The following is a 72089-nucleotide window of genomic DNA, read 5'->3' as shown; positions in this document are numbered from 1 at the left end:
CCTGTGGGAGTCTCACTGATTAACACTGAACCCTGTGGGAGTCTCACTGATTAACACTGAACCCTGTGAGAGTCTTACTGATTAACACTGAACCCTGTGGGAGTCTCACTGATTAACACTGAACCCTCTGGGAGTCTCACTGATTAACACTGAACCCTGTGGGATTCTCACTGCTTAACACTGAACCCTATGGGAGTCTCACTGATTAACACTGAACCCTGTGGGAGTCTCACTGATTAACACTGAACCCTGTGGGATTCTCACTGCTTAACACTGAACCCTATGGGAGTCTCACTGATTAACACTGAACCCTGTGGGAGTCTCACTGATTAACACTGAACCCTGTGGGAGTCTCACTGATTACCCCTGAACCCTATAGGAGTCTCACTGATTAACACTAAACCCTGTGGGAGTCTCAGTGATTAACACTGAACCCTATGGGAGTCTCACTGATTAACACATGAACCCTGTGGGAGTCTCATTGATTAACACTGAACCCTGTGGGAGTCTCACTGATTAACACTGAACCCTGTGGGAGTCTCACTGATTAACACTGAACCCTATGGGATTCTCACTGCTTAACAATGAACCCTATGGGAGTCTCACTGATTAACACTGAACCCTGTGGGAGTCTCACTGATTAAGACTGTACCCTATGGGAGTCTCACTGATTAACTCTGAACCCTATGGGAGTCTCACTGATTAACACTGAACTCTATGGGAGTCTCACTGATTAACACTGAACCCTGTGGGAGTCTCACTGATTAACACTGAACCCTATGGGAGTCTCACTGATTAACACTGAACCCTGTGGGATTCTCACTGCTTAACACTGAACCCTATGGGAGTCTCACTGATTAACACTGAACCCTGTGGGAGTCTCACTGATTAACACTGAACCCTGTGGGAGTCTCACTGATTACCCCTGAACCCTATAGGAGTCTCACTGATCAACACTAAACCCTGTGGGAGTCTCAGTGATTAACACTGAACCCTATGGGAGTCTCACTGATTAACACATGAACCCTGTGGGAGTCTCACTGATTAACACTGAACTCTGTGGGAGTCTCACTGATTAACACTGAACCCTGTGGGAGTCTTACTGATTAACACTGAACCCTATGGGATTCTCACTGCTTAACACTGAACCCTATGGGAGTCTCACTGATTAACACTGAACCCTGTGGGAGTCTCTCTGATTAAGACTGTACCCTATGGGAGTCTCACTGATTAACTCTGAACCCTATGGGAGTCTCACTGATTAACACTGAACTCTATGGGAGTCTCACTGATTAACACTGAACCCTGTGGGAGTCTCACTGATTAACACTGAACCCTATGGGAGTCTCACTGATTAACACTGAACCCTGTGGGAGTCTCACTGATTAACACTGAACCCTGTGGGAGTCTCACTGATTAACACTGAACCCTGTGAGAGTCTTACTGATTAACACTGAACCCTGTGGGAGTCTCACTGATTAACACTGAACCCTGTGGGAGTCTCACTGATTAACACTGAACCCTGTGGGAGTCTCACTGATTAACAATGAACCCTATGGGAGTCTCACTGATTAACACATGAACCCTGTGGGAGTCTCACTGATTAACACTGAACCCTGTGGGAGTCTCACTGATTAACACTGAACCCTGTGGTAGTCTCACTGATTAACACTGAACCCTATGGGAGTCTCACTGATTAACACTGAACCATGTGGGAGTCTCACTGATTAACAATGAACCCTGTGGGAGTCTCACTGATTAACACTGAACCCTATGGGAGTCTCACTAATTAACACTGAACCCTGTGGGAGTCTCATTGATTAACACTGAACCCTGTGGGAGTCTCACTGATTAACAATGAACCCTATGGGAGTGTCACTGATTAACACTGAACCCTGTGGGAGTCTCACTTATTAACACTGAACCCTGTGAGAGTCTTACTGATTAACACTGAACCCTGTGGTACTCTCACTGATTAACACTGAACCCTGTGGGAGTCTCAATGATTAACACTGAACCCTGTGGGATTCTCACTGCTTAACACTGAACCCTATGGGAGTCTCACTGATTAACACTGAACCCTGTGGGAGTCTCACTGATTAAGACTGTACCCTATGGGAGTCTCACTGATTAACTCTGAACCCTATGGGAGTCTCACTGATTAACACGAACCCTATCAGAGTCTCACTGATTAACACTGAACCCTATGGGAGTCTCACTGATTAACACTGAACCCTATGGGAGTCTCACTGATTAACACTGAACCCTGTGGGAGTCTCACTGATTAAAACTGAACCCTGTGGGAGTCTCACTGATTAACACTGAACCCTGTGGGATTCTCACTGCTTAACACTGAACCCTATGGGAGTCTCACTGATTAACACTGAACCCTGTGGGAGTCTGACTGATTAAGACTGTACCCTATGGGAGTTTCACTGATTAACACATTAACCCTGTGGGAGTCTCACTGATTAACACTGAACCCTGTGGGAGTCTCACTGATTAACACTGAACCCTGTGAGAGTCTTACTGATTAACACTGAACCCTGTGGGAGTCTCACTGATTAACACTGAACCCTCTGGGAGTCTCACTGATTAACACTGAACCCTGTGGGATTCTCACTGCTCAACACTGAACCCTATGGGAGTCTCACTGATTAACACTGAACCCTGTGGGAGTCTCACTGATTAACACTGAACCCTGTGGGATTCTCACTGCTTAACACTGAACCCTATGGGAGTCTCACTGATTAACACTGAACCCTGTGGGAGTCTCACTGATTAACACTGAACCCTGTGGGAGTCTCACTGATTACCCCTGAACCCTATAGGAGTCTCACTGATTAACACTAAACCCTGTGGGAGTCTCAGTGATTAACACTGAACCCTATGGGAGTCTCACTGATTAACACATGAACCCTGTGGGAGTCTCATTGATTAACACTGAACCCTGTGGGAGTCTCACTGATTAACACTGAACCCTGTGGGAGTCTCACTGATTAACACTGAACCCTATGGGATTCTCACTGCTTAACACTGAACCCTATGGGAGTCTCACTGATTAACACTGAACCCTATGGGAGTCTCACTAATTAACACTGAACCCTGTGGGAGTCTCATTGATTAACACTGAACCCTGTGGGAGTCTCACTGATTAACAATGAACCCTATGGGAGTGTCACTGATTAACACTGAACCCTGTGGGAGTCTCACTTATTAACACTGAACCCTGTGAGAGTCTTACTGATTAACACTGAACCCTGTGGTACTCTCACTGATTAACACTGAACCCTGTGGGAGTCTCACTGATTAACACTGAACCCTGTGGGATTCTCACTGCTTAACACTGAACCCTATGGGAGTCTCACTGATTAACACTGAACCCTGTGGGAGTCTCACTGATTAAGACTGTACCCTATGGGAGTCTCACTGATTAACTCTGAACCCTATGGGAGTCTCACTGATTAACACGAACCCTATCAGAGTCTCACTGATTAACACTGAACCCTATGGGAGTCTCACTGATTAACACTGAACCCTATGGGAGTCTCACTGATTAACACTGAACCCTGTGGGAGTCTCACTGATTAAAACTGAACCCTGTGGGAGTCTCACTGATTAACACTGAACCCTGTGGGATTCTCACTGCTTAACACTGAACCCTATGGGAGTCTCACTGATTAACACTGAACCCTGTGGGAGTCTGACTGATTAAGACTGTACCCTATGGGAGTTTCACTGATTAACACATTAACCCTGTGGGAGTCTCACTGATTAACACTGAACCCTGTGGGAGTCTCACTGATTAACACTGAACCCTGTGAGAGTCTTACTGATTAACACTGAACCCTGTGGGAGTCTCACTGATTAACACTGAACCCTCTGGGAGTCTCACTGATTAACACTGAACCCTGTGGGATTCTCACTGCTTAACACTGAACCCTATGGGAGTCTCACTGATTAACACTGAACCCTGTGGGAGTCTCACTGATTAACACTGAACCCTGTGGGATTCTCACTGCTTAACACTGAACCCTATGGGAGTCTCACTGATTAACACTGAACCCTGTGGGAGTCTCACTGATTAACACTGAACCCTGTGGGAGTCTCACTGATTACCCCTGAACCCTATAGGAGTCTCACTGATTAACACTAAACCCTGTGGGAGTCTCAGTGATTAACACTGAACCCTATGGGAGTCTCACTGATTAACACATGAACCCTGTGGGAGTCTCATTGATTAACACTGAACCCTGTGGGAGTCTCACTGATTAACACTGAACCCTGTGGGAGTCTCACTGATTAACACTGAACCCTATGGGATTCTCACTGCTTAACACTGAACCCTATGGGAGTCTCACTGATTAACACTGAACCCTGTGGGAGTCTCACTGATTAAGACTGTACCCTATGGGAGTCTCACTGATTAACTCTGAACCCTATGGGAGTCTCACTGATTAACACTGAACTCTATGGGAGTCTCACTGATTAACACTGAACCCTGTGGGAGTCTCACTGATTAACACTGAACCCTATGGGAGTCTCACTGATTAACACTGAACCCTGTGGGATTCTCACTGCTTAACACTGAACCCTATGGGAGTCTCACTGATTAACACTGAACCCTGTGGGAGTCTCACTGATTAACACTGAACCCTGTGGGAGTCTCACTGATTACCCCTGAACCCTATAGGAGTCTCACTGATCAACACTAAACCCTGTGGGAGTCTCAGTGATTAACACTGAACCCTATGGGAGTCTCACTGATTAACACATGAACCCTGTGGGAGTCTCACTGATTAACACTGAACTCTGTGGGAGTCTCACTGATTAACACTGAACCCTGTGGGAGTCTTACTGATTAACACTGAACCCTATGGGATTCTCACTGCTTAACACTGAACCCTATGGGAGTCTCACTGATTAACACTGAACCCTGTGGGAGTCTCTCTGATTAAGACTGTACCCTATGGGAGTCTCACTGATTAACTCTGAACCCTATGGGAGTCTCACTGATTAACACTGAACTCTATGGGAGTCTCACTGATTAACACTGAACCCTGTGGGAGTCTCACTGATTAACACTGAACCCTATGGGAGTCTCACTGATTAACACTGAACCCTGTGGGAGTCTCACTGATTAACACTGAACCCTGTGGGAGTCTCACTGATTAACACTGAACCCTGTGAGAGTCTTACTGATTAACACTGAACCCTGTGGGAGTCTCACTGATTAACACTGAACCCTGTGGGAGTCTCACTGATTAACACTGAACCCTGTGGGAGTCTCACTGATTAACAATGAACCCTATGGGAGTCTCACTGATTAACACATGAACCCTGTGGGAGTCTCACTGATTAACACTGAACCCTGTGGGAGTCTCACTGATTAACACTGAACCCTGTGGTAGTCTCACTGATTAACACTGAACCCTATGGGAGTCTCACTGATTAACACTGAACCATGTGGGAGTCTCACTGATTAACAATGAACCCTGTGGGAGTCTCACTGATTAACACTGAACCCTATGGGAGTCTCACTAATTAACACTGAACCCTGTGGGAGTCTCATTGATTAACACTGAACCCTGTGGGAGTCTCACTGATTAACAATGAACCCTATGGGAGTGTCACTGATTAACACTGAACCCTGTGGTACTCTCACTGATTAACACTGAACCCTGTGGGAGTCTCACTGATTAACACTGAACCCTGTGGGATTCTCACTGCTTAACACTGAACCCTATGGGAGTCTCACTGATTAACACTGAACCCTGTGGGAGTCTCACTGATTAAGACTGTACCCTATGGGAGTCTCACTGATTAACTCTGAACCCTATGGGAGTCTCACTGATTAACACGAACCCTATCAGAGTCTCACTGATTAACACTGAACCCTATGGGAGTCTCACTGATTAACACTGAACCCTATGGGAGTCTCACTGATTAACACTGAACCCTGTGGGAGTCTCACTGATTAAAACTGAACCCTGTGGGAGTCTCACTGATTAACACTGAACCCTGTGGGATTCTCACTGCTTAACACTGAACCCTATGGGAGTCTCACTGATTAACACTGAACCCTGTGGGAGTCTGACTGATTAAGACTGTACCCTATGGGAGTTTCACTGATTAACACATTAACCCTGTGGGAGTCTCACTGATTAACACTGAACCCTGTGGGAGTCTCACTGATTAACACTGAACCCTGTGAGAGTCTTACTGATTAACACTGAACCCTGTGGGAGTCTCACTGATTAACACTGAACCCTCTGGGAGTCTCACTGATTAACACTGAACCCTGTGGGATTCTCACTGCTTAACACTGAACCCTATGGGAGTCTCACTGATTAACACTGAACCCTGTGGGAGTCTCACTGATTAACACTGAACCCTGTGGGATTCTCACTGCTTAACACTGAACCCTATGGGAGTCTCACTGATTAACACTGAACCCTGTGGGAGTCTCACTGATTAACACTGAACCCTGTGGGAGTCTCACTGATTACCCCTGAACCCTATAGGAGTCTCACTGATTAACACTAAACCCTGTGGGAGTCTCAGTGATTAACACTGAACCCTATGGGAGTCTCACTGATTAACACATGAACCCTGTGGGAGTCTCATTGATTAACACTGAACCCTGTGGGAGTCTCACTGATTAACACTGAACCCTGTGGGAGTCTCACTGATTAACACTGAACCCTATGGGATTCTCACTGCTTAACACTGAACCCTATGGGAGTCTCACTGATTAACACTGAACCCTATGGGAGTCTCACTAATTAACACTGAACCCTGTGGGAGTCTCATTGATTAACACTGAACCCTGTGGGAGTCTCACTGATTAACAATGAACCCTATAGGAGTGTCACTGATTAACACTGAACCCTGTGGGAGTCTCACTTATTAACACTGAACCCTGTGAGAGTCTTACTGATTAACACTGAACCCTGTGGTACTCTCACTGATTAACACTGAACCCTGTGGGAGTCTCACTGATTAACACTGAACCCTGTGGGATTCTCACTGCTTAACACTGAACCCTATGGGAGTCTCACTGATTAACACTGAACCCTGTGGGAGTCTCACTGATTAAGACTGTACCCTATGGGAGTCTCACTGATTAACTCTGAACCCTATGGGAGTCTCACTGATTAACACGAACCCTATCAGAGTCTCACTGATTAACACTGAACCCTATGGGAGTCTCACTGATTAACACTGAACCCTATGGGAGTCTCACTGATTAACACTGAACCCTGTGGGAGTCTCACTGATTAAAACTGAACCCTGTGGGAGTCTCACTGATTAACACTGAACCCTGTGGGAGTCTCACTGATTAACAATGAACCCTATGGGAGTGTCACTGATTAACACTGAACCCTGTGGGAGTCTCACTTATTAACACTGAACCCTGTGAGAGTCTTACTGATTAACACTGAACCCTGTGGTACTCTCACTGATTAACACTGAACCCTGTGGGAGTCTCACTGATTAACACTGAACCCTGTGGGATTCTCACTGCTTAACACTGAACCCTATGGGAGTCTCACTGATTAACACTGAACCCTGTGGGAGTCTCACTGATTAAGACTGTACCCTATGGGAGTCTCACTGATTAACACGAACCCTATCAGAGTCTCACTGATTAACACTGAACCCTATGGGAGTCTCACTGATTAACACTGAACCCTATGGGAGTCTCACTGATTAACACTGAACCCTGTGGGAGTCTCACTGATTAAAACTGAACCCTGTGGGAGTCTCACTGATTAACACTGAACCCTGTGGGATTCTCACTGCTTAACACTGAACCCTATGGGAGTCTCACTGATTAACACTGAACCCTGTGGGAGTCTGACTGATTAAGACTGTACCCTATGGGAGTTTCACTGATTAACACATTAACCCTGTGGGAGTCTCACTGATTAACACTGAACCCTGTGGGAGTCTCACTGATTAACACTGAACCCTGTGAGAGTCTTACTGATTAACACTGAACCCTGTGGGAGTCTCACTGATTAACACTGAACCCTCTGGGAGTCTCACTGATTAACACTGAACCCTGTGGGATTCTCACTGCTTAACACTGAACCCTATGGGAGTCTCACTGATTAACACTGAACCCTGTGGGAGTCTCACTGATTAACACTGAACCCTGTGGGATTCTCACTGCTTAACACTGAACCCTATGGGAGTCTCACTGATTAACACTGAACCATGTGGGAGTCTCACTGATTAACAATGAACCCTGTGGGAGTCTCACTGATTAACACTGAACCCTATGGGAGTCTCACTAATTAACACTGAACCCTGTGGGAGTCTCATTGATTAACACTGAACCCTGTGGGAGTCTCACTGATTAACAATGAACCCTATGGGAGTGTCACTGATTAACACTGAACCCTGTGGTACTCTCACTGATTAACACTGAACCCTGTGGGAGTCTCACTGATTAACACTGAACCCTGTGGGATTCTCACTGCTTAACACTGAACCCTATGGGAGTCTCAATGATTAACACTGAACCCTGTGGGAGTCTCACTGATTAAGACTGTACCCTATGGGAGTCTCACTGATTAACTCTGAACCCTATGGGAGTCTCACTGATTAACACGAACCCTATCAGAGTCTCACTGATTAACACTGAACCCTATGGGAGTCTCACTGATTAACACTGAACCCTATGGGAGTCTCACTAATTAACACTGAACCCTGTGGGAGTCTCATTGATTAACACTGAACCCTGTGGGAGTCTCACTGATTAACAATGAACCCTATGGGAGTGTCACTGATTAACACTGAACCCTGTGGGAGTCTCACTTATTAACACTGAACCCTGTGAGAGTCTTACTGATTAACACTGAACCCTGTGGTACTCTCACTGATTAACACTGAACCCTGTGGGAGTCTCACTGATTAACACTGAACCCTGTGGGATTCTCTCTGCTTAACACTGAACCCTATGGGAGTCTCACTGATTAACACTGAACCCTGTGGGAGTCTCACTGATTAAGACTGTACCCTATGGGAGTCTCACTGATTAACTCTGAACCCTATGGGAGTCTCACTGATTAACACGAACCCTATCAGAGTCTCACTGATTAACACTGAACCCTATGGGAGTCTCACTGATTAACACTGAACCCTATGGGAGTCTCACTGATTAACACTGAACCCTGTGGGAGTCTCACTGATTAAAACTGAACCCTGTGGGAGTCTCACTGATTAACACTGAACCCTGTGGGATTCTCACTGCTTAACACTGAACCCTATGGGAGTCTCACTGATTAACACTGAACCCTGTGGGAGTCTGACTGATTAAGACTGTACGCTATGGGAGTTTCACTGATTAACACATTAACCCTGTGGGAGTCTCACTGATTAACACTGAACCCTGTGGGAGTCTCACTGATTAACACTGAACCCTGTGAGAGTCTTACTGATTAACACTGAACCCTGTGGGAGTCTCACTGATTAACACTGAACCCTCTGGGAGTCTCACTGATTAACACTGAACCCTGTGGGATTCTCACTGCTTAACACTGAACCCTATGGGAGTCTCACTGATTAACACTGAACCCTGTGGGAGTCTCACTGATTAACACTGAACCCTGTGGGATTCTCACTGCTTAACACTGAACCCTATGGGAGTCTCACTGATTAACACTGAACCCTGTGGGAGTCTCACTGATTAACACTGAACCCTGTGGGAGTCTCACTGATTACCCCTGAACCCTATAGGAGTCTCACTGATTAACACTAAACCCTGTGGGAGTCTCAGTGATTAACACTGAACCCTATGGGAGTCTCACTGATTAACACATGAACCCTGTGGGAGTCTCATTGATTAACACTGAACCCTGTGGGAGTCTCACTGATTAACACTGAACCCTGTGGGAGTCTCACTGATTAACACTGAACCCTATGGGATTCTCACTGCTTAACACTGAACCCTATGGGAGTCTCACTGATTAACACTGAACCCTATGGGAGTCTCACTAATTAACACTGAACCCTGTGGGAGTCTCATTGATTAACACTGAACCCTGTGGGAGTCTCACTGATTAACAATGAACCCTATGGGAGTGTCACTGATTAACACTGAACCCTGTGGGAGTCTCACTTATTAACACTGAACCCTGTGAGAGTCTTACTGATTAACACTGAACCCTGTGGTACTCTCACTGATTAACACTGAACCCTGTGGGAGTCTCACTGATTAACACTGAACCCTGTGGGATTCTCACTGCTTAACACTGAACCCTATGGGAGTCTCACTGATTAACACTGAACCCTGTGGGAGTCTCACTGATTAAGACTGTACCCTATGGGAGTCTCACTGATTAACTCTGAACCCTATGGGAGTCTCACTGATTAACACGAACCCTATCAGAGTCTCACTGATTAACACTGAACCCTATGGGAGTCTCACTGATTAACACTGAACCCTATGGGAGTCTCACTGATTAACACTGAACCCTGTGGGAGTCTCACTGATTAAAACTGAACCCTGTGGGAGTCTCACTGATTAACACTGAACCCTGTGGGATTCTCACTGCTTAACACTGAACCCTATGGGAGTCTCACTGATTAACACTGAACCCTGTGGGAGTCTGACTGATTAAGACTGTACCCTATGGGAGTTTCACTGATTAACACATTAACCCTGTGGGAGTCTCACTGATTAACACTGAACCCTGTGGGAGTCTCACTGATTAACACTGAACCCTGTGAGAGTCTTACTGATTAACACTGAACCCTGTGGGAGTCTCACTGATTAACACTGAACCCTCTGGGAGTCTCACTGATTAACACTGAACCCTGTGGGATTCTCACTGCTTAACACTGAACCCTATGGGAGTCTCACTGATTAACACTGAACCCTGTGGGAGTCTCACTGATTAACACTGAACCCTGTGGGATTCTCACTGCTTAACACTGAACCCTATGGGAGTCTCACTGATTAACACTGAACCCTGTGGGAGTCTCACTGATTAACACTGAACCCTGTGGGAGTCTCACTGATTACCCCTGAACCCTATAGGAGTCTCACTGATTAACACTAAACCCTGTGGGAGTCTCAGTGATTAACACTGAACCCTATGGGAGTCTCACTGATTAACACATGAACCCTGTGGGAGTCTCATTGATTAACACTGAACCCTGTGGGAGTCTCACTGATTAACACTGAACCCTGTGGGAGTCTCACTGATTAACACTGAACCCTATGGGATTCTCACTGCTTAACACTGAACCCTATGGGAGTCTCACTGATTAACACTGAACCCTGTGGGAGTCTCACTGATTAAGACTGTACCCTATGGGAGTCTCACTGATTAACTCTGAACCCTATGGGAGTCTCACTGATTAACACTGAACTCTATGGGAGTCTCACTGATTAACACTGAACCCTGTGGGAGTCTCACTGATTAACACTGAACCCTATGGGAGTCTCACTGATTAACACTGAACCCTGTGGGATTCTCACTGCTTAACACTGAACCCTATGGGAGTCTCACTGATTAACACTGAACCCTGTGGGAGTCTCACTGATTAACACTGAACCCTGTGGGAGTCTCACTGATTACTCCTGAACCCTATAGGAGTCTCACTGATCAACACTAAACCCTGTGGGAGTCTCAGTGATTAACACTGAACCCTATGGGAGTCTCACTGATTAACACATGAACCCTGTGGGAGTCTCACTGATTAACACTGAACTCTATGGGAGTCTCACTGATTAACACTGAACCCTGTGGGAGTCTCACTGATTAACACTGAACCCTATGGGAGTCTCACTGATTAACACTGAACCCTGTGGGAGTCTCAATGATTAACACTGAACCCTATGGGAGTCTCACTGATTAACACTGAACCCTGTTGGAGTCTCACTGATTAACACTGAACCCTATGGGAGTCTCACAGATTAACGCTGAACCCTATGGGAGTCTCACTGATAAACAATGAACACTATGGGAGTCTCACTGATTAACACTGAACTCGCTCACTGATTAACACTGAACCCTATGGGAGTCACACTGATTAACACTGAACCCTGTGGAAGTCTCAGTGATTAACACTGACCCCTATGGGTGGCTCACTGATTAACATTGAACACTGTGAGAGTCTCACTGATTAACTCTGAACCCTATGGGAGTCTCACTGATTAACACTGAACCCTGTGGGAGTCTCACTGATTACCCCTGAACCCTATGGGAGTCTCACTGATTAACACTGAACCCTGTGGGAGTCTCAATGATTAACAATGAACCCTATGGGAGTGTCACTGATTAACACTGAACCCTGTGGGAGTCTCACTGATTAACACTGAACCCTGTGAGGGTCTTACTGATTAACACTGAACCCTGTGGGAGTCTCACTGATTAACACTGAACCCTGTGGGAGTCTCACTGATTAACACTGAACCCTGTGGGATTCTCACTGCTTAACACTGAACCCTATGGGAGTCTCACTGATTAACACTGAACCCTGTGGGAGTCTCACTGATTAAGACTGTACCCTATGGGAGTCTCACTGATTAACTCTGAACCCTATGGGAGTCTCACTGATTAACACTGAACCCTATGGGAGTCTCACTGATTAACACTGAACCCTGTGGGAGTCTCACTGATTAACACTGAACCCTATGGGAGTCTCACTGATTAACACTGAACCCTATGGGAGTCTCACAGATTAACGCTGAACCCTATGGGAGTCTCACTGATAAACAATGAACCCTATGGGAGTCTCACTGATTAACACTGAACTCGCTCACTGATTAACACTGAACCCTATGGGAGTCTCACTGATTAACACTGAACCCTGTGGGAGTCTCAGTGATTAACACTGACCCCTATGGGTGGCTCACTGATTAACATTGAACACTGTGAGAGTCTCACTGATTAAGATTGAACACTGTGGGAGTCTCACTGATCAACACTGAACCGTGTGGGAGTCTCACTGATTAACACTGAACCCTATGGGAGTCTCACTGATTAACACTGAACCCTGTGGGAGTCTCACTGATTACCCCTGAACCTTATAGGAGTCTCACTGATTAACACTGAACCCTGTGGGAGTCTCACTGATTAACACATGAACCCTGTGGGAGTCTCACTGATTAACACTGAACCCTGTGGGAGTCTCACTGATTAACACTGAACCCTGTGGGAGTCTCACTGATTAACACTGAACCCTATGGGATTCTCACTGCTTAACACTGAACCCTATGGGAGTCTCACTGATTAACACTGAACCCTGTGGGAGTCTCACTGATTAAGACTGTACCCTATGGGAGTCTCACTGATTAACTCTGAACCCTATGGGAGTCTCACTGATTAACACTGAACCCTATGGGAGTCTCACTGATTAACACTGAACCCTGTGGGAGTCTCACTGATTAACACTGAACCCTATGGGAGTCTCACTGATTAACACTGAACCCTGTGGGAGTCTCAATGATTAACACTGAACCCTATGGGAGTCTCACTGATTAACAATGAACCCTGTTGGAGTCTCACTTATTAACACTGAACCCTATGGGAGTCTCACAGATTAACGCTGAACCCTATGGGAGTCTCACTGATAAACAATGAAACCTATGGGAGTCTCGCTGATTAACACTGAACTCGCTCACTAATTAACACTGAACCCTATGGGAGTCTCACTGATTAACACTGAACCCTGTGGAAGTCTCAGTGATTAACACTGACCCCTATGGGTGGCTCACTGATTAACATTGAACACTATGAGAGTCTCACTGATTAACTCTGAACCCTATGGGAGTGTCACTGATTAACACTGAACCCTGTGGGAGTCTCACTGATTAACACTGAACCCTGTGAGAGTCTTACTGATTAACACTGAACCCTGTGGGAGTCTCACTGATTAACACTGAACCCTGTGGGAATCTCGCTGATTAACACTGAACCCTGTGGGAATCTCACTTATTAACACTGAACGCTATGGGAGTCTCACTGATTAACACTGAACCCTATGGGAGTCTCACTGATTAACACCGAACCCTGTGGGAGCCCCACTGATTAACACTGAACCCTATGGGAGTCTCACTGATTAACACTGAACCCTATGGGAGTCTCACTGATTAACACTGAACCCTGTGGGAGTCTCACTGATTAACCCAGAACCCTGTGGGAGTCTCACTGATTAACACTGAACCCTGTGGGAGTCTCACTGATCAACACTGAACCCTATGGGTGTCTCACTGATTAACACTGAACCCTATGGGAGTCTCACTGATTAACACTGAACCCTGTGGGAGTCTCACTTATTAAAACTGAACCCTATGGGAGTCTGACTGATTAACACTGAACCCTATGGGAGTCTCACTGATGAACACCAAACCCTGTGGGAGCCCCACTGATTAACACTGAACCCTATGGGAGTCTCACTGATTAACACTGAACCCTTTGGGAGTCTCACTGATTAACACTGAACCCTGTGGGAGTCTCACTGATTAACACTGAACCCTGTGGGAGTCTCACTGATTAACACTGAACCCTGTTGGGGTCTCACTGATTAACACTGAACCCTATGGGAGTCTCACCAATTAACACTGAACCCTGTGGGAGTCTCACTGATTAACACTGAACCCTATGGGAATCTCGCTGATTAACACTGAACCCTGTGGGAATCTCACTTATTAACAATGAACGCTATGGGAGTCTCACTGATTAACACTGAACCCTATGGGAGTCTCACTGATTAACACCGAACCCTGTGGGAGCCCCACTGATTAACACTGAACCCTATGGGAGTCTCACTGATTAACACTGAACCCTATGGGAGTCTCACTGATTAACACTGAGCCCTGTGGGAGTCTCACTGATTAACACTGAACCCTGTGGGAGTCTCACTGATTAACACTGAACCCTTTGGGAGTCTCACTGATTAACACTGAACCCTATGGGAGTCTCACTGATTAACACTGAACCCTGTGGGAGTCTCACTGATTAACACTGAACCCTATGGGAGTCTTACTGATTAACACTGAACCCTATGGGAGTCTCACTGATTAACAATGAGCCTTGTGGGAGTCTCACTGATTAACACTGAACCCTATGGGAGTCTCACTGATTAACACTGAACCATGTGGGAGTCTCACTGATTAACACTGAACCCTGTGGGAGTCTCACTGATTAACACTGAACCCTATGGGAGTCTCACTGATTAACACTGAACCCTTTGGGAGTCTCACTGATTAACACTGAACCCTGTGGGAGTCTCACTGATTAACACTGAACCCTGTGGGAGTCTCACTGATTAATACTGAACCCTATGGGAGTCTCACTGATTAACACTGAACCCTGTGGGAGTCTCACCAATTAACACTGAACCCTATGGGAGTCTCACTGATTAACACTGAACCCTATGGGAGTCTCACTGATTAACACTGAACCCTGTGGGAGTTTCACTGATTAACACAGAACCCTGTGGGAGTCTCACTGATTAACACCGAACCCTATGGGAGTCTCACTGATTAACACTGAACCCTATGGAAGTCTCACTGATTAACACTGAACCCTGTGGGAGTTTCACTGATTAACACAGAACCCTGTGCGAGTCTCACTGATTAACACTGAACCCTGTGGGAGTCTCACTGATCAACACTGAACCCTATGGGTGTCTCACTGATTAACACTGAACCCTATGGGAGTCTCACTGATTAACACTGAACCCTGTGGGAGTCTCACTGATTAATACATAACCCTGTGGGAGTCTCACTGATCAACACTGAACCCTGTGGGAGTCTCAGTGATTAACACTGAACCCTGTGGGAGTCTCACTGATTAACACTGAAAACTATGGTAGTGTCACTGATTAACACTGAACCCTGTGGGAGTCTCACTGTTTAACACTGAACCCTATGGAAGTCTCACTGAATAACACTGAACCCTATGGAAGTCTCACTGAATAACGCTGAACCCTATGGGAGTGTCACTGATTAACACTGAACCGTGTGGGAGTCTCACTGATTAACACTGAACCCTATGGGTGTCTCACTGAATAACACTGAACCCTATGGAAGTCTCACTGAATAACGCTGAACCCTATGGGAGTGTCACTGATTAACACTGAACCGTGTGGGAGTCTCACTGATTAACACTGAACCCTGTGGGAGTCTCACTGATTAACACTGAGCACTGTGGGAGTCTCACTGATTAACACTGAACCATGTGGGAGTCTCACTGATTAACACTGAACCCTGTGGGAGTGTCACTGATTAACACTGAACCCTGTGGGAGTCTCACTGATTAACACTGAACCCTATGGGAGTCTTACTGATTAACACTGAACCCTATGGGAGTCTCACTGATAAACACTGAACCCTGTGGGAATCTCACTTATTAACACTGAACCCTTTGGGAGTCTCACTGATTAACATTGAACCCTATGGGAGTCTCACTGATTAACACCGAACCCTGTGGGAGCCCCAATGATTACCACTGAACCTTATGGGAGTCTCACTGATTAACACTGAACAATATGGGAGTCTCACTGATTAACAATGAGCCTTGTGGGAGTCTCACTGATTAACACTGAGCACTGTGGGAGTCTCACTGATTAACACTGAACCATGTGGGAGTCTCACTGATTAACACTGAACCCTGTGGGAGTCTCACTGATTAACACTGAACCCTGTGGGAGTCTCACTGATTAACACTGAACCCTATGGGAGTCTTACTGATTAACACTGAACCCTATGGGAGTCTCACTGATAAACACTGAACCCTGTGGGAGTCTCACTGATTAACAATGAACCCTATGGGAGTCTCACTGATTAACACTGAACCCTGTGGGAGTCTCACTGATTAACACCAAACCCTATGGGAGTCTCACTGATTAACACTGAACCCTATGGGAGTCTCACTGATTAACACTGAACCCTTTGGGAGTCTCACTGATTAACACTGAACTCTGTGGGAGCCTCACTGATTAACACTGAACCCTGTTGGAGTCTCACTGATTAACACTGAACCCTATGGGAGTCTCACCGATTAACACTGAACGCTGTGGGAGTCTCACTGATTAATACATAACCCTGTGGGAGTCTCACTGATCAACACTGAACCCTGTGGGAGTCTCACTGATTAACACTGAACCCTGTGGGAGTCTCACTGATTAACACTGAACCCTATGGGAGTCTTACTGATTAACACTGAACCCTATGGGAGTCTCACTGATAAACACTGAACCCTGTGGGAGTCTCACTGATTAATACTGAACCCTATGGGAGTCTCACTGATTAACACCGAACCCTATGGGAGTCTCACTGATCAACACTGAACCCTATGGGAGTCTCACCTGATTAACACTGAACCCTGTGGGAGTTTCACTGATTAACACAGAACCCTGTGGGAGTCTCACTGATTAACACTGAACCCTGTGGGAGTCTCACTGATCAACACTGAACCCTATGGGTGTCTCACTGATTAACACTGAACCCTATGGGAGTCTCACTGATTAACACTGAACCCTGTGGGAGTCTCACTGATTAACACTGAACCCTGTGGGAGTCTCACTGATCAACACTGAACCCTATGGGTGTCTCACTGATTAACACTGAACCCTATGGGAGTCTCACTGATTAACACTGAACCCTGTGGGAGTCTCACTGATTAACACTGAACCCTATGGGAGTCTTACTGATTAACACTGAACCCTATGGGAGTCTCACTGATAAACACTGAACCCTGTGGGAATCTCACTTATTAACACTGAACCCTTTGGGAGTCTCACTGATTAACATTGAACCCTATGGGAGTCTCACTGATTAACACCGAACCCTGTGGGAGCCCCAATGATTACCACTGAACCTTATGGGAGTCTCACTGATTAACACTGAACAATATGTGAGTCTCACTGATTAACAATGAGCCTTGTGGGAGTCTCACTGATTAACACTGAGCACTGTGGGAGTCTCACTGATTAACACTGAACCATGTGGGAGTCTCACTGATTAACACTGAACCCTGTGGGAGTCTCACTGATTAACACTGAACCCTGTGGGAGTCTCACTGATTAACACTGAACCCTATGGGAGTCTTACTGATTAACACTGAACCCTATGGGAGTCTCACTGATAAACACTGAACCCTGTGGGAGTCTCACTGATTAACAATGAACCCTATGGGAGTCTCACTGATTAACACTGAACCCTGTGGGAGTCTCACTGATTAACACCAAACCCTATGGGAGTCTCACTGATTAACACTGAACCCTATGGGAGTCTCACTGATTAACACTGAACCCTTTGGGAGTCTCACTGATTAACACTGAACCCTGTGGGAGCCTCACTGATTAACACTGAACCCTGTTGGAGTCTCACTGATTAACACTGAACCCTATGGGAGTCTCACCGATTAACACTGAACGCTGTGGGAGTCTCACTGATTAATACATAACCCTGTGGGAGTCTCACTGATCAACACTGAACCCTGTGGGAGTCTCACTGATTAACACTGAACCCTGTGGGAGTCTCACTGATTAACACTGAACCCTATGGGAGTCTTACTGATTAACACTGAACCCTATGGGAGTCTCACTGATAAACACTGAACCCTGTGGGAGTCTCACTGATTAATACTGAACCCTATGGGAGTCTCACTGATTAACACCGAACCCTATGGGAGTCTCACTGATCAACACTGAACCCTATGGGAGTCTCACTGATTAACACTGAACCCTGTGGGAGTTTCACTGATTAACACAGAACCCTGTGGGAGTCTCACTGATTAACACTGAACCCTGTGGGAGTCTCACTGATCAACACTGAACCCTATGGGTGTCTCACTGATTAACACTGAACCCTATGGGAGTCTCACTGATTAACACTGAACCCTGTGGGAGTCTCACTGATTAATACATAACCCTGTGGGAGTCTCACTTATCAACACTGAACCCTGTGGGAGTCTCAGTGATTAACACTGAACCCTGTGGGAGTCTCACTGATTAACACTGAAAACTATGGTAGTGTCACTGATTAACACTGAACCCTGTGGGAGTCTCACTGTTTAACACTGAACCCTATGGAAGTCTCACTGAATAACACTGAACCCTATGGAAGTCTCACTGAATAACGCTGAACCCTATGGGAGTGTCACTGATTAACACTGAACCGTGTGGGAGTCTCACTGATTAACACTGAACACTGTGGGAGTCTCACTGATTAACACTGAGCACTGTGGGAGTCTCACTGATTAACACTGAACCATGTGGGAGTCTCACTGATTAACACTGAACCCTGTGGGAGTGTCACTGATTAACACTGAACCCTGTGGGAGTCTCACTGATTAACACTGAACCCTATGGGAGTCTCACTGAATAACGCTGAACCCTATGGGAGTGTCACTGATTAACACTGAACCGTGTGGGAGTCTCACTGATTAACACTGAACCCTGTGGGAGTCTCACTGATTAACACTGAGCACTGTGGGAGTCTCACTGATTAACACTGAACCATGTGGGAGTCTCACTGATTAACACTGAACCCTGTGGGAGTGTCACTGATTAACACTGAACCCTGTGGGAGTCTCACTGATTAACACTGAACCCTATGGGAGTCTTACTGATTAACACTGAACCCTATGGGAGTCTCACTGATAAACACTGAACCCTGTGGGAATCTCACTTATTAACACTGAACCCTTTGGGAGTCTCACTGATTAACATTGAACCCTATGGGAGTCTCACTGATTAACACCGAACCCTGTGGGAGCCCCAATGATTACCACTGAACCTTATGGGAGTCTCACTGATTAACACTGAACAATATGGGAGTCTCACTGATTAACAATGAGCCTTGTGGGAGTCTCACTGATTAACACTGAGCACTGTGGGAGTCTCACTGATTAACACTGAACCATGTGGGAGTCTCACTGATTAACACTGAACCCTGTGGGAGTCTCACTGATTAACACTGAACCCTGTGGGAGTCTCACTGATTAACACTGAACCCTATGGGAGTCTTACTGATTAACACTGAACCCTATGGGAGTCTCACTGATAAACACTGAACCCTGTGGGAGTCTCACTGATTAACAATGAACCCTATGGGAGTCTCACTGATTAACACTGAACCCTGTGGGAGTCTCACTGATTAACACCAAACCCTATGGGAGTCTCACTGATTAACACTGAACCCTATGGGAGTCTCACTGATTAACACCAAACCCTATGGGAGTCTCACTGATTAACACTGAACCCTATGGGAGTCTCACTGATTAACACTGAACCCTTTGGGAGTCTCACTGATTAACACTGAACTCTGTGGGAGCCTCACTGATTAACACTGAACCCTGTTGGAGTCTCACTGATTAACACTGAACCCTATGGGAGTCTCACCGATTAACACTGAACGCTGTGGGAGTCTCACTGATTAATACATAACCCTGTGGGAGTCTCACTGATTAACACTGAACCCTATGGGAGTCTTACTGATTAACACTGAACCCTATGGGAGTCTCACTGATAAACACTGAACCCTGTGGGAGTCTCACTGATAAACACTGAACCCTGTGGGAGTCTCACTGATTAATACTGAACCCTATGGGAGTCTCACTGATTAACACCGAACCCTATGGGAGTCTCACTGATCAACACTGAACCCTATGGGAGTCTCACTGATTAACACTGAACCCTGTGGGAGTTTCACTGATTAACACAGAACCCTGTGGGAGTCTCACTGATTAACACTGAACCCTGTGGGAGTCTCACTGATCAACACTGAACCCTATGGGTGTCTCACTGATTAACACTGAACCCTATGGGAGTCTCACTGATTAACACTGAACCCTGTGGGAGTCTCACTGATTAACACTGAACCCTGTGGGAGTCTCACTGATCAACACTGAACCCTATGGGTGTCTCACTGATTAACACTGAACCCTATGGGAGTCTCACTGATTAACACTGAACCCTGTGGGAGTCTCACTGATTAACACTGAACCCTATGGGAGTCTTACTGATTAACACTGAACCCTATGGGAGTCTCACTGATAAACACTGAACCCTGTGGGAATCTCACTTATTAACACTGAACCCTTTGGGAGTCTCACTGATTAACATTGAACCCTATGGGAGTCTCACTGATTAACACCGAACCCTGTGGGAGCCCCAATGATTACCACTGAACCTTATGGGAGTCTCACTGATTAACACTGAACAATATGGGAGTCTCACTGATTAACAATGAGCCTTGTGGGAGTCTCACTGATTAACACTGAGCACTGTGGGAGTCTCACTGATTAACACTGAACCATGTGGGAGTCTCACTGATTAACACTGAACCCTGTGGGAGTCTCACTGATTAACACTGAACCCTGTGGGAGTCTCACTGATTAACACTGAACCCTATGGGAGTCTTACTGATTAACACTGAACCCTATGGGAGTCTCACTGATAAACACTGAACCCTGTGGGAGTCTCACTGATTAACAATGAACCCTATGGGAGTCTCACTGATTAACACTGAACCCTGTGGGAGTCTCACTGATTAACACCAAACCCTATGGGAGTCTCACTGATTAACACTGAACCCTATGGGAGTCTCACTGATTAACACTGAACCCTTTGGGAGTCTCACTGATTAACACTGAACTCTGTGGGAGCCTCACTGATTAACACTGAACTCTGTGGGAGTCTCACTGATTAACACTGAACCCTATGGGAGTCTCACCGATTAACACTGAACGCTGTGGGAGTCTCACTGATTAATACATAACCCTGTGGGAGTCTCACTGATTAATACATAACCCTGTGGGAGTCTCACTGATCAACACTGAACCCTGTGGGAGTCTCACTGATTAACACTGAACCCTATGGGAGTCTTACTGATTAACACTGAACCCTATGGGAGTCTCACTGATAAACACTGAACCCTGTGGGAGTCTCACTGATTAATACTGAACCCTATGGGAGTCTCACTGATTAACACCAAACCCTATGGGAGTCTCACTGATCAACACTGAACCCTATGGGAGTCTCACTGATCAACACTGAACCCTATGGGAGTCTCACCTGATTAACACTGAACCCTGTGGGAGTTTCACTGATTAACACAGAACCCTGTGGGAGTCTCACTGATTAACACTGAACCCTGTGGGAGTCTCACTGATCAACACTGAACCCTATGGGTGTCTCACTGATTAACACTGAACCCTATGGGAGTCTCACTGATTAACACTGAACCCTGTGGGAGTCTCACTGATTAACACTGAACCCTGTGGGAGTCTCACTGATCAACACTGAACCCTATGGGTGTCTCACTGATTAACACTGAACCCTATGGGAGTCTCACTGATTAACACTGAACCCTGTGGGAGTCTCACTGATTAACACTGAACCCTATGGGAGTCTTACTGATTAACACTGAACCCTATGGGAGTCTCACTGATAAACACTGAACCCTGTGGGAATCTCACTTATTAACACTGAACCCTTTGGGAGTCTCACTGATTAACATTGAACCCTATGAGAGTCTCACTGATTAACACCGAACCCTGTGGGAGCCCCAATGATTACCACTGAACCTTATGGGAGTCTCACTGATTAACACTGAACAATATGGGAGTCTCACTGATTAACAATGAGCCTTGTGGGAGTCTCACTGATTAACACTGAGCACTGTGGGAGTCTCACTGATTAACACTGAACCATGTGGGAGTCTCACTGATTAACACTGAACCCTGTGGGAGTCTCACTGATTAACACTGAACCCTGTGGGAGTCTCACTGATTAACACTGAACCCTATGGGAGTCTTACTGATTAACACTGAACCCTATGGGAGTCTCACTGATAAACACTGAACCCTGTGGGAGTCTCACTGATTAACAATGAACCCTATGGGAGTCTCACTGATTAACACTGAACCCTGTGGGAGTCTCACTGATTAACACCAAACCCTATGGGAGTCTCACTGATTAACACTGAACCCTATGGGAGTCTCACTGATTAACACTGAACCCTTTGGGAGTCTCACTGATTAACACTGAACCCTGTGGGAGCCTCACTGATTAACACTGAACCCTGTTGGAGTCTCACTGATTAACACTGAACCCTATGGGAGTCTCACCGATTAACACTGAACGCTGTGGGAGTCTCACTGATTAATACATAACCCTGTGGGAGTCTCACTGATCAACACTGAACCCTGTGGGAGTCTCACTGATTAACACTGAACCCTGTGGGAGTCTCACTGATTAACACTGAACCCTATGGGAGTCTTACTGATTAACACTGAACCCTATGGGAGTCTCACTGATAAACACTGAACCCTGTGGGAGTCTCACTGATTAATACTGAACCCTATGGGAGTCTCACTGATTAACACCGAACCCTATGGGAGTCTCACTGATCAACACTGAACCCTATGGGAGTCTCACTGATTAACACTGAACCCTGTGGGAGTCTCACTGATCAACACTGAACCCTATGGGTGTCTCACTGATTAACACTGAACCCTATGGGAGTCTCACTGATTAACACTGAACCCTGTGGGAGTCTCACTGATTAATACATAACCCTGTGGGAGTCTCACTTATCAACACTGAACCCTGTGGGAGTCTCAGTGATTAACACTGAACCCTGTGGGAGTCTCACTGATTAACACTGAAAACTATGGTAGTGTCACTGATTAACACTGAACCCTGTGGGAGTCTCACTGTTTAACACTGAACCCTATGGAAGTCTCACTGAATAACACTGAACCCTATGGAAGTCTCACTGAATAACGCTGAACCCTATGGGAGTGTCACTGATTAACACTGAACCGTGTGGGAGTCTCACTGATTAACACTGAACACTGTGGGAGTCTCACTGATTAACACTGAGCACTGTGGGAGTCTCACTGATTAACACTGAACCATGTGGGAGTCTCACTGATTAACACTGAACCCTGTGGGAGTGTCACTGATTAACACTGAACCCTGTGGGAGTCTCACTGATTAACACTGAACCCTATGGGAGTCTCACTGAATAACGCTGAACCCTATGGGAGTGTCACTGATTAACACTGAACCGTGTGGGAGTCTCACTGATTAACACTGAACCCTGTGGGAGTCTCACTGATTAACACTGAGCACTGTGGGAGTCTCACTGATTAACACTGAACCATGTGGGAGTCTCACTGATTAACACTGAACCCTGTGGGAGTGTCACTGATTAACACTGAACCCTGTGGGAGTCTCACTGATTAACACTGAACCCTATGGGAGTCTTACTGATTAACACTGAACCCTATGGGAGTCTCACTGATAAACACTGAACCCTGTGGGAATCTCACTTATTAACACTGAACCCTTTGGGAGTCTCACTGATTAACATTGAACCCTATGGGAGTCTCACTGATTAACACCGAACCCTGTGGGAGCCCCAATGATTACCACTGAACCTTATGGGAGTCTCACTGATTAACACTGAACAATATGGGAGTCTCACTGATTAACAATGAGCCTTGTGGGAGTCTCACTGATTAACACTGAGCACTGTGGGAGTCTCACTGATTAACACTGAACCATGTGGGAGTCTCACTGATTAACACTGAACCCTGTGGGAGTCTCACTGATTAACACTGAACCCTGTGGGAGTCTCACTGATTAACACTGAACCCTATGGGAGTCTTACTGATTAACACTGAACCCTATGGGAGTCTCACTGATAAACACTGAACCCTGTGGGAGTCTCACTGATTAACAATGAACCCTATGGGAGTCTCACTGATTAACACTGAACCCTGTGGGAGTCTCACTGATTAACACCAAACCCTATGGGAGTCTCACTGATTAACACTGAACCCTATGGGAGTCTCACTGATTAACACCAAACCCTATGGGAGTCTCACTGATTAACACTGAACCCTATGGGAGTCTCACTGATTAACACTGAACCCTTTGGGAGTCTCACTGATTAACACTGAACTCTGTGGGAGCCTCACTGATTAACACTGAACCCTGTTGGAGTCTCACTGATTAACACTGAACCCTATGGGAGTCTCACCGATTAACACTGAACGCTGTGGGAGTCTCACTGATTAATACATAACCCTGTGGGAGTCTCACTGATCAACACTGAACCCTGTGGGAGTCTCACTGATTAACACTGAACCCTGTGGGTGTCTCACTGATTAACACTGAACCCTATGGGAGTCTTACTGATTAACACTGAACCCTATGGGAGTCTCACTGATAAACACTGAACCCTGTGGGAGTCTCACTGATTAATACTGAACCCTATGGGAGTCTCACTGATTAACACCGAACCCTATGGGAGTCTCACTGATCAACACTGAACCCTATGGGAGTCTCACTGATTAACACTGAACCCTGTGGGAGTTTCACTGATTAACACAGAACCCTGTGGGAGTCTCACTGATTAACACTGAACCCTGTGGGAGTCTCACTGATCAACACTGAACCCTATGGGTGTCTCACTGATTAACACTGAACCCTATGGGAGTCTCACTGATTAACACTGAACCCTGTGGGAGTCTCACTGATTAACACTGAACCCTGTGGGAGTCTCACTGATCAACACTGAACCCTATGGGTGTCTCACTGATTAACACTGAACCCTATGGGAGTCTCACTGATTAACACTGAACCCTGTGGGAGTCTCACTGATTAACACTGAACCCTATGGGAGTCTTACTGATTAACACTGAACCCTATGGGAGTCTCACTGATAAACACTGAACCCTGTGGGAATCTCACTTATTAACACTGAACCCTTTGGGAGTCTCACTGATTAACATTGAACCCTATGGGAGTCTCACTGATTAACACCGAACCCTGTGGGAGCCCCAATGATTACCACTGAACCTTATGGGAGTCTCACTGATTAACACTGAACAATATGGGAGTCTCACTGATTAACAATGAGCCTTGTGGGAGTCTCACTGATTAACACTGAGCACTGTGGGAGTCTCACTGATTAACACTGAACCATGTGGGAGTCTCACTGATTAACACTGAACCCTGTGGGAGTCTCACTGATTAACACTGAACCCTGTGGGAGTCTCACTGATTAACACTGAACCCTATGGGAGTCTTACTGATTAACACTGAACCCTATGGGAGTCTCACTGATAAACACTGAACCCTGTGGGAGTCTCACTGATTAACAATGAACCCTATGGGAGTCTCACTGATTAACACTGAACCCTGTGGGAGTCTCACTGATTAACACCAAACCCTATGGGAGTCTCACTGATTAACACTGAACCCTATGGGAGTCTCACTGATTAACACTGAACCCTTTGGGAGTCTCACTGATTAACACTGAACCCTGTGGGAGCCTCACTGATTAACACTGAACCCTGTTGGAGTCTCACTGATTAACACTGAACCCTATGGGAGTCTCACCGATTAACACTGAACGCTGTGGGAGTCTCACTGATTAATACATAACCCTGTGGGAGTCTCACTGATCAACACTGAACCCTGTGGGAGTCTCACTGATTAACACTGAACCCTGTGGGAGTCTCACTGATTAACACTGAACCCTATGGGAGTCTTACTGATTAACACTGAACCCTATGGGAGTCTCACTGATAAACACTGAACCCTGTGGGAGTCTCACTGATTAATACTGAACCCTATGGGAGTCTCACTGATTAACACCGAACCCTATGGGAGTCTCACTGATCAACACTGAACCCTATGGGAGTCTCACTGATTAACACTGAACCCTGTGGGAGTTTCACTGATTAACACAGAACCCTGTGGGAGTCTCACTGATTAACACTGAACCCTGTGGGAGTCTCACTGATCAACACTGAACCCTATGGGTGTCTCACTGATTAACACTGAACCCTATGGGAGTCTCACTGATTAACACTGAACCCTGTGGGAGTCTCACTGATTAATACATAACCCTGTGGGAGTCTCACTTATCAACACTGAACCCTGTGGGAGTCTCAGTGATTAACACTGAACCCTGTGGGAGTCTCACTGATTAACACTGAAAACTATGGTAGTGTCACTGATTAACACTGAACCCTGTGGGAGTCTCACTGTTTAACACTGAACCCTATGGAAGTCTCACTGAATAACACTGAACCCTATGGAAGTCTCACTGAATAACGCTGAACCCTATGGGAGTGTCACTGATTAACACTGAACCGTGTGGGAGTCTCACTGATTAACACTGAACACTGTGGGAGTCTCACTGATTAACACTGAGCACTGTGGGAGTCTCACTGATTAACACTGAACCATGTGGGAGTCTCACTGATTAACACTGAACCCTGTGGGAGTGTCACTGATTAACACTGAACCCTGTGGGAGTCTCACTGATTAACACTGAACCCTATGGGAGTCTCACTGAATAACGCTGAACCCTATGGGAGTGTCACTGATTAACACTGAACCGTGTGGGAGTCTCACTGATTAACACTGAACCCTGTGGGAGTCTCACTGATTAACACTGAGCACTGTGGGAGTCTCACTGATTAACACTGAACCATGTGGGAGTCTCACTGATTAACACTGAACCCTGTGGGAGTGTCACTGATTAACACTGAACCCTGTGGGAGTCTCACTGATTAACACTGAACCCTATGGGAGTCTTACTGATTAACACTGAACCCTATGGGAGTCTCACTGATAAACACTGAACCCTGTGGGAATCTCACTTATTAACACTGAACCCTTTGGGAGTCTCACTGATTAACATTGAACCCTATGGGAGTCTCACTGATTAACACCGAACCCTGTGGGAGCCCCAATGATTACCACTGAACCTTATGGGAGTCTCACTGATTAACACTGAACAATATGGGAGTCTCACTGATTAACAATGAGCCTTGTGGGAGTCTCACTGATTAACACTGAGCACTGTGGGAGTCTCACTGATTAACACTGAACCATGTGGGAGTCTCACTGATTAACACTGAACCCTGTGGGAGTCTCACTGATTAACACTGAACCCTGTGGGAGTCTCACTGATTAACACTGAACCCTATGGGAGTCTTACTGATTAACACTGAACCCTATGGGAGTCTCACTGATAAACACTGAACCCTGTGGGAGTCTCACTGATTAACAATGAACCCTATGGGAGTCTCACTGATTAACACTGAACCCTGTGGGAGTCTCACTGATTAACACCAAACCCTATGGGAGTCTCACTGATTAACACTGAACCCTATGGGAGTCTCACTGATTAACACTGAACCCTTTGGGAGTCTCACTGATTAACACTGAACCCTGTGGGAGCCTCACTGATTAACACTGAACCCTGTTGGAGTCTCACTGATTAACACTGAACCCTATGGGAGTCTCACCGATTAACACTGAACGCTGTGGGAGTCTCACTGATTAATACATAACCCTGTGGGAGTCTCACTGATCAACACTGAACCCTGTGGGAGTCTCACTGATTAACACTGAACCCTGTGGGAGTCTCACTGATTAACACTGAACCCTATGGGAGTCTTACTGATTAACACTGAACCCTATGGGAGTCTCACTGATAAACACTGAACCCTGTGGGAGTCTCACTGATTAATACTGAACCCTATGGGAGTCTCACTGATTAACACCGAACCCTATGGGAGTCTCACTGATCAACACTGAACCCTATGGGAGTCTCACTGATTAACACTGAACCCTGTGGGAGTTTCACTGATTAACACAGAACCCTGTGGGAGTCTCACTGATTAACACTGAACCCTGTGGGAGTCTCACTGATCAACACTGAACCCTATGGGTGTCTCACTGATTAACACTGAACCCTATGGGAGTCTCACTGATTAACACTGAACCCTGTGGGAGTCTCACTGATTAATACATAACCCTGTGGGAGTCTCACTTATCAACACTGAACCCTGTGGGAGTCTCAGTGATTAACACTGAACCCTGTGGGAATCTCACTGATTAACACTGAAAACTATGGTAGTGTCACTGATTAACACTGAACCCTGTGGGAGTCTCACTGTTTAACACTGAACCCTATGGAAGTCTCACTGAATAACACTGAACCCTATGGAAGTCTCACTGAATAACGCTGAACCCTATGGGAGTGTCACTGATTAACACTGAACCGTGTGGGAGTCTCACTGATTAACACTGAACACTGTGGGAGTCTCATTGATTAACACTGAGCACTGTGGGAGTCTCACTGATTAACACTGAACCATGTGGGAGTCTCACTGATTAACACTGAACCCTGTGGGAGTGTCACTGATTAACACTGAACCCTGTGGGAGTCTCACTGATTAACACTGAACCCTATGGGAGTCTTACTGATTAACACTGAACCCTATGGGAGTCTCACTGATAAACACTGAACCCTGTGGGAATCTCACTTATTAACACTGAACCCTTTGGGAGTCTCACTGATTAACACTGAACCCTATGGGAGTCTCACTGATTAACACCGAACCCTGTGGGAGCCCCAATGATTACCACTGAACCCTATGGGAGTCTCACTGATTAACACTGAACAATATGGGAGTCTCACTGATTAACAATGAGCCTTGTGGGAGTCTCACTGATTAACACTGAGCACTGTGGGAGTCTCACTGATTAACACTGAACCATGTGGGAGTCTCACTGATTAACACTGAACCCTGTGGGAGTCTCACTGATTAACACTGAACCCTGTGGGAGTCTCACTGATTAACACTGAACCCTATGGGAGTCTTACTGATTAACACTGAACCCTATGGGAGTCTCACTGATAAACACTGAACCCTGTGGGAGTCTCACTGATTAATACTGAACCCTATGGGAGTCTCACTGATTAACACTGAACCCTGTGGGAGTCTCACTGATTAACACCGAACCCTATGGAAGTCTCACTGATTAACACTGAACCCTATGGGAGTCTCACTGATTAACACTGAACCCTGTGGGAGTTTCACTGATTAACACAGAACCCTGTGGGAGTCTCACTGATTAACACTGAACCCTGTGGGAGTCTCACTGATCAACACTGAACCCTATGGGTGTCTCACTGATTAACACTGAACCCTATGGGAGTCTCACTGATTAACACTGAACCCTGTGGGAGTCTCACTGATTAATACATAACCCTGTGGGAGTCTCACTGATCAACACTGAACCCTGTGGGAGTCTCACTGATTAACACTGAACCCTGTGGGAGTCTCACTGATTAACACTGAACCCTATGGGAGTCTTACTGATTAACCCTGAACCCTATGGGAGTCTCACTGATAAACACTGAACCCTGTGGGAGTCTCACTGATTAATACTGAACCCTATGGGAGTCTCACTGATTAACACTGAACCCTGTGGGAGTCTCACTGATTAACACCGAACCCTATGGGAGTCTCACTGATTAACACTGAACCCTATGGGAGTCTCACTGATTAACACTGAACCCTGTGGGAGTTTCACTGATTAACACAGAACCCTGTGGGAGTCTCACTGATTAACACTGAACCCTGTGGGAGTCTCACTGATCAACACTGAACCCTATGGGTGTCTCACTGATTAACACTGAACCCTATGGGAGTCTCACTGATTAACACTGAACCCTGTGGGAGTCTCACTGTTTAACACTGAACCCTATGGAAGTCTCACTGAATAACACTGAACCCTATGGAAGTCTCACTGAATAACGCTGAACCCTATGGGAGTGTCACTGATTAACACTGAACCGTGTGGGAGTCTCACTGATTAACACTGAACCCTGTGGGAGTCTCACTGGTTAACACTGAACACTGTGAGAGTCTCACTGATTAACACTGAACCCTGTGGGAGTCTCACTGATTAACACTGAACCCTATGGGAGTCTCACTGATTAACACTGAACCCTATGGGAGTCTCACTGATTAACACTGAACCCTATGGGAGTGTCACTGATTAACACTGAACCCTGTGGGAGTCTCACTGATTAACACTGATCCCTGTGGGAGTCTCACTGATTAACAATGAACCCTGTGGGAGTCTCACTGATTAACACTGAATCCTATGGGAGTCTCACTGATTAACACTGAACCCTATGGGAGTCTCACTGATTAACACCGAACCCTATGGGAGTCTCACTGATTAACACCGAACCCAATGGGAGTCTCAGTGATTTACATTGAACACTATGGGAGTCTCACTGATTAACACTGAATCCTTTGGGAGTCTCACTGATTAACACTGAACCCTGTGGGAGTCTCACTGATTAACACTGAACCCTGTGGGAGTCTCACTGAATAACACTGAACCCTGTTGGAGTCTCACTGATTAACACTGAACCCTATGGGAGTCTCACCGATTAACACTGAACGCTGTGGGAGTCTCACTGATTAACACTGAACCCTATGGGAATCTTGCTGATTAACATTGAACCCTGTGGGAATCTCAATTATTAACACTGAACCCTATGGGAGTCTCACTGATTAACACTGAACCCTATGGGAGTCTCACTGATTAACACCGAACCCTGTGGGAGCCCCACTGATTAACACTGAACCCTATGGGAGTCTCACTGATTAACACTGAACCCTATGGGAGTCTCACTGATTAACACTGAGCCCTGTGGGAGTCTCACTGATTAACACTGAGCACTGTGGGAGTCTCACTGATTAACACTGAACCATGTGGGAGTCTCACTGATTAACACTGAACCCTGTGGGAGTCTCACTGATTAACACTGAACCCTGTGGGAGTCTCACTGATTAACACTGAACCCTATGGGAGTCTTACTGATTAACACTGAACCCTATGGGAGTCTCACTGGTAAACACTGAACCCTGTGGGAGTCTCACTGATTAACACTGAACCCTATGGGAGTCTCACTGATTAACACTGAACCCTGTGGGAGTCTCACTGATTAACACCGAACCCTATGGGAGTCTCACTGATTAACACTGAACCATATGGGAGTCTCACTGATTAACACTGAACCCTGTGGGAGTCTCACTGATTAACACAGAACCCTGTGGGAGTCTCACTGATTAACACTGAACCCTGTGGGAGTCTCACTGATCAACACTGAACCCTATGGGTGTCTCACTGATTAACACTGAACCCTGTGGGAGTCTCACTGATTAACACTGAACCCTGTGGGAGTCTCACTTATTAAAACTGAACCCTATGGGAGTCTGACTGATTAACACTGAAACCTATGGGAGTCTCACTGATGAACACCGAACCCTGTGGGAGCCTCACTGATTAACACTGAACCCTATGGGAGTCTCACTGATTAACACTGAACCCTTTGGGAGTCTCACTGATTAACACTGAACCCTGTGGGAGTCTCACTGATTAACACTGAACCCTGTGGGAGTCTCACTGATTAACACTGAACCCTGTTGGAGTCTCACTGATTAACACTGAACCCTATGGGAGTCTCACCGATTAACACTGAACCCTGTGGGAGTCTCACTGATTAACACTGAACCCTATGGGAATCTCGCTGATTAACACTGAACCCTGTGGGAATCTCACTTATTAACACTGAACCCTATGGGAGTCTCACTGATTAACACTGAACCCTATGGGAGTCTCACTGATTAACACCGAACCCTGTGGGAGCCCCACTGATTAACACTGAACCCTATGGGAGTCTCACTGATTAACACTGAACCCTATGGGAGTCTCACTGATTAACACTGAGCCCTGTGAGAGTCTCACTGATTAACACTGAGCACTGTGGGAGTCTCACTGATTAACACTGAACCATGTGGGAGTCTCACTGATTAACACTGAACCCTGTGGGAGTCTCACTGATTAACACTGAACCCTGTGGGAGTCTCACTGATTAACACTGAACCCTATGGGAGTCTTACTGATTAACACTGAACCCTATGGGAGTCTCACTGATAAACACTGAACCCTGTGGGAGTCTCACTGATTAACACTGAACCCTATGGGAGTCTCACTGATTAACACTGAACCCTGTGGGAGTCTCACTGATTAACACCGAACCCTATGGGAGTCTCACTGATTAACACTGAACCCTATGGGAGTCTCACTGATTAACACTGAACCCTGTGGGAGTCTCACTGATTAACACAGAACCCTGTGGGAGTCTCACTGATTAACACTGAACCCTGTGGGAGTCTCACTGATCAACACTGAACCCTATGGGTGTCTCAGTGATTAACACTGAACCCTATGGGAGTCTCACTGATTAACACTGAACCCTGTGGGAGTCTCACTTATTAAAACTGAACCCTATGGGAGTCTGACTGATTAACACTGAACCCTATGGGAGTCTCACTGATGAACACCGAACCCTGTGGGAGCCCCACTGATTAACACTGAACCCTATGGGAGTCTCACTGATTAACACTGAACCCTATGGGAGTCTCACTGATTAACACTGAGCCCTGTGGGAGTCTCACTGATTAACACTGAGCCCTGTGGGAGTCTCACTGATTAACATTGAACCCTGTGGGAGTCTCACTGATTAACACTGAACCCTGTGGGAGTCTCACTGATTAACACTGAACCCTGTGGGAGTCTCACTGATTAACACTGAACCCAATGGGAGTCTCACTGATTAACACTGAACCCTGTGGGAGTCTCACTGATTAACACCGAACCCTATGGGAGTCTCACTGATTAACACTGAACCCTATGGGAGTCTCACTGATTAACACTGAACCCTGTGGGAGTCTCACTGATTAACACAGAACCCTGTGGGAGTCTCACTGATTAACACTGAACCCTGTGGGAGTCTTACTGATCAACAATAAACCCTATGGGTGTCTCACTGATTAACACTGAACCCTATGGGAGTCTCACTGATTAACACTGAACCCTGTGGGAGTCTCACTTATTAAAACTGAACCCTATGGGAGTCTGACTGATTAACACTGAACCCTATGGGAGTCTCACTGATGAACACCGAACCCTGTGGGAGCCCCACTGATTAACACTGAACCCTATGGGAGTCTCACTGATTAACACTGAACCCTATGGGAGTCTCACTGATTAACACTGTGCCCTGTGGGAGTCTCAGTGATTAACACTGAGCCCTGTGGGAGTCTCACTGATTAACACTGAACCCTGTGGGAGTCTCACTGATTAACACTGAACCCTGTGGGAGTCTCACTGATTAACACTGAACCCTGTGGGAGTCTCACTGATTAACACTGAACCCTATGGGAGTCTCACTGATTAACACTGAACCCTGTGGGAGTCTCACTGATTAACACTGAACCCTATGGGAGTCTCACTGATTAACACTGAACCCTATGGGAGTGTCACTGATTAACACTGAACCCTGTGGGAGTCTCACTGATTAACACTGATCCCTGTGGGAGTCTCACTGATTAACAATGAACCCTGTGGGAGTCTCACTGATTAACACTGAATCCTATGGGAGTCTCACTGATTAACACTGAACCCTATGGGAGTCTCACTGATTAACACCGAACCCTATGGGAGTCTCACTGATTAACACCGAACCCAATGGGAGTCTCAGTGATTTACATTGAACACTATGGGAGTCTCACTGATTAACACTGAATCCTTTGGGAGTCTCACTGATTAACACTGAACCCTGTGGGAGTCTCACTGATTAACACTGAACCCTGTGGGAGTCTCACTGAATAACACTGAACCCTGTTGGAGTCTCACTGATTAACACTGAACCCTATGGGAGTCTCACCGATTAACACTGAACGCTGTGGGAGTCTCACTGATTAACACTGAACCCTATGGGAATCTTGCTGATTAACATTGAACCCTGTGGGAATCTCAAATATTAACACTGAACCCTATGGGAGTCTCACTGATTAACACTGAACCCTATGGGAGTCTCACTGATTAACACCGAACCCTGTGGGAGCCCCACTGATTAACACTGAACCCTATGGGAGTCTCACTGATTAACACTGAACCCTATGGGAGTCTCACTGATTAACACTGAGCCCTGTGGGAGTCTCACTGATTAACACTGAGCACTGTGGGAGTCTCACTGATTAACACTGAACCATGTGGGAGTCTCACTGATTAACACTGAACCCTGTGGGAGTCTCACTGATTAACACTGAACCCTGTGGGAGTCTCACTGATTAACACTGAACCCTATGGGAGTCTTACTGATTAACACTGAACCCTATGGGAGTCTCACTGGTAAACACTGAACCCTGTGGGAGTCTCACTGATTAACACTGAACCCTATGGGAGTCTCACTGATTAACACTGAACCCTGTGGGAGTCTCACTGATTAACACCGAACCCTATGGGAGTCTCACTGATTAACACTGAACCATATGGGAGTCTCACTGATTAACACTGAACCCTGTGGGAGTCTCACTGATTAACACAGAACCCTGTGGGAGTCTCACTGATTAACACTGAACCCTGTGGGAGTCTCACTGATCAACACTGAACCCTATGGGTGTCTCACTGATTAACACTGAACCCTGTGGGAGTCTCACTGATTAACACTGAACCCTGTGGGAGTCTCACTTATTAAAACTGAACCCTATGGGAGTCTCACTGATTAACACTGAACCCTTTGGGAGTCTCACTGATTAACACTGAACCCTGTGGGAGTCTCACTGATTAACACTGAACCCTGTGGGAGTCTCACTGATTAACACTGAACCCTGTTGGAGTCTCACTGATTAACACTGAACCCTATGGGAGTCTCACCGATTAACACTGAACCCTGTGGGAGTCTCACTGATTAACACTGAACCCTATGGGAATCTCGCTGATTAACACTGAACCCTGTGGGAATCTCACTGATTAACACCGAACCCTATGGGAGTCTCACTGATTAACACTGAACCATATGGGAGTCTCACTGATTAACACTGAACCCTGTGGGAGTCTCACTGATTAACACAGAACCCTGTGGGAGTCTCACTGATTAACACTGAACCCTGTGGGAGTCTCACTGATCAACACTGAACCCTATGGGTGTCTCACTGATTAACACTGAACCCTGTGGGAGTCTCACTGATTAACACTGAACCCTGTGGGAGTCTCACTTATTAAAACTGAACCCTATGGGAGTCTCACTGATTAACACTGAACCCTTTGGGAGTCTCACTGATTAACACTGAACCCTGTGGGAGTCTCACTGATTAACACTGAACCCTGTGGGAGTCTCACTGATTAACACTGAACCCTGTTGGAGTCTCACTGATTAACACTGAACCCTATGGGAGTCTCACCGATTAACACTGAACCCTGTGGGAGTCTCACTGATTAACACTGAACCCTATGGGAATCTCGCTGATTAACACTGAACCCTGTGGGAATCTCACTTATTAACACTGAACCCTATGGGAGTCTCACTGATTAACACTGAACCCTATGGGAGTCTCACTGATTAACACCGAACCCTGTGGGAGCCCCACTGATTAACACTGAACCCTATGGGAGTCTCACTGATTAACACTGAACCCTATGGGAGTCTCACTGATTAACACTGAGCCCTGTGAGAGTCTCACTGATTAACACTGAGCACTGTGGGAGTCTCACTGATTAACACTGAACCATGTGGGAGTCTCACTGATTAACACTGAACCCTGTGGGAGTCTCACTGATTAACACTGAACCCTGTGGGAGTCTCACTGATTAACACTGAACCCTATGGGAGTCTTACTGATTAACACTGAACCCTATGGGAGTCTCACTGATAAACACTGAACCCTGTGGGAGTCTCACTGATTAACACTGAACCCTATGGGAGTCTCACTGATTAACACTGAACCCTGTGGGAGTCTCACTGATTAACACCGAACCCTATGGGAGTCTCACTGATTAACACTGAACCCTATGGGAGTCTCACTGATTAACACTGAACCCTGTGGGAGTCTCACTGATTAACACAGAACCCTGTGGGAGTCTCACTGATTAACACTGAACCCTGTGGGAGTCTCACTGATCAACACTGAACCCTATGGGTGTCTCAGTGATTAACACTGAACCCTATGGGAGTCTCACTGATTAACACTGAACCCTGTGGGAGTCTCACTTATTAAAACTGAACCCTATGGGAGTCTGACTGATTAACACTGAACCCTATGGGAGTCTCACTGATGAACACCGAACCCTGTGGGAGCCCCACTGATTAACACTGAACCCTATGGGAGTCTCACTGATTAACACTGAACCCTATGGGAGTCTCACTGATTAACACTGAGCCCTGTGGGAGTCTCACTGATTAACACTGAGCCCTGTGGGAGTCTCACTGATTAACATTGAACCCTGTGGGAGTCTCACTGATTAACACTGAACCCTGTGGGAGTCTCACTGATTAACACTGAACCCTGTGGGAGTCTCACTGATTAACACTGAACCCAATGGGAGTCTCACTGATTAACACTGAACCCTGTGGGAGTCTCACTGATTAACACCGAACCCTATGGGAGTCTCACTGATTAACACTGAACCCTATGGGAGTCTCACTGATTAACACTGAACCCTGTGGGAGTCTCACTGATTAACACAGAACCCTGTGGGAGTCTCACTGATTAACACTGAACCCTGTGGGAGTCTTACTGATCAACAATAAACCCTATGGGTGTCTCACTGATTAACACTGAACCCTATGGGAGTCTCACTGATTAACACTGAACCCTGTGGGAGTCTCACTTATTAAAACTGAACCCTATGGGAGTCTGACTGATTAACACTGAACCCTATGGGAGTCTCACTGATGAACACCGAACCCTGTGGGAGCCCCACTGATTAACACTGAACCCTATGGGAGTCTCACTGATTAACACTGAACCCTATGGGAGTCTCACTGATTAACACTGAGCCCTGTGGGAGTCTCAGTGATTAACACTGAGCCCTGTGGGAGTCTCACTGATTAACACTGAACCCTGTGGGAGTCTCACTGATTAACACTGAACCCTATGGGAGTCTCACTGATTAACACTGAACCCTATGGGAGTCTCACTGATTAACACTGAGCCCTGTGGGAGTCTCACTGATTAACACTGAGCACTGTGGGAGTCTCACTGATTAACACTGAACCATGTGGGAGTCTCACTGATTAACACTGAACCCTGTGGGAGTCTCACTGATTAACACTGAACCCTGTGGGAGTCTCACTGATTAACACTGAACCCTATGGGAGTCTTACTGATTAACACTGAACCCTATGGGAGTCTCACTGGTAAACACTGAACCCTGTGGGAGTCTCACTGATTAACACTGAACCCTATGGGAGTCTCACTGATTAACACTGAACCCTGTGGGAGTCTCACTGATTAACACCGAACCCTATGGGAGTCTCACTGATTAACACTGAACCATATGGGAGTCTCACTGATTAACACTGAACCCTGTGGGAGTCTCACTGTTTAACACAGAACCCTGTGGGAGTCTCACTGATTAACACTGAACCCTGTGGGAGTCTCACTGATCAACACTGAACCCTATGGGTGTCTCACTGATTAACACTGAACCCTGTGGGAGTCTCACTGATTAACACTGAACCCTGTGGGAGTCTCACTTATTAAAACTGAACCCTATGGGAGTCTCACTGATTAACACTGAACCCTTTGGGAGTCTCACTGATTAACACTGAACCCTGTGGGAGTCTCACTGATTAACACTGAACCCTGTGGGAGTCTCACTGATTAACACTGAACCCTGTTGGAGTCTCACTGATTAACACTGAACCCTATGGGAGTCTCACCGATTAACACTGAACCCTGTGGGAGTCTCACTGATTAACACTGAACCCTATGGGAATCTCGCTGATTAACACTGAACCCTGTGGGAATCTCACTGATTAACACCGAACCCTATGGGAGTCTCACTGATTAACACTGAACCATATGGGAGTCTCACTGATTAACACTGAACCCTGTGGGAGTCTCACTGATTAACACAGAACCCTGTGGGAGTCTCACTGATTAACACTGAACCCTGTGGGAGTCTCACTGATCAACACTGAACCCTATGGGTGTCTCACTGATTAACACTGAACCCTGTGGGAGTCTCACTGATTAACACTGAACCCTGTGGGAGTCTCACTTATTAAAACTGAACCCTATGGGAGTCTCACTGATTAACACTGAACCCTTTGGGAGTCTCACTGATTAACACTGAACCCTGTGGGAGTCTCACTGATTAACACTGAACCCTGTGGGAGTCTCACTGATTAACACTGAACCCTGTTGGAGTCTCACTGATTAACACTGAACCCTATGGGAGTCTCACCGATTAACACTGAACCCTGTGGGAGTCTCACTGATTAACACTGAACCCTATGGGAATCTCGCTGATTAACACTGAACCCTGTGGGAATCTCACTTATTAACACTGAACCCTATGGGAGTCTCACTGATTAACACTGAACCCTATGGGAGTCTCACTGATTAACACCGAACCCTGTGGGAGCCCCACTGATTAACACTGAACCCTATGGGAGTCTCACTGATTAACACTGAACCCTATGGGAGTCTCACTGATTAACACTGAGCCCTGTGAGAGTCTCACTGATTAACACTGAGCACTGTGGGAGTCTCACTGATTAACACTGAACCATGTGGGAGTCTCACTGATTAACACTGAACCCTGTGGGAGTCTCACTGATTAACACTGAACCCTGTGGGAGTCTCACTGATTAACACTGAACCCTATGGGAGTCTTACTGATTAACACTGAACCCTATGGGAGTCTCACTGATTAACACCGAACCCTGTGGGAGCCCCACTGATTAACACTGAACCCTATGGGAGTCTCACTGATTAACACTGAACCCTATGGGAGTCTCACTGATTAACACTGAGCCCTGTGGGAGTCTCACTGATTAACACTGAGCACTGTGGGAGTCTCACTGATTAACACTGAACCATGTGGGAGTCTCACTGATTAACACTGAACCCTGTGGGAGTCTCACTGATTAACACTGAACCCTGTGGGAGTCTCACTGATTAACACTGAACCCTATGGGAGTCTTACTGATTAACACTGAACCCTATGGGAGTCTCACTGGTAAACACTGAACCCTGTGGGAGTCTCACTGATTAACACTGAACCCTATGGGAGTCTCACTGATTAACACTGAACCCTGTGGGAGTCTCACTGATTAACACCGAACCCTATGGGAGTCTCACTGATTAACACTGAACCATATGGGAGTCTCACTGATTAACACTGAACCCTGTGGGAGTCTCACTGATTAACACAGAACCCTGTGGGAGTCTCACTGATTAACACTGAACCCTGTGGGAGTCTCACTGATCAACACTGAACCCTATGGGTGTCTCACTGATTAACACTGAACCCTGTGGGAGTCTCACTGATTAACACTGAACCCTGTGGGAGTCTCACTTATTAAAACTGAACCCTATGGGAGTCTGACTGATTAACACTGAAACCTATGGGAGTCTCACTGATGAACACCGAACCCTGTGGGAGCCTCACTGATTAACACTGAACCCTATGGGAGTCTCACTGATTAACACTGAACCCTTTGGGAGTCTCACTGATTAACACTGAACCCTGTGGGAGTCTCACTGATTAACACTGAACCCTGTGGGAGTCTCACTGATTAACACTGAACCCTGTTGGAGTCTCACTGATTAACACTGAACCCTATGGGAGTCTCACCGATTAACACTGAACCCTGTGGGAGTCTCACTGATTAACACTGAACCCTATGGGAATCTCGCTGATTAACACTGAACCCTGTGGGAATCTCACTTATTAACACTGAACCCTATGGGAGTCTCACTGATTAACACTGAACCCTATGGGAGTCTCACTGATTAACACCGAACCCTGTGGGAGCCCCACTGATTAACACTGAACCCTATGGGAGTCTCACTGATTAACACTGAACCCTATGGGAGTCTCACTGATTAACACTGAGCCCTGTGAGAGTCTCACTGATTAACACTGAGCACTGTGGGAGTCTCACTGATTAACACTGAACCATGTGGGAGTCTCACTGATTAACACTGAACCCTGTGGGAGTCTCACTGATTAACACTGAACCCTGTGGGAGTCTCACTGATTAACACTGAACCCTATGGGAGTCTTACTGATTAACACTGAACCCTATGGGAGTCTCACTGATAAACACTGAACCCTATGGGTGTCTCACTGATTAACACTGAACCCTGTGGGAGTCTCACTGATTAACACTGAACCCTGTGGGAGTCTCACTTATTAAAACTGAACCCTATGGGAGTCTCACTGATTAACACTGAACCCTATGGGAGTCTCACTGATTAACACCGAACCCTGTGGGAGCCCCACTGATTAACACTGAACCCTATGGGAGTCTCACTGATTAACACTGAACCCTATGGGAGTCTCACTGATTAACACTGAGCCCTGTGAGAGTCTCACTGATTAACACTGAGCACTGTGGGAGTCTCACTGATTAACACTGAACCATGTGGGAGTCTCACTGATTAACACTGAACCCTGTGGGAGTCTCACTGATTAACACTGAACCCTGTGGGAGTCTCACTGATTAACACTGAACCCTATGGGAGTCTTACTGATTAACACTGAACCCTATGGGAGTCTCACTGATTAACACCGAACCCTGTGGGAGCCCCACTGATTAACACTGAACCCTATGGGAGTCTCACTGATTAACACTGAACCCTATGGGAGTCTCACTGATTAACACTGAGCCCTGTGGGAGTCTCACTGATTAACACTGAGCACTGTGGGAGTCTCACTGATTAACACTGAACCATGTGGGAGTCTCACTGATTAACACTGAACCCTGTGGGAGTCTCACTGATTAACACTGAACCCTGTGGGAGTCTCACTGATTAACACTGAACCCTATGGGAGTCTTACTGATTAACACTGAACCCTATGGGAGTCTCACTGGTAAACACTGAACCCTGTGGGAGTCTCACTGATTAACACTGAACCCTATGGGAGTCTCACTGATTAACACTGAACCCTGTGGGAGTCTCACTGATTAACACCGAACCCTATGGGAGTCTCACTGATTAACACTGAACCATATGGGAGTCTCACTGATTAACACTGAACCCTGTGGGAGTCTCACTGATTAACACAGAACCCTGTGGGAGTCTCACTGATTAACACTGAACCCTGTGGGAGTCTCACTGATCAACACTGAACCCTATGGGTGTCTCACTGATTAACACTGAACCCTGTGGGAGTCTCACTGATTAACACTGAACCCTGTGGGAGTCTCACTTATTAAAACTGAACCCTATGGGAGTCTGACTGATTAACACTGAAACCTATGGGAGTCTCACTGATGAACACCGAACCCTGTGGGAGCCTCACTGATTAACACTGAACCCTATGGGAGTCTCACTGATTAACACTGAACCCTTTGGGAGTCTCACTGATTAACACTGAACCCTGTGGGAGTCTCACTGATTAACACTGAACCCTGTGGGAGTCTCACTGATTAACACTGAACCCTGTTGGAGTCTCACTGATTAACACTGAACCCTATGGGAGTCTCACCGATTAACACTGAACCCTGTGGGAGTCTCACTGATTAACACTGAACCCTATGGGAATCTCGCTGATTAACACTGAACCCTGTGGGAATCTCACTTATTAACACTGAACCCTATGGGAGTCTCACTGATTAACACTGAACCCTATGGGAGTCTCACTGATTAACACCGAACCCTGTGGGAGCCCCACTGATTAACACTGAACCCTATGGGAGTCTCACTGATTAACACTGAACCCTATGGGAGTCTCACTGATTAACACTGAGCCCTGTGAGAGTCTCACTGATTAACACTGAGCACTGTGGGAGTCTCACTGATTAACACTGAACCATGTGGGAGTCTCACTGATTAACACTGAACCCTGTGGGAGTCTCACTGATTAACACTGAACCCTGTGGGAGTCTCACTGATTAACACTGAACCCTATGGGAGTCTTACTGATTAACACTGAACCCTATGGGAGTCTCACTGATAAACACTGAACCCTGTGGGAGTCTCACTGATTAACACTGAACCCTATGGGAGTCTCACTGATTAACACTGAACCCTGTGGGAGTCTCACTGATTAACACCGAACCCTATGGGAGTCTCACTGATTAACACTGAACCCTATGGGAGTCTCACTGATTAACACTGAACCCTGTGGGAGTCTCACTGATTAACACAGAACCCTGTGGGAGTCTCACTGATTAACACTGAACCCTGTGGGAGTCTCACTGATCAACACTGAACCCTATGGGTGTCTCAGTGATTAACACTGAACCCTATGGGAGTCTCACTGATTAACACTGAACCCTGTGGGAGTCTCACTTATTAAAACTGAACCCTATGGGAGTCTGACTGATTAACACTGAACCCTATGGGAGTCTCACTGATGAACACCGAACCCTGTGGGAGCCCCACTGATTAACACTGAACCCTATGGGAGTCTCACTGATTAACACTGAACCCTATGGGAGTCTCACTGATTAACACTGAGCCCTGTGGGAGTCTCACTGATTAACACTGAGCCCTGTGGGAGTCTCACTGATTAACATTGAACCCTGTGGGAGTCTCACTGATTAACACTGAACCCTGTGGGAGTCTCACTGATTAACACTGAACCCTGTGGGAGTCTCACTGATTAACACTGAACCCAATGGGAGTCTCACTGATTAACACTGAACCCTGTGGGAGTCTCACTGATTAACACCGAACCCTATGGGAGTCTCACTGATTAACACTGAACCCTATGGGAGTCTCACTGATTAACACTGAACCCTGTGGGAGTCTCACTGATTAACACAGAACCCTGTGGGAGTCTCACTGATTAACACTGAACCCTGTGGGAGTCTTACTGATCAACAATAAACCCTATGGGTGTCTCACTGATTAACACTGAACCCTATGGGAGTCTCACTGATTAACACTGAACCCTGTGGGAGTCTCACTTATTAAAACTGAACCCTATGGGAGTCTGACTGATTAACACTGAACCCTATGGGAGTCTCACTGATGAACACCGAACCCTGTGGGAGCCCCACTGATTAACACTGAACCCTATGGGAGTCTCACTGATTAACACTGAACCCTATGGGAGTCTCACTGATTAACACTGAGCCCTGTGGGAGTCTCAGTGATTAACACTGAGCCCTGTGGGAGTCTCACTGATTAACACTGAACCCTGTGGGAGTCTCACTGATTAACACTGAACCCTGTGGGAGTCTCACTGATTAACACTGAACCCTGTGGGAGTCTCACTGATTAACACTGAACCCTATGGGAGTCTCACTGATTAACACTGAACCCTGTGGGAGTCTCACTGATTAACACCGAACCCTATGGGAGTCTCACTGATTAACACTGAACCCTATGGGAGTCTCACTGATTAACACTGAACCCTGTGGGAGTCTCACTGATTAACACAGAACCCTGTGGGAGTCTCACTGATTAACAATGAACCCTGTGGGAGTCTCACTGATTAACACTGAACCCTATGGGTGTCTCACTGATTAACACTGAACCCTATGGGAGTCTCACTGATTAACACTGAACCCTATGGGAGTCTCACTGATTAACACTGAGCCCTGTGGGAGTCTCACTGATTAACACTGAGCACTGTGGGAGTCTCACTGATTAACACTGAACCATGTGGGAGTCTCACTGATTAACACTGAACCCTGTGGGAGTCTCACTGATTAACACTGAACCCTGTGGGAGTCTCACTGATTAACACTGAACCCTATGGGAGTCTTACTGATTAACACTGAACCCTATGGGAGTCTCACTGATAAACACTGAACCCTGTGGGAGTCTCACTGATTAACACTGAACCCTATGGGAGTCTCACTGATTAACACTGAACCCTGTGGGAGTCTCACTGATTAACACCAAACCCTATGGGAGTCTCACTGATTAACACTGAACCCTATGGGAGTCTCACTGATTAACACTGAACCCTTTGGGAGTCTCACTGATTAACACTGAACCCTGTGGGAGCCCCACTGATTAACACTGAACCCTGTGGGAGTCTCACTGATTAACACTGAACCCTATGGGAGTCTTACTGATTAACACTGAACCCTATGGGAGTCTCACTGATAAACACTGAACCCTGTGGGAGTCTCACTGATTAACACTGAACCCTATGGGAGTCTCACTGATTAACACTGAACCCTGTGGGAGTCTCACTGATTAACACCGAACCCTATGGGAGTCTCACTGATTAACACTGAACCCTATGGGAGTCTCACTGATTAACACTGAACCCTTTGGGAGTCTCAGTGATTAACACTGAACCCTGTGGGAGTCTCACTGATTAACACTGAACCCTGTGGGAGCCTCACTGATTAACACTGAACCCTGCTGGAGTCTCACTGATTAACACTGAACCCTATGGGAGTCTCACCGATTAACACTGAACGCTGTGGGAGTCTCACTGATTAACACTGAACCCTATGGGAATCTCGCTGATTAACACTGAACCCTGTGGGAATCTCAATTTTTAACACTGAACCCTATGGGAGTCTCACTGATTAACACTGAACCCTATGGGAGTCTCACTGATTAACACCGAACCCTGTGGGAGCCCCACTGATTAACACTGAACCCTATGGGAGTCTCACTGATTAACACTGAACCCTATGGGAGTCTCACTGATTAACACTGAGCCCTGTGGGAGTCTCACTGATTAACACTGAGCACTGTGGAGTCTCACTGATTAACACTGAACCATGTGGGAGTCTCACTGATTAACACTGAACCCTGTGGGAGTCTCACTGATTAACACTGAACCCTGTGGGAGTCTCACTGATTAACACTGAACCCTATGGGAGTCTTACTGATTAACACTGAACCCTATGGGAGTCTCACTGATAAACACTGAACCCTGTGGGAGTCTCACTGATTAACACTGAACCCTATGGGAGTCTCACTGATTAACACTGAACCCTGTGGGAGTCTCACTGATTAACACTGAACCCTATGGGAGTCTCACTGATTAACACTGAACCCTATGGGAGTCTCACTGATTAACACTGAACCCTGTGGGAGTCTCACTGATTAACCCAGAACCCTGTGGGAGTCTCACTGATTAACACTGAACCCTGTGGGAGTCTCACTGATCAACACTGAACCCTATGGGTGTCTCACTGATTAACACTGAACCCTATGGGAGTCTCACTGATTAACACTGAACCCTGTGGGAGTCTCACTTATTTAAACTGAACCCTATGGGAGTCTGACTGATTAACACTGAACCCTATGGGAGTCTCACTGATGAACACCAAACCCTGTGGGAGCCCCACTGATTAACACTGAACCCTATGGGAGTCTCACTGATTAACACTGAACCCTTTGGGAGTCTCACTGATTAACACTGAACCCTGTGGGAGTCTCACTGATTAACACTGAACCCTGTGGGAGTCTCACTGATTAACACTGAACCCTGTTGGAGTCTCACTGATTAACACTGAACCCTATGGGAGTCTCACCAATTAACACTGAACCCTGTGGGAGTCTCACTGATTAACACTGAACCCTGTGGGAGTCTCACTGATTAACACCGAACCCTATGGGAGTCTCACTGATTAACACTGAACCATATGGGAGTCTCACTGATTAACACTGAACCCTGTGGGAGTCTCACTGATTAACACAGAACCCTGTGGGAGTCTCACTGATTAACACTGAACCCTGTGGGAGTCTCACTGATCAACACTGAACCCTATGGGTGTCTCACTGATTAACACTGAACCCTGTGGGAGTCTCACTGATTAACACTGAACCCTGTGGGAGTCTCACTTATTAAAACTGAACCCTATGGGAGTCTGACTGATTAACACTGAACCCTATGGGAGTCTCACTGATGAACACCGAACCCTGTGGGAGCCCCACTGATTAACACTGAACCCTATGGGAGTCTCACTGATTAACACTGAACCCTTTGGGAGTCTCACTGATTAACACTGAACCCTGTGGGAGTCTCACTGATTAACACTGAACCCTGTGGGAGTCTCACTGATTAACACTGAACCCTGTTGGAGTCTCACTGATTAACACTGAACCCTATGGGAGTCTCACCGATTAACACTGAACCCTGTGGGAGTCTCACTGATTAACACTGAACCCTATGGGAATCTCGCTGATTAACACTGAACCCTGTGGGAATCTCACTTATTAACACTGAACCCTATGGGAGTCTCACTGATTAACACTGAACCCTATGGGAGTCTCACTGATTAACACCGAACCCTGTGGGAGCCCCACTGATTAACACTGAACCCTATGGGAGTCTCACTGATTAACACTGAACCCTATGGGAGTCTCACTGATTAACACTGAGCCCTGTGAGAGTCTCACTGATTAACACTGAGCACTGTGGGAGTCTCACTGATTAACACTGAACCATGTGGGAGTCTCACTGATTAACACTGAACCCTGTGGGAGTCTCACTGATTAACACTGAACCCTGTGGGAGTCTCACTGATTAACACTGAACCCTATGGGAGTCTTACTGATTAACACTGAACCCTATGGGAGTCTCACTGATAAACACTGAACCCTGTGGGAGTCTCACTGATTAACACTGAACCCTATGGGAGTCTCACTGATTAACACTGAACCCTGTGGGAGTCTCACTGATTAACACCGAACCCTATGGGAGTCTCACTGATTAACACTGAACCCTATGGGAGTCTCACTGATTAACACTGAACCCTGTGGGAGTCTCACTGATTAACACAGAACCCTGTGGGAGTCTCACTGATTAACACTGAACCCTGTGGGAGTCTCACTGATCAACACTGAACCCTATGGGTGTCTCAGTGATTAACACTGAACCCTATGGGAGTCTCACTGATTAACACTGAACCCTGTGGGAGTCTCACTTATTAAAACTGAACCCTATGGGAGTCTGACTGATTAACACTGAACCCTATGGGAGTCTCACTGATGAACACCGAACCCTGTGGGAGCCCCACTGATTAACACTGAACCCTATGGGAGTCTCACTGATTAACACTGAACCCTATGGGAGTCTCACTGATTAACACTGAGCCCTGTGGGAGTCTCACTGATTAACACTGAGCCCTGTGGGAGTCTCACTGATTAACATTGAACCCTGTGGGAGTCTCACTGATTAACACTGAACCCTGTGGGAGTCTCACTGATTAACACTGAACCCTGTGGGAGTCTCACTGATTAACACTGAACAGAATGGGAGTCTCACTGATTAACACTGAACCCTGTGGGAGTCTCACTGATTAACACCGAACCCTATGGGAGTCTCACTGATTAACACTGAACCCTATGGGAGTCTCACTGATTAACACTGAACCCTGTGGGAGTCTCACTGATTAACACAGAACCCTGTGGGAGTCTCACTGATTAACACTGAACCCTGTGGGAGTCTTACTGATCAACAATGAACCCTATGGGTGTCTCACTGATTAACACTGAACCCTATGGGAGTCTCACTGATTAACACTGAACCCTGTGGGAGTCTCACTTATTAAAACTGAACCCTATGGGAGTCTGACTGATTAACACTGAACCCTATGGGAGTCTCACTGATGAACACCGAACCCTGTGGGAGCCCCACTGATTAACACTGAACCCTATGGGAGTCTCACTGATTAACACTGAACCCTATGGGAGTCTCACTGATTAACACTGAGCCCTGTGGGAGTCTCAGTGATTAACACTGAGCCCTGTGGGAGTCTCACTGATTAACACTGAACCCTGTGGGAGTCTCACTGATTAACACTGAACCCTGTGGGAGTCTCACTGATTAACACTGAACCCTGTGGGAGTCTCACTGATTAACACTGAACCCTATGGGAGTCTCACTGATTAACACTGAACCCTGTGGGAGTCTCACTGATTAACACCGAACCCTATGGGAGTCTCACTGATTAACACTGAACCCTATGGGAGTCTCACTGATTAACACTGAACCCTGTGGGAGTCTCACTGATTAACACAGAACCCTGTGGGAGTCTCACTGATTAACAATGAACCCTGTGGGAGTCTCACTGATTAACACTGAACCCTATGGGTGTCTCACTGATTAACACTGAACCCTATGGGAGTCTCACTGATTAACACTGAACCCTATGGGAGTCTCACTGATTAACACTGAGCCCTGTGGGAGTCTCACTGATTAACACTGAGCACTGTGGGAGTCTCACTGATTAACACTGAACCATGTGGGAGTCTCACTGATTAACACTGAACCCTGTGGGAGTCTCACTGATTAACACTGAACCCTGTGGGAGTCTCACTGATTAACACTGAACCCTATGGGAGTCTTACTGATTAACACTGAACCCTATGGGAGTCTCACTGATAAACACTGAACCCTGTGGGAGTCTCACTGATTAACACTGAACCCTATGGGAGTCTCACTGATTAACACTGAACCCTGTGGGAGTCTCACTGATTAACACCAAACCCTATGGGAGTCTCACTGATTAACACTGAACCCTATGGGAGTCTCACTGATTAACACTGAACCCTTTGGGAGTCTCACTGATTAACACTGAACCCTGTGGGAGCCCCACTGATTAACACTGAACCCTGTGGGAGTCTCACTGATTAACACTGAACCCTATGGGAGTCTTACTGATTAACACTGAACCCTATGGGAGTCTCACTGATAAACACTGAACCCTGTGGGAGTCTCACTGATTAACACTGAACCCTATGGGAGTCTCACTGATTAACACTGAACCCTGTGGGAGTCTCACTGATTAACACCGAACCCTATGGGAGTCTCACTGATTAACACTGAACCCTATGGGAGTCTCACTGATTAACACTGAACCCTTTGGGAGTCTCAGTGATTAACACTGAACCCTGTGGGAGTCTCACTGATTAACACTGAACCCTGTGGGAGCCTCACTGATTAACACTGAACCCTGCTGGAGTCTCACTGATTAACACTGAACCCTATGGGAGTCTCACCGATTAACACTGAACCCTGTGGGAGTCTCACTGATTAACAATGAACCCTGTGGGAGTCTCACTGATTAACACTGAACCCTATGGGTGTCTCACTGATCAACACTGAACCCTATGGGAGTCTCACTGATTAACACTGAACCCTATGGGAGTCTCACTGATTAACACTGAGCCCTGTGGGAGTCTCACTGATTAACACTGAGCACTGTGGGAGTCTCACTGATTAACACTGAACCATGTGGGAGTCTCACTGATTAACACTGAACCCTGTGGGAGTCTCACTGATTAACACTGAACCCTGTGGGAGTCTCACTGATTAACACTGAACCCTATGGGAGTCTTACTGATTAACACTGAACCCTATGGGAGTCTCACTGATAAACACTGAACCCTGTGGGAGTCTCACTGATTAACACTGAACCCTATGGGAGTCTCACTGATTAACACTGAACCCTGTGGGAGTCTCACTGATTAACACCAAACCCTATGGGAGTCTCACTGATTAACACTGAACCCTATGGGAGTCTCACTGATTAACACTGAACCCTTTGGGAGTCTCACTGATTAACACTGAACCCTGTGGGAGCACCACTGATTAACACTGAACCCTGTGGGAGTCTCACTGATTAACACTGAACCCTATGGGAGTCTTACTGATTAACACTGAACCCTATGGGAGTCTCACTGATAAACACTGAACCCTGTGGGAGTCTCACTGATTAACACTGAACCCTATGGGAGTCTCACTGATTAACACTGAACCCTGTGGGAGTCTCACTGATTAACACCGAACCCTATGGGAGTCTCACTGATTAACACTGAACCCTATGGGAGTCTCACTGATTAACACTGAACCCTTTGGGAGTCTCAGTGATTAACACTGAACCCTGTGGGAGTCTCACTGATTAACACTGAACCCTGTGGGAGCCTCACTGATTAACACTGAACCCTGCTGGAGTCTCACTGATTAACACTGAACCCTATGGGAGTCTCACCGATTAACACTGAACGCTGTGGGAGTCTCACTGATTAACACTGAACCCTATGGGAATCTCGCTGATTAACACTGAACCCTGTGGGAATCTCAATTTTTAACACTGAACCCTATGGGAGTCTCACTGATTAACACTGAACCCTATGGGAGTCTCACTGATTAACACCGAACCCTGTGGGAGCCCCACTGATTAACACTGAACCCTATGGGAGTCTCACTGATTAACACTGAACCCTATGGGAGTCTCACTGATTAACACTGTGCCCTGTGGGAGTCTCACTGATTAACACTGAGCACTGTGGAGTCTCACTGATTAACACTGAACCATGTGGGAGTCTCACTGATTAACACTGAACCCTGTGGGAGTCTCACTGATTAACACTGAACCCTGTGGGAGTCTCACTGATTAACACTGAACCCTATGGGAGTCTTACTGATTAACACTGAACCCTATGGGAGTCTCACTGATAAACACTGAACCCTGTGGGAGTCTCACTGATTAACACTGAACCCTATGGGAGTCTCACTGATTAACACTGAACCCTGTGGGAGTCTCACTGATTAACACTGAACCCTATGGGAGTCTCACTGATTAACACTGAACCCTATGGGAGTCTCACTGATTAACACTGAACCCTGTGGGAGTCTCACTGATTAACCCAGAACCCTGTGGGAGTCTCACTGATTAACACTGAACCCTGTGGGAGTCTCACTGATCAACACTGAACCCTATGGGTGTCTCACTGATTAACACTGAACCCTATGGGAGTCTCACTGATTAACACTGAACCCTGTGGGAGTCTCACTTATTTAAACTGAACCCTATGGGAGTCTGACTGATTAACACTGAACCCTATGGGAGTCTCACTGATGAACACCAAACCCTGTGGGAGCCCCACTGATTAACACTGAACCCTATGGGAGTCTCACTGATTAACACTGAACCCTTTGGGAGTCTCACTGATTAACACTGAACCCTGTGGGAGTCTCACTGATTAACACTGAACCCTGTGGGAGTCTCACTGATTAACACTGAACCCTGTTGGAGTCTCACTGATTAACACTGAACCCTATGGGAGTCTCACCAATTAACACTGAACCCTGTGGGAGTCTCACTGATTAACACTGAACCCTATGGGAATCTCGCTGATTAACACTGAACCCTGTGGGAATCTCACTTATTAACACTGAACGCTATGGGAGTCTCACTGATTAACACTGAACCCTATGGGAGTCTCACTGATTAACACCGAACCCTGTGGGAGCCCCACTGATTAACACTGAACCCTATGGGAGTCTCACTGATTAACACTGAACCCTATGGGAGTCTCACTGATTAACACTGAACCCTGTGGGAGTCTCACTGATTAACCCAGAACCCTGTGGGAGTCTCACTGATTAACACTGAACCCTGTGGGAGTCTCACTGATCAACACTGAACCCTATGGGTGTCTCACTGATTAACACTGAACCCTATGGGAGTCTCACTGATTAACACTGAACCCTGTGGGAGTCTCACTTATTAAAACTGAACCCTATGGGAGTCTGACTGATTAACACTGAACCCTATGGGAGTCTCACTGATGAACACCAAACCCTGTGGGAGCCCCACTGATTAACACTGAACCCTATGGGAGTCTCACTGATTAACACTGAACCCTTTGGGAGTCTCACTGATTAACACTGAACCCTGTGGGAGTCTCACTGATTAACACTGAACCCTGTGGGAGTCTCACTGATTAACACTGAACCCTGTTGGGGTCTCACTGATTAACACTGAACCCTATGGGAGTCTCACCAATTAACACTGAACCCTGTGGGAGTCTCACTGATTAACACTGAACCCTATGGGAATCTCGCTGATTAACACTGAACCCTGTGGGAATCTCACTTATTAACAATGAACGCTATGGGAGTCTCACTGATTAACACTGAACCCTATGGGAGTCTCACTGATTAACACCGAACCCTGTGGGAGCCCCACTGATTAACACTGAACCCTATGGGAGTCTCACTGATTAACACTGAACCCTATGGGAGTCTCACTGATTAACACTGAGCCCTGTGGGAGTCTCACTGATTAACACTGAACCCTGTGCGAGTCTCACTGATTAACACTGAACCCTTTGGGAGTCTCACTGATTAACACTGAACCCTATGGGAGTCTCACTGATTAACACTGAACCCTGTGGGAGTCTCACTGATTAACACTGAACCCTATGGGAGTCTTACTGATTAACACTGAACCCTATGGGAGTCTCACTGATTAACAATGAGCCTTGTGGGAGTCTCACTGATTAACACTGGACCCTATGGGAGTCTCACTGATTAACACTGAACCATGTGGGAGTCTCACTGATTAACACTGAACCCTGTGGGAGTCTCACTGATTAACACTGAACCCTATGGGAGTCTCACTGATTAACACTGAACCCTTTGGGAGTCTCACTGATTAACACTGAACCCTGTGGGAGTCTCACTGATTAACACTGAACCCTGTGGGAGTCTCACTGATTAATACTGAACCCTATGGGAGTCTCACTGATTAACACTGAACCCTGTGGGAGTCTCACCAATTAACACTGAACCCTATGGGAGTCTCACTGATTAACACTGAACCCTATGGGAGTCTCACTGATTAACACTGAACCCTGTGGGAGTTTCACTGATTAACACAGAACCCTGTGGGAGTCTCACTGATTAACACCGAACCCTATGGGAGTCTCACTGATTAACACTGAACCCTATGGGAGTCTCACTGATTAACACTGAACCCTGTGGGAGTTTCACTGATTAACACAGAACCCTGTGCGAGTCTCACTGATTAACACTGAACCCTGTGGGAGTCTCACTGATCAACACTGAACCCTATGGGTGTCTCACTGATTAACACTGAACCCTATGGGAGTCTCACTGATTAACACTGAACCCTGTGGGAGTCTCACTGATTAATACATAACCCTGTGGGAGTCTCACTGATCAACACTGAACCCTGTGGGAGTCTCAGTGATTAACACTGAACCCTGTGGGAGTCTCACTGATTAACACTGAAAACTATGGTAGTGTCACTGATTAACACTGAACCCTGTGGGAGTCTCACTGTTTAACACTGAACCCTATGGAAGTCTCACTGAATAACACTGAACCCTATGGAAGTCTCACTGAATAACGCTGAACCCTATGGGAGTGTCACTGATTAACACTGAACCGTGTGGGAGTCTCACTGATTAACACTGAACCCTGTGGGAGTCTCACTGATTAACACTGAGCACTGTGGGAGTCTCACTGATTAACACTGAACCATGTGGGAGTCTCACTGATTAACACTGAACCCTGTGGGAGTGTCACTGATTAACACTGAACCCTGTGGGAGTCTCACTGATTAACACTGAACCCTATGGGAGTCTTACTGATTAACACTGAACCCTATGGGAGTCTCACTGATAAACACTGAACCCTGTGGGAATCTCACTTATTAACAATGAACCCTTTGGGAGTCTCACTGATTAACACTGAACCCTATGGGAGTCTCACTGATTAACACCGAACCCTGTGGGAGCCCCAATGATTACCACTGAACCTTATGGGAGTCTCACTGATTAACACTCAACAATATGGGAGTCTCACTGATTAACAATGAGCCTTGTGGGAGTCTCACTGATTAACACTGAGCACTGTGGGAGTCTCACTGATTAACACTGAACCATGTGGGAGTCTCACTGATTAACACTGAACCCTGTGGGAGTCTCACTGATTAACACTGAACCCTGTGGGAGTCTCACTGATTAACACTGAACCCTATGGGAGTCTTACTGATTAACACTGAACCCTATGGGAGTCTCACTGATAAACACTGAACCCTGTGGGAGTCTCACTGATTAACAATGAACCCTATGGGAGTCTCACTGATTAACACTGAACCCTGTGGGAGTCTCACTGATTAACACCAAACCCTATGGGAGTCTCACTGATTAACACTGAACCCTATGGGAGTCTCACTGATTAACACTGAACCCTTTGGGAGTCTCACTGATTAACACTGAACCCTGTGGGAGCCTCACTGATTAACACTGAACCCTGTTGGAGTCTCACTGATTAACACTGAACCCTATGGGAGTCTCACCGATTAACACTGAACGCTGTGGGAGTCTCACTGATTAATACATAACCCTGTGGGAGTCTCACTGATCAACACTGAACCCTGTGGGAGTCTCACTGATTAACACTGAACCCTGTGGGAGTCTCACTGATTAACACTGAACCCTATGGGAGTCTTACTGATTAACACTGAACCCTATGGGAGTCTCACTGATAAACACTGAACCCTGTGGGAGTCTCACTGATTAATACTGAACCCTATGGGAGTCTCACTGATTAACACCGAACCCTATGGGAGTCTCACTGATCAACACTGAACCCTATGGGAGTCTCACTGATTAACACTGAACCCTGTGGGAGTTTCACTGATTAACACAGAACCCTGTGGGAGTCTCACTGATTAACACTGAACCCTGTGGGAGTCTCACTGATCAACACTGAACCCTATGGGTGTCTCACTGATTAACACTGAACCCTATGGGAGTCTCACTGATTAACACTGAACCCTGTGGGAGTCTCACTGATTAATACATAACCCTGTGGGAGTCTCACTTATCAACACTGAACCCTGTGGGAGTCTCAGTGATTAACACTGAACCCTGTGGGAGTCTCACTGATTAACACTGAAAACTATGGTAGTGTCACTGATTAACACTGAACCCTGTGGGAGTCTCACTGTTTAACACTGAACCCTATGGAAGTCTCACTGAATAACACTGAACCCTATGGAAGGCTCACTGAATAACGCTGAACCCTATGGGAGTGTCACTGATTAACACTGAACCGTGTGGGAGTCTCACTGATTAACACTGAACCCTGTGGGAGTCTCACTGATTAACACTGAGCACTGTGGGAGTCTCACTGATTAACACTGAACCATGTGGGAGTCTCACTGATTAACACTGAACCCTGTGGGAGTGTCACTGATTAACACTGAACCCTGTGGGAGTCTCACTGATTAACACTGAACCCTATGGGAGTCTTACTGATTAACACTGAACCCTATGGGAGTCTCACTGATAAACACTGAACCCTGTGGGAATCTCACTTATTAACACTGAACCCTTTGGGAGTCTCACTGATTAACACTGAACCCTATGGGAGTCTCACTGATTAACACCGAACCCTGTGGGAGCCCCAATGATTACCACTGAACCCTATGGGAGTCTCACTGATTAACACTGAAAAATATGGGAGTCTCACTGATTAACAATGAGCCTTGTGGGAGTCTCACTGATTAACACTGAGCACTGTGGGAGTCTCACTGATTAACACTGAACCATGTGGGAGTCTCACTGATTAACACTGAACCCTGTGGGAGTCTCACTGATTAACACTGAACCCTGTGGGAGTCTCACTGATTAACACTGAACCCTATGGGAGTCTTACTGATTAACACTGAACCCTATGGGAGTCTCACTGATAAACACTGAACCCTGTGGGAGTCTCACTGATTAATACTGAACCCTATGGGAGTCTCACTGATTAACACTGAACCCTGTGGGAGTCTCACTGATTAACACCGAACCCTATGGGAGTCTCACTGATTAACACTGAACCCTATGGGAGTCTCACTGATTAACACTGAACCCTGTGGGAGTTTCACTGATTAACACAGAACCCTGTGGGAGTCTCACTGATTAACACTGAACCCTGTGGGAGTCTCACTGATCAACACTGAACCCTATGGGTGTCTCACTGATTAACACTGAACCCTATGGGAGTCTCACTGATTAACACTGAACCCTGTGGGAGTCTCACTGATTAATACATAACCCTGTGGGAGTCTCACTGATCAACACTGAACCCTGTGGGAGTCTCACTGATTAACACTGAACCCTGTGGGAGTCTCACTGATTAACACTGAACCCTATGGGAGTCTTACTGATTAACACTGAACCCTATGGGAGTCTCACTGATAAACACTGAACCCTGTGGGAGTCTCACTGATTAATACTGAACCCTATGGGAGTCTCACTGATTAACACTGAACCCTGTGGGAGTCTCACTGATTAACACCGAACCCTATGGGAGTCTCACTGATTAACACTGAACCCTATGGGAGTCTCACTGATTAACACTGAACCCTGTGGGAGTTTCACTGATTAACACAGAACCCTGTGGGAGTCTCACTGATTAACACTGAACCCTGTGGGAGTCTCACTGATCAACACTGAACCCTATGGGTGTCTCACTGATTAACACTGAACCCTATGGGAGTCTCACTGATTAACACTGAACCCTGTGGGAGTCTCACTGATTAATACATAACCCTGTGGGAGTCTCACTGATCAACACTGAACCCTGTGGGAGTCTCAGTGATTAACACTGAACCCTGTGGGAGTCTCACTGATTAACACTGAAAACTATGGTAGTGTCACTGATTAACACTGAACCCTGTGGGAGTCTCACTGTTTAACACTGAACCCTATGGAAGTCTCACTGAATAACACTGAACCCTATGGAAGTCTCACTGAATAACGCTGAACCCTATGGGAGTGTCACTGATTAACACTGAACCGTGTGGGAGTCTCACTGATTAACACTGAACCCTGTGGGAGTCTCACTGGTTAACACTGAACACTGTGAGAGTCTCACTGATTAACACTGAACCCTGTGGGAGTCTCACTGATTAACACTGAACCCTATGGGAGTCTCACTGATTAACACTGAACCCTATGGGAGTCTCACTGATTAACACTGAACCCTATGGGAGTGTCACTGATTAACACTGAACCCTGTGGGAGTCTCACTGATTAACACTGATCCCTGTGGGAGTCTCACTGATTAACAATGAACCCTGTGGGAGTCTCACTGATTAACACTGAATCCTATGGGAGTCTCACTGATTAACACTGAACCCTATGGGAGTCTCACTGATTAACACCGAACCCTATGGGAGTCTCACTGGTTAACACCGAACCCAATGGGAGTCTCAGTGATTTACATTGAACACTATGGGAGTCTCACTGATTAACACTGAATCCTTTGGGAGTCTCACTGATTAACACTGAACCCTGTGGGAGTCTCACTGATTAACACTGAACCCTGTGGGAGTCTCACTGAATAACACTGAACCCTGTTGGAGTCTCACTGATTAACACTGAACCCTATGGGAGTCTCACCGATTAACACTGAACGCTGTGGGAGTCTCACTGATTAACACTGAACCCTATGGGAATCTTGCTGATTAACATTGAACCCTGTGGGAATCTCAATTATTAACACTGAACCCTATGGGAGTCTCACTGATTAACACTGAACCCTATGGGAGTCTCACTGATTAACACCGAACCCTGTGGGAGCCCCACTGATTAACACTGAACCCTATGGGAGTCTCACTGATTAACACTGAACCCTATGGGAGTCTCACTGATTAACACTGAGCCCTGTGGGAGTCTCACTGATTAACACTGAGCACTGTGGGAGTCTCACTGATTAACACTGAACCATGTGGGAGTCTCACTGATTAACACTGAACCCTATGGGAGTCTCACTGATTAACACTGAACCCTGTGGGAGTCTCACTGATTAACACTGAACCCTATGGGAGTCTTACTGATTAACACTGAACCCTATGGGAGTCTCACTGGTAAACACTGAACCCTGTGGGAGTCTCACTGATTAACACTGAACCCTATGGGAGTCTCACTGATTAACACTGAACCCTGTGGGAGTCTCACTGATTAACACCGAACCCTATGGGAGTCTCACTGATTAACACTGAACCATATGGGAGTCTCACTGATTAACACTGAACCCTGTGGGAGTCTCACTGATTAACACAGAACCCTGTGGGAGTCTCACTGATTAACACTGAACCCTGTGGGAGTCTCACTGATCAACACTGAACCCTATGGGTGTCTCACTGATTAACACTGAACCCTGTGGGAGTCTCACTGATTAACACTGAACCCTGTGGGAGTCTCACTTATTAAAACTGAACCCTATGGGGGTCTGACTGATTAACACTGAACCCTATGGGAGTCTCACTGATGAACACCGAACCCTGTGGGAGCCCCACTGATTAACACTGAACCCTATGGGAGTCTCACTGATTAACACTGAACCCTTTGGGAGTCTCACTGATTAACACTGAACCCTGTGGGAGTCTCACTGATTAACACTGAACCCTGTGGGAGTCTCACTGATTAACACTGAACCCTGTTGGAGTCTCACTGATTAACACTGAACCCTATGGGAGTCTCACCGATTAACACTGAACCCTGTGGGAGTCTCACTGATTAACACTGAACCCTATGGGAATCTCGCTGATTAACACTGAACCCTGTGGGAATCTCACTTATTAACACTGAACCCTATGGGAGTCTCACTGATTAACACTGAACCCTATGGGAGTCTCACTGATTAACACCGAACCCTGTGGGAGCCCCACTGATTAACACTGAACCCTATGGGAGTCTCACTGATTAACACTGAACCCTATGGGAGTCTCACTGATTAACACTGAGCCCTGTGAGAGTCTCACTGATTAACACTGAGCACTGTGGGAGTCTCACTGATTAACACTGAACCATGTGGGAGTCTCACTGATTAACACTGAACCCTGTGGGAGTCTCACTGATTAACACTGAACCCTGTGGGAGTCTCACTGATTAACACTGAACCCTATGGGAGTCTTACTGATTAACACTGAACCCTATGGGAGTCTCACTGATAAACACTGAACCCTGTGGGAGTCTCACTGATTAACACTGAACCCTATGGGAGTCTCACTGATTAACACTGAACCCTGTGGGAGTCTCACTGATTAACACCGAACCCTATGGGAGTCTCACTGATTAACACTGAACCCTATGGGAGTCTCACTGATTAACACTGAACCCTGTGGGAGTCTCACTGATTAACACAGAACCCTGTGGGAGTCTCACTGATTAACACTGAACCCTGTGGGAGTCTCACTGATCAACACTGAACCCTATGGGTGTCTCAGTGATTAACACTGAACCCTATGGGAGTCTCACTGATTAACACTGAACCCTGTGGGAGTCTCACTTATTAAAACTGAACCCTATGGGAGTCTGACTGATTAACACTGAACCCTATGGGAGTCTCACTGATGAACACCGAACCCTGTGGGAGCCCCACTGATTAACACTGAACCCTATGGGAGTCTCACTGATTAACACTGAACCCTATGGGAGTCTCACTGATTAACACTGAGCCCTGTGGGAGTCTCACTGATTAACACTGAGCCCTGTGGGAGTCTCACTGATTAACATTGAACCCTGTGGGAGTCTCACTGATTAACACTGAACCCTGTGGGAGTCTCACTGATTAACACTGAACCCTGTGGGAGTCTCACTGATTAACACTGAACCCAATGGGAGTCTCACTGATTAACACTGAACCCTGTGGGAGTCTCACTGATTAACACCGAACCCTATGGGAGTCTCACTGATTAACACTGAACCCTATGGGAGTCTCACTGATTAACACTGAACCCTGTGGGAGTCTCACTGATTAACACAGAACCATGTGGGAGTCTCACTGATTAACACTGAACCCTGTGGGAGTCTCACTGATCAACAATGAACCCTATGGGTGTCTCACTGATTAACACTGAACCCTATGGGAGTCTCACTGATTAACACTGAACCCTGTGGGAGTCTCACTTATTAAAACTGAACCCTATGGGAGTCTGACTGATTAACACTGAACCCTATGGGAGTCTCACTGATGAACACCGAACCCTGTGGGAGCCCCACTGATTAACACTGAACCCTATGGGAGTCTCACTGATTAACACTGAACCCTATGGAAGTCTCACTGATTAACACTGAGCCCTGTGGGAGTCTCAGTGATTAACACTGAGCCCTGTGGGAGTCTCACTGATTAACACTGAACCCTGTGGGAGTCTCACTGATTAACACTGAACCCTGTGGGAGTCTCACTGATTAACACTGAACCCTGTGGGAGTCTCACTGATTAACACTGAACCCTATGGGAGTCTCACTGATTAACACTGAACCCTGTGGGAGTCTCACTGATTAACACCGAACCCTATGGGAGTCTCACTGATTAACACTGAACCCTATGGGAGTCTCACTGATTAACACTGAACCCTGTGGGAGTCTCACTGATTAACACAGAACCCTGTGGGAGTCTCACTGATTAACAATGAACCCTGTGGGAGTCTCACTGATTAACACTGAACCCTATGGGTGTCTCACTGATTAACACTGAACCCTATGGGAGTCTCACTGATTAACACTGAACCCTATGGGAGTCTCACTGATTAACACTGAGCCCTGTGAGAGTCTCACTGATTAACACTGAGCACTGTGGGAGTCTCACTGATTAACACTGAACCATGTGGGAGTCTCACTGATTAACACGGAACCCTGTGGGAGCCCCACTGATTAACACTGAACCCTATGGGAGTCTCACTGATTAACACTGAACCCTATGGGAGTCTCACTGATTAACACTGAGCCCTGTGAGAGTCTCACTGATTAACACTGAGCACTGTGGGAGTCTCACTGATTAACACTGAACCATGTGGGAGTCTCACTGATTAACACTGAACCCTGTGGGAGTCTCACTGATTAACACTGAACCCTGTGGGAGTCTCACTGATTAACACTGAACCCTATGGGAGTCTTACTGATTAACACTGAACCCTATGGGAGTCTCACTGATAAACACTGAACCCTGTGGGAGCCTCACTGATTAACACTGAACCCTATGGGAGTCTCACTGATTAACACTGAACCCTGTGGGAGTCTCACTGATTAACACCGAACCCTATGGGAGTCTCACTGATTAACACTGAACCCTATGGGAGTCTCACTGATTAACACTGAACCCTGTGGGAGTCTCACTGATTAACACAGAACCCTGTGGGAGTCTCACTGATTAACACTGAACCCTGTGGGAGTCTCACTGATCAACACTGAACCCTATGGGTGTCTCACTGATTAACACTGAACCCTATGGGAGTCTCACTGATTAACACTGAACCCTGTGGGAGTCTCACTTATTAAAACTGAACCCTATGGGAGTCTGACTGATTAACACTGAACCCTATGGGAGTCTCACTGATGAACACCGAACCCTGTGGGAGCCCCACTGATTAACACTGAACCCTATGGGAGTCTCACTGATTAACACTGAACCCTATGGGAGTCTCACTGATTAACACTGAGCCCTGTGGGAGTCTCACTGATTAACACTGAGCCCTGTGGGAGTCTCACTGATTAACACTGAACCCTGTGGGAGTCTCACTGATTAACACTGAACCCTATGGGAGTCTCACTGATTAACACTGAACCCTGTGGGAGTCTCACTGATCAACAATGAACCCTATGGGTGTCTCACTGATTAACACTGAACCCTATGGGAGTCTCACTGATTAACACTGAACCCTGTGGGAGTCTCACTTATTAAAACTGAACCCTATGGGAGTCTGACTGATTAACACTGAACCCTATGGGAGTCTCACTGATGAACACCGAACCCTGTGGGAGCCCCACTGATTAACACTGAACCCTATGGGAGTCTCACTGATTAACACTGAACCCTATGGGAGTCTCACTGATTAACACTGAGACCTGTGGGAGTCTCAGTGATTAACACTGAGCCCTGTGGGAGTCTCACTGATTAACACTGAACCCTGTGGGAGTCTCACTGATTAACACTGAACCCTGTGGGAGTCTCACTGATTAACACTGAACCCTGTGGGAGTCTCACTGATTAACACTGAACCCTATGGGAGTCTCACTGATTAACACTGAACCCTGTGGGAGTCTCACTGATTAACACCGAACCCTATGGGAGTCTCACTGATTAACACTGAACCCTATGGGAGTCTCACTGATTAACACTGAACCCTGTGGGAGTCTCACTGATTAACACAGAACCCTGTGGGAGTCTCACTGATTAACAATGAACCCTGTGGGAGTCTCACTGATTAACACTGAACCCTATGGGTGTCTCACTGATTAACACTGAACCCTATGGGAGTCTCACTGATTAACACTGAACCCTGTGGGAGTCTCACTGATTAACACTGAACCCTATGGGAGTCTCACTGATTAACACCGAACCCTGTGGGAGTCTCACTGATTAACACTGAACCCTCTGGGAGTCTCACTGATTAACACTGAACCCTATGGGAGTCTCACTGATTAACACAGAACCCTGTAGGAGTCTCACTGATTAACACTGAAACCTGTGGGAACATTGAACCCTATGGGAGTCTCACTGATTAACACTGAACCCTGTGGGAGTCTCACTGATTAACACAGAACCCTGTGGGAGTCTCACTGATCAACACTGAACCCTGTGGGAGTCTCAGTGATTAACACTGAACCCTGTGGGAGTCTCACTGATTAACACTGAAAACTATGGTAGTGTCACTGATTAACACTGAACCCTGTGGGAGTCTCACTTTTTAACACTGAACCCTATGGAAGTCTCACTGAATAACACTGAACCCTATGGAAGTCTCACTGAAAAACGCTGAACCCTATGGGAGTGTCACTGATTAACACTGAACCATGTGGGAGTCTCACTGATTAACACTGAACACTGTGAGAGTCTCACTGATTAACACTGAACCCTGTGGGAGTCTCACTGATTAACACTGAACCCTATGGGAGTCTCACTGATTAACACTGAACCCTATGGGAGTCTCACTGATTAACACTGAACCCTATGGGAGTGTCACTGATTAACACTGAACCCTGTGGGAGTCTCACTAATTAACACTGAATCCTAAGGAAGTCTCACTGATTAACACTGAACCCTATGGGAGTCTCACTGATTAACACCGAACGCTATGGGAGTCTCACTGATTAACACTGAAATCTTTGGGAGTCTCTCTGATTAACAATGAACCCTGTGGGAGTCTCACTGATTAACACTGAACCCTGTGGGAGTCTCATTGATTAACACTGAACCCTGTTGGAGTCTCACTGATTAACACTGAACCCTATGGGAGTCTCACTGATTAACACTGAACCCTATTTGAGTGTCACTGATTAACACTGAACCCTGTGGGAGTCTCACTGATTAACACTGATCCCTGTGGGAGTCTCACTGATTAACAATGAACCCTGTGGGAGTCTCACTGATTAACACTGAATTCTATGGAAGTGTCACTGATTAACACTGAACCCTATGGGAGGCTCACTGATTAACACAGAACGCTATGGGAGTCTCACTGATTAACACCGAACCCAATGGGAGTCTCAGTGATTTACACTGAACACTATGGGAGTCTCACTGATTAACACTGAACCCTTTGGGAGTCTCTCTGATTAACAATGAACCCTGTGGGAGTCTCACTGATTAACACTGAACCCTGTGGGAGTCTCATTGATTAACACTGAACCCTGTTGGAGTCTCACTGATTAACACTGAACCCTATGGGAGTCTCACCGATTAACACTGAACCCTGTTGGAGTCTCACTGATTAACACTGAACCCTATGGGAATCTCGCTGATTAACACTGAACCCTGTGGGAGTCTCATTTATTAACACTGAACCCTATGGGAGTCTGACTGATTAACACTGAACCCTATGGGAGTCTCACTGATTAACACCGAACCCTGTGGGAGCCCCACCGATTAACACTGAACCCTATGGGAGTCTCACTGATTAACACTGAACCCTATGGGAGTCTCGCTGATTAACACTGAGCCCTGTGGGAGTTTCACTGATCAACACTGAGCCCTGTGGGAGTCTCACTGATTAACACTGAACCCTGTGGGAGTCTCACTGATTAACACTGAACCCTGTGGGAGTCTCACTGATTAACACTGAACCCTGTGGGAGCCCCACTGATTAACACTGAACCCTATGGGAGTCTCACTGATTAACACTGAACCCTATGGGAGTCTCACTGATTAACACTGAACCCTGTGGGAGTCTCACTGATTAACACAGAACCCTGTGGGAGTCTCACTGATTAAAACTGAACCCTGTGGGAGTCTCACTGATCAACTCTGAACCCAATGGGTGTCTCACTGATTAACACTGAACCCCATGGGAGTCTCACTGATTAACACTGAACCCTGTGGGAGTCTCACTGATTAACACTGAACCCTATGGGAGTCTCACTGATTAACACTGAACCCTGTGGGAGCACCAATGATTAACACTGAACCCTATGGGAGTCTCACTGATTAACACTGAACACGATGGGAGTCTCACTGATCAACACTGAACCCTGTGGGAGTCTCACTGATTAACACTGAACCCTGTGGGAGTCTCACTGATTAACACTGAACCCTGTGGGAGTCTCACTGTTTAACACTGAACCCTATGGGAGTCTTACTGATTAACACTGAACCATATGGGAGTCTCACTGATAAACACTGAACCCTGTGGGAGTCTCACTGATTAACACTGAACCCTATGGGAGTCTCACTGATTAACACTGAACCCTGTGGGAGTCTCACTGATTAACACCGAACCCTATGGGAGTCTCACTGATTAACACTGAACCCTATGGGAGTCTCACTGATTAACACTGAACCCTGTGGGAGTCTCACTGATTAACACAGAACCCTGTGGGAGTCTCACTGATTAACACTGAACCCTGTGGGAGTCTCACTGATCAACTCTGAACCCTATGGGTGTCTCACTGATTAACACTGAACCCCATGGGAGTCTCACTGATTAACACTGAACCCTGTGGGAGTCTCACTGATTAACACTGAACCCTATGGGAGTCTCACTGATTAACACTGAACCCTGTGGGAGCACCAATGATTAACACTGAACCCTATGGGAGTCTCACTGATTAACACTGAACACGATGGGAGTCTCACTGATTAACACTGAACCCTGTGGGAGTCTCATTGATTAACACTGAACCCTGTGGGAGTCTCACTGATTAACACCGAACCCTATGGGAGTCTCACTGATTAACACTGAACCCTATGGTAGTCTCACTGATTAACACTGAACCCTGTGGGAGTCTCACTGATTAACACTGAACCCTATGGGAGTCTCACTGATTAACACCGAACCCTGTGGGAGTCTCACTAATTAACACTGAATCCTATGGAAGTCTCACTGATTAACACTGAACCCTATGGGAGTCTCACTGATTAACACCGAACGCTATGGGAGTCTCACTGATTAACACTGAAATCTTTGGGAGTCTCTCTGATTAACAATGAACCCTGTGGGAGTCTCACTGATTAACACTGAACCCTGTGGGAGTCTCATTGATTAACACTGAACCCTGTTGGAGTCTCACTGATTAACACTGAACCGTATGGGAGTCTCACTGATTAACACTGAACCCTATGGGAGTGTCACTGATTAACACTGAACCCTGTGGGAGTCTCACTGATTAACACTGATCCCTGTGGGAGTCTCACTGATTAACAATGAACCCTGTGGGAGTCTCACTGATTAACACTGAATTCTATGGAAGTGTCACTGATTAACACTGAACCCTATGGGAGGCTCACTGATTAACACCGAACGCTATGGGAGTCTCACTGATTAACACCGAACCCAATGGGAGTCTCAGTGATTTACACTGAACACTATGGGAGTCTCACTGATTAACACTGAACCCTTTGGGAGTCTCTCTGATTAACAATGAACCCTGTGGGAGTCTCACTGATTAACACTGAACCCTGTGGGAGTCTCATTGATTAACACTGAACCCTGTTGGAGTCTCACTGATTAACACTGAACCCTATGGGAGTCTCACCGATTAACACTGAACCCTGTTGGAGTCTCACTGATTAACACTGAACCCTATGGGAATCTCGCTGATTAACACTGAACCCTGTGGGAGTCTCACTTATTAACACTGAACCCTATGGAAGTCTGACTGATTAACACTGAACCCTATGGGAGTCTCACTGATTAACACCGAACCCTGTGGGAGCCCCACCGATTAACACTGAACCCTATGGGAGTCTCACTGATTAACATTGAACCCTATGGGAGTCTCGCTGATTAACACTGAGCCCTGTGGGAGTTTCACTGATTAACACTGAGCCCTGTGGGAGTCTCACTGATTAACACTGAACCCTGTGGGAGTCTCACTGATTAACACTGAACCCTGTGGGAGTCTCACTGATTAACACTGAACCCTGTGGGAGTCTCACTGATTAACACTGAACCCTATGGGAGTCTTACTGATTAACACTGAACCATATGGGAGTCTCACTGATAAACACTGAACCCTATGGGAGTCTCACTGATTAACACTGAACCCTGTGGGAGTCTCACTGATTAACACCGAACCCTATGGGAGTCTCACTGATTAACACTGAACCCTATGGGAGTCTCACTGATTAACACTGAACCCTGTGGGAGTCTCACTGATTAACACAGAACCCTGTGGGTGTCTCACTGATTAACACTGAACCCTGTGGGAGTCTCACTGATCAACTCTGAACCCAATGGGTGTCTCACTGATTAACACTGAACCCCATGGGAGTCTCACTGATTAACACTGAACCCTGTGGGAGTCTCACTGATTAACACTGAACCCTATGGGAGTCTCACTGATTAACACTGAACCCTGTGGGAGCACCAATGATTAACACTGAACCCTATGGGAGTCTCACTGATTAACACTGAACACGATGGGAGTCTCACTGATCAACACTGAACCCTGTGGGAGTCTCACTGATTAACACTGAACCCTGTGGGAGTCTCACTGATTAACACTGAACCCTGTGGGAGTCTCACTGTTTAACACTGAACCCTATGGGAGTCTTACTGATTAACACTGAACCATATGGGAGTCTCACTGATAAACACTGAACCCTGTGGGAGTCTCACTGATTAACACTGAACCCTATGGGAGTCTCACTGATTAACACTGAACCCTGTGGGAGTCTCACTGATTAACACCGAACCCTATGGGAGTCTCACTGATTAACACTGAACCCTATGGGAGTCTCACTGATTAACACTGAACCCTGTGGGAGTCTCACTGATTAACACAGAACCCTGTGGGAGTCTCACTGATTAACACTGAACCCTGTGGGAGTCTCACTGATCAACTCTGAACCCTATGGGTGTCTCACTGATTAACACTGAACCCCATGGGAGTCTCACTGATTAACACTGAACCCTGTGGGAGTCTCACTGATTAACACTGAACCCTATGGGAGTCTCACTGATTAACACTGAACCCTGTGGGAGCACCAATGATTAACACTGAACCCTATGGGAGTCTCACTGATTAACACTGAACACGATGGGAGTCTCACTGATTAACACTGAACCCTGTGGGAGTCTCATTGATTAACACTGAACCCTGTGGGAGTCTCACTGATTAACACCGAACCCTATGGGAGTCTCACTGATTAACACTGAACCCTATGGTAGTCTCACTGATTAACACTGAACCCTGTGGGAGTCTCACTGATTAACACTGAACCCTATGGGAGTCTCACTGATTAACACCGAACCCTGTGGGAGTCTCACTGATTAACACTGAGCCCTCTGGGAGTCTCACTGATTAACACCGAATCCTGTGGGAGTCTCACTGATTAACACTGAACCCTCTGGGAGTCTCACTGATTAACACTGAACCCTATGGGAGTCTCACTGATTAACACAGAACCCTGTGGGAGTCTCACTGATTAACACAGAACCCTGTGGGCTTCTCACTGATCAACACTGAACCCTGTGGGAGTCTCAGTGATTAACACTGAACCCTGTGGGAGTCTCACTGATTAACACTGAAAACTATGGTAGTGTCACTGATTAACACTGAACCCTGTGGGAGTCTCATAGTTTAACACTGAACCCTATGGAAGTCTCACTGAATAACACTGAACCCTATGGAAGTATCACTGAATAACGCTGAACCCTATGGGAGTGTCACTGATTAACACTGCACCGTGTGGGAGTCTCACTGATTAACACTGAACCCTGTGGGAGTCTCACTGATTAACACTGAACACTGTGAGAGTCTCACTGAATAACACTGAACCCTGTGGGAGTCTCACTGATTGACACTGAACCCTAAAGGAGTCTCACTGATTAATACTGAACCCTATGGGAGTCTCACTGATTAACACTGCACCCTATGGGAGTGTCACTGATTAACACTGAACCCTGTGGGAGTCTCACTGATTAACACTGATCCCTGTGGGAGTCTCACTGATTAACAATGAACCCTGTGGGAGTCTCACTGATTAACACTGAATCCTATGGAAGTCTCACTGATTAACACTGAACCCTTGGGAGTCTCACTGATTACCCCTGAACCCTGTGGGAGTTTCACTGATTAACACTGAACCTTGTGGGAGTCTCACTGATTAACACTGAACCCTGTGGGAGTCTCACTGATTAAAACTGAACCCTGTTGGAGTCTCACTGATTAACACTGAACCCTGTGGGAGTCTCACTGATTAACACTGAACCCTATGGGAGTCTCACTTATTAACACTGAACCCTGTGGGAGTCTCAATGATTAAGACTGAACCCTATGGGAGTCTCACTGATTAACACTGAACCCTATGGGAGTTTCACTAATTAACACTGAACCCTGTGGGAGTCGCACTGATTAACACTGAAACCTATGGGAGTCTCAACTGATTAACACTGAACCCTATGGGAGTCTCACTGATTAACAATTAACCCTATGGGAGTCTCACTGATTAACACCGAACTCTATGGGATTCTCAATGATTAACACTGAACCCTATGGGAGTCTCACTGATTAACACTGGACACTGTGGGAGTCTCACTGATTAACACTGAACACTGTGGGAGTCTCACTGATTAACACTGAACCCTGTGGGAGTCTCAATGATTAACACTGAACCCTATGGGAGTCTCACTGATTAACACATGAACCCTGAGGGAGTTTCACTGATTTACACTGAACCCTGTGGGAGTCTCACTGATTAACACTGAACCCTGTGGGAGTCTCACTGATTAACACTGAACCCTATGGGAGTCTCACTGATTAACACTGAACCCTGTGGGAGTCTCACTGATTACCCCTGAACCCTGTGGGAGTTTCACTGATTTACACTGAACCCTGTGGGAGTCTCACTGATTAACACTGAACCCTGTGGGAGTCTCACTGATTAACACTGAACCCTATGGGAGTCTCACTGATTAACACTGAACCCTGTGGGAGTCTCACTGATTAACACTGAACCCTGTGGGAGTCTCACTGATTAACACTGAACCCTGTGGGAGTCTCACTGATTAACACTGAACCCAGTGGGACACTCACTGATTAACACTGAACACTGTGGGAGTCTCACTGATTAACACCGAACTCTATGGGATTCTCAATGATTAACACTGAACCCTATGGGAGTCTCACTGATTACCCCTGGACCCTGTGGGAGTCTCACTGATTAACACTGAACCCTGTGGGAGTCCCACTGATTAACACTGAACCCCTTGGGAGTCTCACTGATTACCCCTGAACCCTGTGGGAGTTTCACTGATTAACACTGAACCTTGTGGGAGTCTCACTGATTAACACTGAACCCTGTGGGAGTCTCACTGATTAAAACTGAACCCTGTTGGAGTCTCACTGTTTAACACTGAACCCTGTGGGAGTCTCACTGATTAACACTGAACCCTATGGGAGTCTCACTTATTAACACTGAACCCTGTGGGAGTCTCAATGATTAAGACTGAACCCTATGGGAGTCTCACTGATTAACACTGAACCCTATGGGAGTTTCACTAATTAACACTGAACCCTGTGGGAGTCGCACTGATTAACACTGAAACCTATGGGAGTCTCAACTGATTAACACTGAACCCTATGGGAGTCTCACTGATTAACAATTAACCCTATGGGAGTCTCACTGATTAACACCGAACTCTATGGGATTCTCAATGATTAACACTGAACCCTATGGGAGTCTCACTGATTAACACTGGACACTGTGGGAGTCTCACTGATTAACACTGAACACTGTGGGAGTCTCACTGATTAACACTGAACCCTGTGGGAGTCTCAATGATTAACACTGAACCCTATGGGAGTCTCACTGATTAACACATGAACCCTGAGGGAGTCTCACTGATTTACACTGAACCCTGTGGGAGTCTCACTGATTAACACTGAACCCTGTGGGAGTCTCACTGATTAACACTGAACCCTATGGGAGTCTCACTGATTAACACTGAACCCTGTGGGAGTCTCACTGATTACCCCTGAACCCTGTGGGAGTTTCACTGATTTACACTGAACCCTGTGGGAGTCTCACTGATTAACACTGAACCCTGTGGGAGTCTCACTGATAAACACTGAACCCTATGGGAGTCTCACTGATTAACACTGAACCCTGTGGGAGTCTCACTGATTAATACTGAACCCTGTGGGAGTCTCACTGATTAACACTGAACCCAGTGGGACACTCACTGATTATCAATGAACCCTGTGGGAGTCTCACTGATTAACACTGAACTCGATGGGATTCTCACTGATTAACACTGAACCCTATGGGAGTCTCACGGATTAACACTGAACCCTGTGGGAGTCTCACTGATTAACACTGAACCCTGTGGGAGTCTCACTGATTAACCCTGAACCCCTTGGGAGTCTCACTGATTACCCCTGAACCCTGTGGGAGTTTCACTGATTAACACTGAACCTTGTGGGAGTCTCACGGATTAACACTGAACCCTGTGGGAGTCTCACTGATTAACACTGAACCCTGTGGGAGTCTCACTGATTAACACTGAACCCTGTGGGAGTCTCACTGATTAACCCTGAACCCTTGGGAGTCTCACTGATTAACACTGAACCCTATGGGAGTTTCACTGATTAACACTGAACCCTGTGGGAGTCTCACTGATAAACACTGAACCCTATGGGCATTCTCACAGATTAATGCTGAACCCAATGGGGGTCTCACTGATAAACAATGAACCCTATGGGAGTCTCACTGATTAACACTGAACTCGATGGGATTCTCACTGATTAACACTGAACCCTATGGGAGTCTCACGGATTAACAATGAACCCTGTGGGAGTCTCACTGATTAACACTGAACCCTGTGGGAGTCTCACTGATTAACACTGAACCCTGAGGGAGTCTCACTGATTAACACTGAACCCTATGGGAGTCTCACTGATTAACACTGAACCCTGTGGGAGTCTCACTGATTAACACTGAACCCTATGGGAGTCTCACTGATTAACACTGAACCCTGTGGGAGTCTCACTGATTAACACTGAACCCTATGG

This window comes from Petromyzon marinus, chromosome 49 (assembly GCF_048934315.1).
Source record: "Petromyzon marinus isolate PM22_M1 ecotype Great Lakes invasive population chromosome 49, UKy_Petmar_22M1.pri1.0, whole genome shotgun sequence".
NCBI lineage: Eukaryota > Metazoa > Chordata > Hyperoartia > Petromyzontiformes > Petromyzontidae > Petromyzon > Petromyzon marinus.
This window is presented reverse-complemented; position numbering follows the sequence as displayed.